Source organism: Chenopodium quinoa, unplaced genomic scaffold (genome assembly GCF_001683475.1).
Source record: "Chenopodium quinoa cultivar QQ74 unplaced genomic scaffold, ASM168347v1, whole genome shotgun sequence".
NCBI classification, from domain to species: Eukaryota; Viridiplantae; Streptophyta; class Magnoliopsida; order Caryophyllales; family Amaranthaceae; genus Chenopodium; species Chenopodium quinoa.
The window spans coordinates 1,352,572-1,424,660 of record NW_018742287.1 but is presented as its reverse complement, the minus strand read 5'-3'; the positions used below and the strand labels follow the sequence as shown (position 1 = coordinate 1,424,660).

The 72,089-nt window shown below is 38.0% G+C and overlaps 2 protein-coding genes and 2 long non-coding RNA genes across 5 annotated transcripts in view; 1 reads left to right on the top strand and 3 right to left on the bottom strand.

The window, feature by feature from the left end:
- The first annotated feature begins 11,146 nt into the window (after positions 1–11,146).
- LOC110685692 (TPR-containing protein DDB_G0280363-like) lies at positions 11,147–11,642 on the top strand. Its single transcript, XM_021862221.1, has 2 exons — positions 11,147–11,151; positions 11,291–11,642. The coding sequence occupies exons 1-2, from the start codon at positions 11,147–11,149 to the stop codon at positions 11,640–11,642; spliced, it is 357 nt and encodes a 118-aa protein (XP_021717913.1).
- A 27,477-nt stretch (positions 11,643–39,119) lies between these two features.
- LOC110685097 lies at positions 39,120–42,305 on the bottom strand. The gene is made up of 3 exons (XR_002503917.1): positions 41,707–42,305; positions 41,369–41,614; positions 39,120–39,594 (listed from the first exon to the last, which is right to left on the bottom strand). It is a non-coding gene; the product is annotated as an uncharacterized LOC110685097 (long non-coding RNA).
- A 3,498-nt stretch (positions 42,306–45,803) lies between these two features.
- Positions 45,804–53,269, bottom strand: LOC110685075 (protein TIME FOR COFFEE-like). 2 transcript variants are annotated; one of them, XM_021861539.1, is made up of 12 exons: positions 52,849–53,269; positions 52,305–52,754; positions 51,997–52,205; positions 51,595–51,901; positions 51,083–51,506; positions 50,910–50,970; positions 50,728–50,826; positions 50,156–50,489; positions 49,914–49,986; positions 49,722–49,788; positions 49,171–49,569; positions 45,804–49,074 (listed from the first exon to the last, which is right to left on the bottom strand). In XM_021861539.1, exons 1-12 carry the CDS (start codon positions 52,955–52,957, stop codon positions 46,630–46,632), a joined length of 4,977 nt encoding a protein of 1,658 aa, XP_021717231.1. In that variant the 5' UTR covers positions 52,958–53,269; the 3' UTR covers positions 45,804–46,629. The 2 variants fall into 2 exon arrangements, with proteins under 2 accessions (XP_021717231.1, XP_021717238.1); XM_021861546.1 differs by having other exon boundaries at positions 46,630–49,074; positions 51,595–51,898; positions 52,849–52,957.
- A 15,936-nt stretch (positions 53,270–69,205) lies between these two features.
- Positions 69,206–72,089, bottom strand: part of LOC110685068 — a 5,087-nt gene continuing 2,203 nt past the window's right edge. Inside the window, exon 2 of the long non-coding RNA XR_002503910.1 lies at positions 69,206–69,513. This is a non-coding gene — a long non-coding RNA (uncharacterized LOC110685068). The remainder of the gene's footprint in view (positions 69,514–72,089) is intronic.

Genomic DNA, 72,089 nt, shown 5'->3' with positions numbered 1-72,089 from the left:
AACCAAAAGGATAAGAACAAAGCTCACAAATTGAATCATAAGGGTGCAGAGAAGAGTAGCATTAAAGACCGTCTAGGGGATAAGAAGACTCCACCTAAAGATCGTCTGGGTCTAGGAATTGTTTTCAAGACTCCTATCATACCTGAAAAGAAAAGTGCTATGGAGGGTAAAGGGAAAAGAAAGGATTCTCCTATAGAGAAAGAAAAGAAGGTTTGGGTGGAGAAAAATGTAAGGGTCTTTGCAAAAGGAGAAACTTCTTCCTCAAAGGTTTGGGTCTAGGAATCTTATTTGAAATAATTTCCCAAGTACAAAAGTTGGGAGCAAATGGAAAGACTTGAGAATCCCAAATAATCCAAGTACCAAAGTCGAAAGAATTTCGAACTAAATCAAAGACACAGAGGTTGTTGGCAACTCGCACTTAATCAGAACATAAATTGATTTCTGTCGCAAAAATCCATGTTTATCGTGGCGCGTCATTCCTGACGTAGCGCGATATGTATATTGCTTTGCGATGGTTTTGTGGTTCTTTTCTCCGTCTTTTCTGACGTTTCTGTTTTGATAAGGTGCTTCCAAACACTGGTTTTTAAGTTTCAAAGTGGCCACAACCTACGGAAGGGTTGCCTACATATCTTTAGTCTTTAAGGAATCAGGCCAAACGTAGCTCTCTTGAGTACGGAACCCGTTAGATCATGGGTAGAACTTCTTTAATTTAGCTGGTCAAGGTTTGTCATATTTGATAATTCGTTGCTTTCCATGCCTGCCACTTTCGCTGCTCCTCCAGATAGGATAGCTTTCACAATGTATGGACCAGACCAATTGAGCCTGAACTTCCCTCTTGGGTCTAGTACATTTTTCCTAAGGGATTTTTACACCAAGTCTCCTTCCTCGATGTTTCTTATCTTGACCTTTTTGTTAAAGTATCTGGCCATGCGATTTTGATAGCATTAGACATGATGTAAGGCTTCTAGTCGTTTCTCATCGAATAGAATTAGCTTTTCATATCGTGCCCTCATCCATTCAACCTCGTCAAGTTTACTTTCCAATGCTATGTGCAAGGAAGGTATTTCTAGCTCTAAAGGTTGTACGGGGTCCATTCCATATACTAGAAAGAACGACGTAGTTCCTGTGGATGAGTGGATTGACATGCGATAACCCCAAAGAGCAAAATGAAGTTTAGCAGGCCAATCCTTGTAGTTTTTTATCATCTTTTCGATGATTATCTTTAGATTTTTGTTGGTCGCTTCTACTGCACCATTTGCTTGAGGTCTATATGGCGATGAGTGATGATGTTGAGTACCATAATTTTTGAGCAAGTCTTCACATTCAGCTTGAAAGTGAGTACCATTGTCACTTATCATTTCATGTGGGACTCCATTCAGCATATGATGTTCCTTTCTATAAAGAGTGCCACATGCTCAGAGGTGAGTTTTTCATACGACGCTGCTTCAACCCACTTAGTGAAATAATCAATGGTGATGAGGATGTATTCATGGCCTCCTAATCCGGGTGGAGTAATTTTCCCAATGATATTTATGCCCCAAGTTGAGAATGGCCATGGAGATGTGTAAGTGTAAAGGAGGGAAGGTGGAACATGTTGCAAATTGGCATATATTTGGCACTTTGTACACCTTTTCACACATTGATAGCAAACCCTTTTCATGGTAGTCCAATAATAGCCTTGGCGCATGACTTTTGGGACTAGCATTTTGACATTCATGTGTGTTCCACATGCTCCTTTGTATATGATCCTCATTGCTTTTTGTGCCTCCTTTTTTACTACACATAAAAGAGCTTTTCCTTTAGATACCCTTTTATGAAGCTCGCCATCGATAAGTACGTACTGTGAATCTAAGAATCTTAAAGCGCGTTTTTCTCCCTTGTCAGTATTAGGTGGATATTCCTCTTTAGTGACATAGTTGAGAATGTCCGTGTACCAAGGTTCTTCCTCCTTCTCTTGGACTTCTTATTCCTCTTCAAGGGCTTGGACATAGGCGGGCTTATGCCTTTTCTCAACGGTCAGAGGCATTTTATTGGTTTCCTTAGGAATTCTAACAATTAAGGCTAGTCTTCCAAAGGCATTCGCAAATTGGTTCTCTTCTCTTGGTAGATTTGTATACTCTACCTTGTCGAGTTGATCGGTGAGAGTTTCTAAGTAATTTGATATGGAGTTAGGCTTTCACTCCTGACTTTCCATCTCTTTGAAATCTGATTGATGATGAGGGATGAGTCTCCAAATATTCAAAGCTTTTTGACTCCAAGTGCCAACGTTGTTTCGAGACCTACTACACAAGCTTCATATTCTACAGCATTGTTGGTTACATCAAAGTCAATTTTTATCAAGATTGGGATGTGTTCTTCATTAGGTGACACCAGTAGGACTCCTACGCCACATCCTTTTATATTTGATGCAGTGTTGAAGTATATTATCCAGGTGTCATCCTCAGTGACAAGTAACTCTTCATCCGGAAACTCATTTTCTTGTACTGGTGTTGAGTCTTCAAGTGAAAAGTTAGCTAGGAAGTCAGAAACTGCGGGTTCCTTAATGGATTTTTGGGGTACAAATTTTAGATCAAACTGGGCTAATGTAATTATCCATCTTGATATTCTTCCATTAAGTGTGGATTTCTCGAAAAGATATTTGAGGGGATCCATTCGAGATACCACATGGACTGTGTGTACAAGCATGTAATGCCTTTAATCCTCATATTCAAGAATCTTCTTTGTGGCCCACACAAGTGCGAGGCACAATTTTTCAAGTGGTGTGTAGTGAACCTCATATTCAAGAATCTTCTTACTTAGGTAGTATATGACGTTTTCTTTACCTTCTACTTCTTGGGCGAGCATAGCCCCCATTGTTTCCTTAGTGACTGTTAAGTATAGACGAAGGGGAATGCCTGGTAGTGCTGGTGCCACTACAGGAGGATTCGCAAGATAGGCTTTAATCCTATCAAAGGCTTCTTGTCACTCTTCGTCCCATACTACTAGTACATTCTTCTTGAGTTTCTTGAATATTGGTTTGCATAATGTGGTAAGTTTTGATATGAACCTACTTATGTATTGCAACCGACCAATAAATCCTCGAATTTGTTTCTCGGTCTTGGGCGGCGGCATGGACATGATAGCCTTGATCTTGGTGGGGTATTTCAATCCCTCTAGAGCTAATGACATAGCCTAGAAGCTTTCTTGAAGTAACTCCGAATGCGCACTTGGTTGGATTTAGCCTCATGTTGTATTTGCGAAGCCTTTAAAAGAACTTCCTTAAGGCTATTGGGTGACCGGGCGATCCTTTGATTTTACGATCATATCGTCCACGTATACCTCAACTTCTTTATGTATCATGTGATGGAGTAAGGCAGTTGCTGCTCTTTGGTATGTGGACCCGCGTTTTTTAACCGGAATGGCATCACCGTGTAACATTAAGTGCCCCATGGTGTTGTGAAGGTAGTTTTCTCCATGTCTTCTTCTGCCATGAGAATTTGATTGTAACTTGCATATCCATCCATGAATGAGAGAAGTGCATGATTTGCTGTGTTGTCTACTAGAATGTCGATGTGAGGTAGAGGGAAATCGTTTTTTGGGCTTGCCTTGTTGAGATCCCTGTAGTTACTTTCCCATCCTTCTTGGGAACCGGTACCACGTTCGCGACCCACTCTAGATACTTGGATACCTTGATAAAACCTGCAGTCAATTGTTTCTTGATTTCATCTTTTATTTTAAGTGCTATGTCGAGTTTCATTCGGCGTAGCTTTTGCTTTACAGGTTTCATTCTCGCAATTAATGGTATAGTATATTGAACAATTTCTCTGCTTATGCCTGGCATATCTTCATATGACCCAGCAAAAACATCGATAAATTCAACAAGTAGATTTATTAATTAAGCTCGTTCATCTTGATTTAGAGTTAATCCAATTTTAACTTCTTTTTTAATGGTGGTTTCTTTTGAGAGGTTAACATTATTCAGTTTCTTCAATTATGGCTGTTTTTTTCTCAAGTGCTTCCATTGCTTTAATTATTTCTTTGTCATTTTCATTATTAGCAAAGCAACTAGTCATCAGGGGTAAGGGAATAACATGAAGAGTAAGCGGAAGAAGTCATATTATTAAACTCTTGAACCATTACATCAAAGAGAGAAAGATTTGAGGGGACCTAATTAATAACTATCCTAGGGGTAGGCTCTATGGTAGGAACAATATAGGAGGTGCAAAAATGAGAGACTTAGAAGACTCGAGGATAGAAGACTTTAAAGAAGACTCGGATTCAGACTCGGACTCGGACCCAGACGACTCAGATTCATCTAACATGGGCTTTCTCTCGTAGTTATGACTATCTTCCTTCCATTTGGTGTAGTCACTTTCACAGTCTAGTGCCATCCCTTGAGTAATCCTTCTGCTGTAGTAATGAGCTTGGAGGGGTTAAACTCTTCGCTTTGTAAGGCGGTTTGCACTAGTGTGGAGTTGTCGTCGACACACTTAGACTTGTTTGTCTCGTACCCAAAAAGAAGACCCATGACATTAAAGTCGAAACACGGGGGTGCATGTACTCTATAAGTAGGATTGGGAATCCCATCCGGAAAGTTGCAATCTAAGAAGATCTCGAACCCAAGCTGGCGTATCCTAGCCATGAAAAGTGGTTTAGGAAATTCATAGCATGGGTGTAGACACCTAATTGTGTCTCCCCAAAAACCAAACCTAGTGATGAGTACCTTTCACGTCTTTTATTATCGAGTTAGGTGAAGAGTTGAAGAGTCTCTTAAAGTTCCCTTTAGTCTTGACCATTTCAAACCTTTCTTTAAATGTTTTAATCCAAAATAGTTCATTTCGTGTCTTTGAAAATCGTTCATTTTGTGTCCTCTTTATAAAAATGTCCAATCCAGTTTATTTCGGTCCATAATCTGGGTCCAATAAATGTTTAGTTGGATGGGGCTTGAAAAGAGCTTTCCAACTATATATTAAAAGTCCAAATCCGAATTTTAACGAAGAAGTTATTGCCAAAATACTTAACTAGGTCCAAACTAAGCCTTACCTGCGACCCAATGATCATGTGGAGGGTCCATTTATCTTAACTCTATTTCTAAAACCATTAAGATTTATCATAAGTTGCTAGAATTATCTAGAAGGTTGTTTTGAGTCCTAAATCCCTTAGGATTTATTATTAGCTTCTAGAATCTTCTAGAAGGTTCTAATTTATCCTCTTTTTGAAAAGAAAAAGACTAAGAATTTTATATCGGATAAAACACTTGTTTTTAATAGATTTAATTCTGATAAAATAAGAATAAGTACGGATATTCGACTAACCCAACATGATTGGAAGTCGAATTCTGTACGGATCTTATCTTTTAAAAAGCATCACGCAGCGATGGAAATATCGCACAGCGATGCTAATATCGCGAAGCGATATAACCATCGCGACGCAATGAATCCATCAGCACGCGATGAAAGGCGTTTTACTCCGAGTCGGATTCTGACTCTTTTTCTGATCTTTACTCTCGTTTCAATTAATATTATCTGATTAGTTTGATTCATATCTTTCTTGAAGTTACTAACGTGTGTATTGTTTTGATAGAAAGAGGTACGAGGCATTAAAGTGAGTAATTTGATCTCCCTAATATTTATTCTTTTGATATAGAAATCATGCTTAGAATTTTATCTTAATTAAGATTTCTAATATCATGTTCCTAGTATCAATTTTAGGGTTTTAACTAGGGATGTCAATGGGGCGGGGCGGGGCGGGGCGGATGTTGGCCTTCCCATCCCCATTCCTATCCCCGCGGCAGGTCTAAAATTCATCCCCATCCCCGCCCCGACGGGTACAATTCCAAAACCATTCCCGCCCCAACCCCCACTTGGATATCCACCCCCACCTTATCCCCACCTAAGACCCGCCTAATCCCCGCCTCCTAAATACACAATCCTTCATAATTAATAAAGATTACAAAAAAAAATAAAAAAATAAATTTATTGTTAATATTACACATTTTTTTTGTTTATAATATAAGTTTATTACAAAGTATTATATTTACTATTATATTTTACATAATTTTTTTTTTATAAAATAATATAAAAGTATATACTTTTGTTTTCAAAAATATATGGATGTGGGGATGGGGCGGGTGCAAAGTGGGGTAGGTGGGGATGGGGCGGGTACGAAGTGGGGCGAGTGGGGCGGGGCGGGGCGGGTACAACCTAAAATCCACTCCCGCCCCATCACCCATGGCGGGTATGGTTTTTATCCTCATCCCCGGCCCATCACCCGCCAAACCAAGACCCATCCCCGCCCCATTGGGGCGGGGATGGGGCGGTTCTCCTATTTGACCCGCCCCACTGACATCCATAGTTTTAACTAATATATTTAATATCATGCTTTCTAGTATCATGTTTAGGGTGTTAACTAATATTTTTAATATCATGCTTTCTAGTATCATGTTTAGGATAAAGCTTTGATTTTTATTATTTAGTGACAAGCTAGGATTTTTTATTAATCTTGTTAGTATCATGCCTAGGATCTTGCTAATATTATTATGATGACTATTATATGATGATTGTTGTGTCATTAATTATTATGTTGCTTGATTATTTATAATGTATATTATTTATTGTTATTGCTTGATCACGCCCTTTCTTGTAGGATTAAAGGGAATTTGTACTTGAATCACGCCTAATAAGATAATTAATAATTTGTTTTAGGCTTAATATGATTTTAATTCAAGTGATCGCCAATAATAGATTTATTTGTGCATTAATAATCAACCAATATAGATTAAACAGGTTTAGGATTAGTTTGTTGTATGTATGTTGATCGGAAAGCGCACATGAGTATCATAAGAATTAAGTAGAGGCCGATTTAGGGCGGGTTCAATCTCTTTTAAGTTGGATTCGTACCATCATCCCCGAATATCCAGTCATGGTTCCGGACTACTATGGAGTTAGCGATCTCTGTGATCGTGAATGGGGTGTAACCTTCACACCCGTGGACGGTTTCGAAGTTCCTAAAACTTGTTGGCGACTCTTTTGCTCTAGCTTCTTTCCCTTTAGACGCCACCATGCTTAAGTGCATGATCACAGTGGGGCTCAAAGTTGAGTGTTCAATTATTCCCTACAGTTTTTTGGCGACTCCACTAGGGAAAATTTCTAATTTTGATTCTTAAAATTTATTTTGGCAATTGACTTTAGAATGAGTTGATGAGACTTGAAACGTTCTAGATATTCATTGTGCGTAAATTTGAGTAACATTGTGGCATAAGAATAAAAAGGTCCGCATTGGAAAGACCATCCGAAATGCGTTCAAAACATAGGATTTTTTACAACGTAGGAAAATTGGGAAATATCTTTCACAACTAGAATAAAAAAAATACTACGAAAATCGAAAATTCTGAGAACACATAAAGCTGCTGCGAAGTGTAAGAACTGTCGTGAGATGACAGTGTCCATCGCCATGCGATGGCTCCATCGCGACGCGATGAGGTCATCACTGTGCGATGGACCCTGTTTTCTCGCGCCGAGTTCTGCCAACATCGAGCCAGAAATTTGCCTTTTTATTTTGACCAATTCTAGTATTGTTTCGCCCATTCTACTTCCTGATCGAGTTTTTCCTTCTGAACCCATATGTGTTCTACATATGGTTTTAGCTCCTGGGAATTCACGCTCCATCTACCCAATCGAACGCTCCGTGCAACGACGAGTACATCCGAGTTTGTGAATTCTCCAAACCATGGAAGCAAGTCTAACTTGCGGGGTCCCATCCATATGAGCCAACCCTTCCAAAGGTAAGGCTTCTGCGCGATGCATCTGGACCCATAACCATGGACCCTCTTTGACTACCATAATCCTTGAACTTTAGAGAACTAGAGCCATGGTTAGGTTGCAAACTCATTGCATCATGTTGTGACTATTTGACTAGTTGTGTATTCCCTACTTGTGCATATTTTTGCTTGTGATAAACTAACCTCTTGTGTTGACTTGTGTTTATAAAGTCTTAATAACTAATGACTAAAAATAGACTTTGCTCAATTAATTAATTAACTAATTTGGATTAATAAAGTTTAAAAACACTTAACTTAGTGAGACTATAGGTTTCCCTTTTTAAAGAATTACCGAAAACAAATTTAACTAACGTTCCAGTTCTGGCGCGGAGGTTTGATTTGTGACGCAAAACTTCAGCTTTCATCGCAACGCGATAGTTATATCGCGCTGCGATGGAGCCAATGCGACGCGATATTTCCATCGTATTGCGATGGTTTGATTTTTCTCCTTGAGTCTTCGCGTCGAGTCTTAAACTTTTTGATCAATTAATAATCGAAGTTATAACTTAGCCTTTGTTTAAGTCTAACCACATGTCTAGTAACATGGTCATGACACGAGTCTTGAACATATCACTTTCACTTATCACTAGGCGAAAAAGGCAAATAGGCACCGATTTTGAACCGTTGAGTATTTGAGGGATGCCAAATCTCTGAAGATTTGGCACCGGTTCAAAACCGGTGGCTATTTAGAGCTTTGGCACCAGTTAACTGGTGCTAAATACACTCTTTGGCACCGGTTAACCGGTGCCAATTACCCATGGCGCGCTTTTTTTTTTTTATTTCAGTACAATAGGCACCGATTTGAAGCCTGAACCAGTGCCTATAACTGTATTTTTTTTATTTCAGTACAATAGGCACCGATTTGAAGCCTGAACCGGTGCCTTTAACTGTGTTTTTTTTTTTATTTCAGTACAATAGGCACCGGTTTGAAGCCTGAACCGGTGCCTTTAACTGTGTTTTTTTTTCGGCAATAAATAATAATATTTATACTAATACTAATAATAATAATGAGAACCTGTACATCCTGCATTAATTCTATCATTATTATATAACCAATAACAATAATAATAATTATTATTATTATAATTAATAATAATAATAATAATTTGTAAATTGAAATAATAACAATACATAGATATTAATTAATAATCTCAAATGCAATACTATTTACAAAAAATACTAATTTAAAAAAAAGTGTCATAATTACAAACAATACTAATCAATAATGTAGTTAACAAGTTCAAATATAAATGATATTTACAAGTTAAATGTGATGAAGGACGCTAACATGTCTCGAACTTCATTAAGTTCTTTTCTCGTCAACGGACCTCCCTTTTGTACCTTGCAAAACTTGGAATAAACAAAAAGTATGTTAGAATTAATTACTTAGGTTATGCATGTAAAAATACATTTACAAGTTCAGTTAGGCAAAAATTTATTACTTAGGCCTATTTGACTACTAGGATGCCTATTTCCTACATTTCTTGTCAAATGAACTCATTCTTTCTCATAACATGTCATTACTACTTAGTTATAGGCGCTTAGGGCTTGAAATCACATGAAAGGAGCAATTCAAGTGTTTTAGGACGCATTTTCATCCAAAATGTCCCAAGTAAGGCCTATTTCTTACATTTTTTTTTCAAATCACATGTTAAGAGCAAATTAGCTAAGTCAATGGCATACCTAATCAAGTTGTAGTGTGTCTGTACAACGACTCACTATGTCAAACATGAATCTCATCACGTATAGGCCACAATCAACTCCGTTATCTTGTTGTGCGCACTAGCATAGGAACAAAGTACATGAATCAAACATGCATATATAGCAAATTAGTAACTTTTTACGGATTGTTTATTACGAAAATCACAATATCATGTGGCATTACCATCGGTGATTTCCAGGTGGGACCTTGAGGAGCTCGACAATTTATCTTCTTCATAACACTATAGAAAATTAAGGTCAAATTTGATTAGTATGACTAATAAATGAGTTAGGTAATGATAATTAACACTAGGTAGCTTTATTTACTTTTGTAGTATGAACTTCACGAGGAGATTTTTTGGATGAGGCAATCGAGCTGAATCAAAAAGGAAGATTGTGTTACTGGAAACACAAATCACCAGCAGGGTCTAATGCAAACTACATAAATTCACAATAGACAAACAAATCAATTATTAGCCATGTACAACATATAATCAGGGGAAACAAATGAATTTGACATGGTTAGACGTACTCTTCATAACATGGGGCCAATATGAACTTGTCTCCCGCACACACTGATTCCTTGATACTCCGTTCAACATAGTACAACACGTCAGGGTGGTTGCCTAAGATTCTAGTAGTGGAGATCTGCTCGGGGCATAACCACCCAACTTGACACGGAGAATCAATGTCACGTAAGTGCTCCTGTAGTGCTCTGCATGCATGATAATAGAATATTAATGGAAAAATAAACGACAATCACCACTAATCTGAATAACATACTTTGAGCGGCATTGAATTACCTCATGAATGTTTGAATGAGGGAAATGTTAAGCATTGATCCACTTAGAAATTCCTTCACATCTTCTTTGTTAAGCCATGCAATTGCATCGTCGTCATAGTGGAACAATGCCTTAGGTAGTGCAACTTGAACGGGAGTGTCACTAGGCAACATAGCAACACGGTTGTGTAGATAAGTTAAATCTTTAGAGAGCGATTGAAGGACTGTGTCTGCAACAAGTGGAGTAGCTTGCATAGCTGAACCTCTCGGAGAGTTCTTCTTCGAAGATTTTTCACTCTCTGATCGTTGTTCACTCTTCTTTGGCACCGGTTGATCAATGCTTTTAGGCTGCTCCACCCTCCTTCTCTTTGAAGTTTGGCTTTTCTTTGAAATTTGATAAAGCAAATCACGCAATTGGTTAGAAAATAGTGAACCCAAAAATCTTACCTCGTTGATCAACCTTACCCAATCACATGGCCATTGCACAAAGCTACCTTTCGCTTCCTAGAGTGTAGCAATCCCATCCTCCTCTATGGGCACCGGTACTCTGATGTACTCGAACTCCGCAACCACAGAATTGATCCCGACCGAGTAATGTTGTGGCCTAAGCGGTTGCGAATGAACCGTACCACTAGTCGGGTGTGCACTAGCATACGCAACCAACTGCAAAGGTCCACTGTTTGATAGCCCCGGGTATAGAAGTGCACAACAGGTCTCTTCCTGCAGTAATTTGGAAGAAGAAATTAACACTTTCAAAGCGATTATAAACAACGCCCACACCGAAAACAAAATCGAAAACGAAATCGAAACAAAACCGATTTTATGATTATGTTAAGGTATCATTAGGGTTTATTTTTAAGTTGTTAATGATGTATTTTGGTTGAGTTTTAAGCATGTAACAGCCTTTAATAAAGGAATCGTAGCTGCTGTAAAAACAACCTTTGTGCCGTGTGTTTTTGCTGTACTTTTGCCTTGCTTTTGGGTGAATTTGTTGTGCAATATGCTCACAGCAACAGCTCACAGCAGACACAACTCACAGCAAGAGCTCATCACAGACACAACAGTAGGCAGAAACAGCAACACAGCTCACAGCTCACAGCAAATCACAACAGTGTTGTGCAGACACGGGCAGACACAACTCACAGTAGGCAGACACAGCTCACAGCAGACACAATAGGCAGCACAGCTCACAGGCAACACAGAAACATCAGACACAACTCACAACACAGAAACAGCAGCAACACAGCACAGAAACAACACAACACAGCTCACAGCAGGCAGCACAGCTCACAAGCAACACAGAAACAGCAGACACAGCTCACAGCACAGAAACAGCAGCAACACAGCACAGAAACAACATAACATAGAAACAGCACAACACAACTCATGAAAGGCAGACAACAGCATCACAACAGCATCACAGCAGGCAGACAGACAACAGCATCACAGCAGGCAAACAACAGCATCACAGCAAGCATGACAGCAGGCAGACAACAAGCGCAGAAACTGCATGACAGAAACAACAAGCACAGAATAGGTAGGCAGAAAGCATAGAAACGGCATGACAGATACAACATGACAATGGTCTGTGAAACAGAAACAGAAACAACATGACAGAAACAGCAGCATCACAACATGACAGCACAGAAACACGACAAAAACAGCACAGAAACTTGACAGAATTAATACCATCACCTCGGACATCTCCTTTCCCGATCAATCGTTATGCAAGTAATACAAAAACGAAGAAACACGAAATTAACAAAGAAACGAAGAACATTTACAAAGAACTAAACAAATTACCTGTAAATCTGGAAAGTCACCCGGTGTTGGATTATGAAGCTCCCTCGAGTCCGCATGTGTAGGAGTACGAACCTGCAATGGTAAGTTAATAATGCCACGTTAGATCTCACTTAAATCAATATGTCAAAACTAATACATATGAAACTACCTCATCATCATCTCCATGTATCTCATCTTCTCCTTGTCCTTTTGGGTGACTACATAAGTCGACCGGTGTAGTCGAGGGGAAAGGCAAGCCCGGCAAGTTCAGTTGCTTCGCCCAAGCATTGAATACTTCTCGCATCTCGTTGCACACTTGTTCCTTAATTGATGCCACCGTGGCATCCAAGTCAACCGGTGAGTTCACACTTGCTCGGGATCTTCCTGATTTGGTATATTCTGGACCCATCACCTTTTCCCATCCTAGCAAGGTCCCTCCCGCACCTAATACCCGTCCTGGATGGTAGGGCTTTCCCAAAGCCAAGGTGAAAGGGTCCTTCTCTACTGTTGGGACGAGCTTGCCTTCAACCAGTTTTTTAGTGTACTCAAGTTGTAGCAAAAACAAAAAGGCAACATGAATATAGTTAATGTTTTTGTAAAGTGATATTTATGCTAAAGCTTCATAAAGTTCACTAGTTCATAGTTTCTTACAAGTTTATCTGCCATTTCTTTGGTTTCCGGAGCGTTGATGACCCATTTTTCGGTTTTCTTGTCACGTGAATGCAGAGAAAAAATGAAATCGCCAGCACGACTCATCAACATAGTGTTCGTGGAATCAGAAGCGCAGTGGGGTATACTCCCTCCTTCACCCACGTTTCCCTCCATTCACCAAATGTTTTAGACCCCATACGATGGGTGTATTGCCTCTGCATTGCATTTTTGGAATTTTGCTACCTCAGTTCCTACATAATTAGACATGTTAGTATCATTACCTTAAAAAGAGTTAATATATTATACAATTGTCATCAGATTTACTTAAACTTACAATTGCTTCCATTTTACTTTTTTGAAGAACGAAAGTTTCCCAATCATCCTTCGATACGCTTGGCCATCTTTGCCATGGGAGTTGCTCTTCCTCGATGACTTCATCATCATTGCCACCTCCTTTCTTGTTCTTTGGTCTTCTCACCCTTGTCTTTGTGATCCACGTACGAACTAAGAGGGTCTTGAAGCCTCTGAATCTTTCCGCTAGTAAAGATTCAAACACCCTTCGCTTGGCGGCATCATTAGGAATGTTAAACACACTCTGCAAGCACAAACCAAAACGATTATTAGTTTCCCCTTTTAAATAACAATAAAGTGAAGGTATTTATTATTGTGTGCAAACAAAACACTTGCCCTTGTATCATTCCAAAATGTGTCAATCAAGCCCGGAGATACTTCCCGCCAACCAAGAGTAATGGGGATTTTGCGCGCACAAATCCCAACGTGAACAGCATATTGACGACGCCATTTGCCTGTAGGTTGGCCTGCCTTGTCATACTCCAGGGCCATGGGACCGACTGGTTTCTTGAAACTTGTGGTCTGATCGCATGTAATTGGCTTGGTCGTCTATCTCATTTGGTACAACAGGTCTAGGAACAGCGAAAGGTGCCGAGTCATCAAACGCATCATATTCTTCCTCATCCTCGACATCTCTAACGCCAAGGATTCTTCTTTTGCCGGCTAGCACAATATACCATTTTGAGTCAGCTGAGTCAGTTACGTAAAACACTTGCTTAGCTTGATATGCAAGGATGAATGGTTCCGCACTATCATTCAGGTGGCCAAGATCTACAAGAGTAAAGTCATCATATTTGACGTTACGCCTGATATTATCAACCCACTTACACCGGAAAAGAGCAATCGTGAAGTTACAATAATCAAGCTCCTATATTTCTTGAATTCGACCGTAGTATGACAACTCTGCATCAACGGGTGATTTATCTTTAGCACTTGCAAACTCCCTTGACGATGCCACAAGCATTACACCACTGTTTTGGGTCGAGGAAAATTTCAAATCCTGATGCTCAGTCCAAAATGTGTACCCATTTATGTCATATCCCTCAAATGAGCAAACATCATCCCTAGGACCATAAGCAAGCCACCTTACTGTATCTGTGACACTCTCATCCATTCTACCCATCACTCGATCACGAAACCAACTCACAAACTTCTTATTATGCAACTGCATCATTGCTCTTTTACCTTCCGATGGAAATTCATCACGCAAACTAGCCATGTCCTCGTCTAAATATGGGTGAACATCAGCAACATGGTGCAACACATGTAGGTGTGCTTGTAAGAACTTATCTCGATCAGGTGACGTTCGTTTCGACCCGATTGTGCCATGACCATCAAGTCTCCCTTCATGTCGAGAAGTAGGAATACCAATAGGTTCAGCAACGGCTATATAGTTGGCCACAAAATTACCAATCTCCTCAGCCACGGTCCCTTGAATCATACTTCCTTCCAGGTGAGCCCGATTCCTTACCTTATTTTGCAATGTTCGCATGTGTCTTTCAAAAAGATAGCACCACCTCATGAACACTGGACCGTACAATTTAATCTCACGCACCAAATGAAGAATCAAATGCACCATTATGTCAAAAAATGAGGGTGGGAAGTACATCTCAAATTTGCACAAAGTCACAACCACATCCGCCTGTAAAACATCAAGTGTACAAGGATCAAGCACTTTGCTGCATATTGTATTGAAAAACGAACAGAGGCTTTTAATAGCTTCCCTCACGTGCTTTGGTTAAATACCACGTATTGCAATTGGTAGGAATATTTGCATCAGAACATGACAATCGTGGGATTTCATACTTGTCAGCTTCAATTCTCCATTCAAGGATACAAATCTTTTCATGTTAGATGTGTACCCTAATGGCACCTTAATGTCGTACAGACATGGACAAAACATCCGTTTTTCTACCCTTGACAATGTGTAGCAAGCCGGAGGTAAATAAGTCTTGTCATCCTTGGCTTTTCCCGCATATTTCTTCTTCGACGCATCCGTGGCCTTTCCCTTTCCCTTGCTCTTCCCCTTTCCTTTTTTCGAACTCATTTCATTTTCCGTTTCCTGTTCCTTTCCCATTCTAACCTTTTTTCTGAGCCCACAATTCTGGACGAACCCCCATCTTTTCCAATTCTAATCGTGCACCCTTTCCGTCCTTTGTTTTGCCTTGAATATTCATCAGCGTTCCTACGAGAGCATCACACACATTTTTCTCTGTATCCATTACATTAAGACAGTGCCTAACGTCATGTTCTTTCCAGTACGGAAGCTTCCAAAAGATTGATTCTTTTTTGAAGAGAGCAGTTGAGTCCGCAGCTTTTTCAGTTTTCCCAAATACTGTTCGTATACCCTTAACTCGAGCATAAACCTCCTCACCAGTCAATGGCCTAGGCGCAGTCCCCTCTTCCGCTTTCCCATCGAAAGCCTTTTTCTGCCTACGGTACGGGTGATTGCGCCTAAGCATCCTTCGAGTACACACGTACACCTCTTTGTGACAATTATCAAGGTGTATGCTTGGGGTGTCATCAATATAAATGGGGCATGCTTTTTTTCCTTTGTTCTTGTAACCAGACAAGTTGCCATATCCAGGAAAATCATTAACGGTCCACTTAAGAGCTGCACGCAATGTGAACTTCTCATTCTTATGAGCATCAAAAACGGAAACCCCTTCGTCCCACATCTTTCTCAAATCGTCAACAGGTGGCGCGAGATAAACATCTATGTCGTTTCCAGATTGCCTTGGCCCCGTTATCAAAAGTGAAAGCATTACGTATTTTCGTTTCATGCACAACCAAGTAGGCAAATTGTAGATCACTAAAAGTACCGGCCATGCGCTGTGTTGGGTACTAAGAGTGCCAAATGGATTCATCCCATCCGTGCACAAACCAAGCCTTAAATTTCTGACTTCATCACCAAATTCCCCAAATTTTATATCAATGTTCTTCTATTGCGGGGAGTTGGCTGGATGCTTCAACATTCTGTTTTTCTTTCTTCCCTCTGCATGCCACCTCAAGTTTTTAGCGTCTTTTGGTGTTGAGAATAAACGCTTAAACCTTGGAATAATGGGAAGATACCACAACACCTTAGCAGGAGGTCCCTTCGTACCAACATTGCAACTCATGCGCTTGTAGCGCGACTTCTTGCATCGTGGACACTCCTCCAATTGTTCATATTCATTTCGATAAAGAATACAATCATTAGGACATGCATGTATCTTCTTATACTCCAAACCAAATGGACACATGAGCTTCTTTGCGTAGTAAGACTTAGGAATTTCATTCCCGTCGGGCAACATCTCACTTAATGCGGTCAACAAAGAAGTAAAACTACTGTCCGTCCACCCATGCTTCGACTTAATGTTAAAAAGTGTTAGCACGGCTGATAGTTTGGAGTATTTTTTGCACCCAGGATACAAAGGCTTTTTAGAAGCCTCAGATAATGACTCAAACACGTCACCTTCTACACCACGCATCATCTCATCCACCGCTTCATCCTCGACCTCATCCACCTGATCATCCTCAAATCCATCCTCATCACCATTATCAATAATATGTTCATCATTCTTGTATTCCTCGTCCACACGAATGTCATTGCTTCTATCATCATGCACATCATTCCCATCAACATCCCCATTGTACTCTCCTTCTTCACCGTGCCAAATCCACACATGGTATTTAAGCCTAAACCCACGACAAACTACATGATCTCTAATAATATCAACATTATTGACCACCTTCACATTATTACAATCAACACAAGGACAATGGAGCCAATAGACACCCATTCTACGCTGATAAGATGAAGCCCTCTCGCAAAACTCTTGAACCCTATCAAAGAATTCCAATGTATCACGTCTACCATACATCCAGCCACGATCCTTCTCCATTAACTAAATTGTCTCTAAACATGGCAACATATTACGAATAATGTATAATAGCTACATCTATTATATATGTAAATCAAATTCAAACACACATCATGCATATAACATTCATATAGATACAGAAATGCATATATGCTTCCAAAGGGTCCTTATCTCTCCTACCTAACCCATCCTTGAACGTGTAATCTCACTAGTGAATGTATGTCGACTTTCCAATTTTAAGGAAAATCCGGCAGCATTTCCCCCCAGTTCTCCAAGTACACGATGTAGGTAATAACTTACCCACATGTACCTAGAAAACATGGTGAGGAAATGGTAAGCCAATATGTTCCTTAAAATTGAAAAAAAGACATACATTCACCACCTAAGTGAGAGTAAACGTTCAAGAACAACCCCAACCGGGGACTATTCAAGACTTTCTCCTAATGAGAAAGCCTTGAACGGGTATCTAGGCATATGATGATGCAAGCATTTCATATATTGTTGTATTTATTTGTCATTAAATAATACACAAGTCATAATAGCATGAAAAAAACTATTATTAAAACAATAAAGAGAAATAAATATAGCTTATTAGTAAAGTGTATAATTCATACCAATATAGCAAGTACAATGGATGTATAGTTTCTAACTTCTCACTTGAGCTAAATGTGTATTCTTCAACCTTATAAATTTGTGCTTCAATTCACATATGAATCTATAAAAATTTAAAACAAAAAACAAAAGCAAAAAACAAAAGTTTGGGGTTATGCATTGATCTTAATAAAACCCACTATACATCCAAGAATTTATACAAAATTTGTATTCCAACACTTATAAATACGAAAAATTAGCATGAGAAACACCTCAGCTATAGTCTCGGTCTCGAGCAAATGGCAGCAACTACGCCATGGCACCCAAAAGCCTCTGTAGAAACCAGCAACTTACATTAGCAGAATTCAACAAAGCTTCTCTTTAACCAATTCATAAAGAAAAAGAGCAGATGCAAATTACACTACAAAGAAGTTGAGAACAAATGCAAATTACACTACAAATCCTGAAATTACTAAATTGAAAAGAATATCAACAAAAAACCCTAGATTGCGAAAGAAAATCAATGAATTCGCACAACCACAAGAAATACCTTACCTCAAAGCTTGTTCAATGGAAGTGAGAAAGCTCATAATCGGCCTCAATGTAGAATATAGAGCACGTTCAATGGCGTGAGTTCAACGGAGGCCAGGCTTGGTTCAATGTAGGTTCTGCTTCAAAGGAGTGAGAATGCGCTTAAACCACTTCAATGGAGAGAGAGACCTGCTTCAATGGAGTGCATGCAGAAGCAAAAACGAAGAGGGAAAGCAGAGGGAAGAGAAGGGATGAGGGAAACGAAGAGGGAAAGCAGGAGATGCGAAAATGGGAGGGAAAACGAGAAGGAGAGGGATGAGCAAGAGATGCGAAAATAAAACAAGATGAAGAGGGATGCGAAAATGCAAACTGCTTCAATGGAGTGCAAGAGCAGAACGAATGAAGAAGAGGGAAAGCAGGGGAAAAAGAAAGAAGAAGAAAGCTAGCAGCATTATTAACCCGGTTTTTTTTAAACAGTTGGCACCGGTTTTGTTTAGAACCGGTGCCAAATCCCTTTTCTGCTTTTTTTTTTTTTTAATTGGCACCGGTTTGTAAGAGGAACCGATGCCAAAAGTCTGCTAGCTTCACCCGCCCATTTCCTTTGCCACCGGTTTTCAAGAACCGGTGCCAAAGGTGAGTTTCCTAATTCATTTTTTCTACTAGTGTATAAGTTTTTGTACATACTTTTTTCACACCATGACCATGTCTTAGGTCCATGCATGAGTCGTCTTTTCCGTCATTTGAGTTTAGGGTCTATTCTATTCCCGGATTTTTCCACATCTTTCCACAACTACACTCTTTCCTTTTACACCATCACATAACTTACACTTTCTTTCTTATAACACTTTTCACATTCTCTCATCTTACTTGCATTCCCTATACATATCATTCACCTCATACACCTATGCATGTTGAATCGAGTTCTAGTCATGTGATTGACAATAAATGTCCATGGTTTTCCTTTCCACAGCGTTTTGTCAAGGAGAGAATGGCGTCTAATCAAGGACAACACCTTTGTTCAAGTGCTACTTTTTGATAAACCGATTCAACAAAGCAAGTGCCAGTCGACACCATCAACGCATAGAAGAGAGCTTGAGTCAAATGTTTAATGACTACAAGTACCATGGGATTAGCTCCAAAGGGGTCTCAGTGGATAAGGAACTTCTTCCGCAAAAGTTCTCTGCCAATGGCATCCCTAAGTTCAAGCCAACTGACAATCCCTACTTTCACTTAAGAGCTTTCGAAACAATCATGGACATTAAGGGAATTGATAGGAGTGTTTTCCCTTCACTCTTAGAGAAGATCGCTACTTGGGAATCCATTACACATGTTTTCATTGATAGATACAAATGTAATATTCATTGAGATACTTAAACAGAAAGAAAATAAAGGATTTATTGCTTTCTATAATAAGTGGAGGGAAACTTCCGCTAAAATGATTGAAGTTCCTAGTGAGAAAGAATCTGTAAGGATGTTCATTAAGAACCTCCAAGACAAGTATCAAAAGCATTTGAAATATCAATGCAATTTAAATACTTTCAAAGCTTTTTACAACATAGGCATTGAAATTGAGGATGATCTCGCAAAACAGAAAGCTGCTAACAATAGTAACAACGGTGGCTGGAAAGGAAAGAAGAACGACAATCCTTCTTCTTTCGAAAACACCCACTCTAGTAACAATGTTAGCACCTTTAATCATAATGATGTATTAGCCGTGGATAATCAAGGGCCAAGAAAGCAACTAAGGAAAGAGCACACCCCTATTGGGATGAGTTACGATACTGCCTTCGATCCTCTTCATGCCAAGGGACTTATCACTCCTATTGGACCCATTCAAGATCACGCACCTGAAAAGAGGTTGTCTAGTTGGAATCCAATTGAACACTGCAAATACCATCAAGGTAGGGGTCATACTACCGAGAGTTGTTGGAAGCTAAAAGAGGCCATCCAATATTTGATCGATAATAACAAGCTTCCCGTGCCTCCAGCTGGCAAGAAGACCGAGTGATGATAAGCACAAAGCACGATGCGGGCTTCAATGACAAGATTTCATGATTCTTTTCTTATTTTTGTTTTTCCCCTTCCCCTTAATAAGTCTAGCATATGCACCCTTCATTTTCCTTAGATTTACCCTTTCCATTTTAATAAAATGAGCATTTCTTTCCTTGCATATGATCATCGCATTGCATTAAAAAAAATTTAAAAAAATTAAAAAAAAAATCATTGCCGAACTAAGCACAAGGTATGCTAATGATTTGAGGCACCCCTTGTAGCCACATCATATTACCTTTACCCTTTTCATTCATTACATAATCCCTTTCTTGATAAACCACTTTGAGCCTCGTCTAACAATAGACCTTATATTTTTTCAACCCACATTTACCTACCCTTGGGATGGGATGGTGTGCACTTATGCAATTTTCAAAGCAAAATACAAAAGCTTGAGTGATTTTTACCAAAGAAAATTTTGAAAGTTAAAAAAAAAACAATAAAAGTGTGCAAAAGGGCAAGTGTTCCAATGTCTTTGATATGAACATGTCTTTGATACGAACACGTCTTAGATTGCGTCTCTTATCGAGTGCTCGATACTGTGCCTGAGAAACATGAATGCCAAGTGAGTGATAGACTGCATGATTAGGATTGTCCACACTTATACAAAAGAAAATTCAAAACAAATTTCAAGTGCAAAAAATACAGAAAAATGAGTTCAAAAGTGAGAAACCTCAAGTATACAAATACCAAGATTCAAATGCAAGGTTGCACACCTTGGGGGCTTATCTAGGGTCTTGAGCCTTTATCCCTTCTTCTTCAACCTTTAGCCTAACCCCGTTACAACCCTTGAAAGACCTCCTTGAGTATACACACACTCGTGCGAGGTTCGAATAGAGCTACGTTCGGCCTGATTCCTAACGGATACGTAGGCAACCTCACATTGGGGGTGCGGCCGTAATAAAAATGCATTCATTCATTCACATTCATATTTACATTCATGCATGATCATATTAAGGGATCTCCAATACTCATCCTTATCCATTTAGTGCTAGACTTGGGGGCTTGATCCTTACTTCATTAGCCTACCCAGCCTAAGAGTCACCATCATTTGACTCTTCTCAATATTTTCCCACACCCTTAGCTTTTGCAACCTAACTTTAGTGTCACTTTCACACACGTCACATATACATAGCCAAATAATCCTTCCCTTAGAAACCCTTTGTCATGAAATATTGATATAGCCTTGAAGCATGCCTTGTCATCTTTGAATCACTCATTATCACAATCATCATTGCATCACAAAGTATAAAGTACTTAGCCTATGCGCCTAAGTTACCTAAATAATTTCATTATCGAGTTATCACTTGAGATAGTCTAAGATGCTACAATCCTCGCACCATGAGATATAGCGATCAACGCATACGCTTGATTAAGCTCATTCAACATGCATCATCGCTTGATTCATTCTTTTCATCTCCTTTCCATTTGGGAAAGTTCAAAAACTTCATTTTTCACCTACACTCTACCTTCATTCATTTTCGCGTCTTTCTTTTTCGGGAGAAAGTCGGTACCCTCCATAAAATGACAGAAAAATTTTGCTTTTCTGCATTCTCGAGTCACACGAACACGGTTTAGTCATGTCATGTCATCACATTGAGTTGAGTCTGCACACGTGTCAAAACGCATTAAGTTGGGTTAATTTAAACACATTGAGTCACACAATGAGTTGAGTAACACCAAACCTTGGGTCAACCTCAAGATAAACATAAGCAAAATCCTACATAGTTAATAAACACAGGAACAACTACGGTGCCAAAAGGTGAGGAACGTCGAATGTATCATAAAACTCTGCATTCCGCGGGACCTACCCCTGACCAGCATCAGCGCCACTAGTCGTCGGACTGGTAATGGTAGGACCAGCGCCACTAAGTACCTGTGCCAATAAAAGAAGCAGGTTGTTGTTGTTGCAACGATGAGCCAACCTCATACGTCCTACCAGCAAACTAAGACGACACCCCAGCTGCAAAAGTGCCGGGGACTCATACGGACAAATTAAAGCACTAGAGTACCATGTCTAGATTAGCAAACTAGGATGGAAGAGCGTCGATTTGCAACAATTTTGAAGCGATTTGGTTGAGAAACGACCAAGAACGAAGACTTTGAAGTTTTCGGCAAAAACAAATAAAATACGAGCAGCCCCGAAAAAAGGAAGAAAAAGGGGTTCAAATCTAGAAAATGCAAAATATCGCCGCGCGATGAAAATATCGCAATGCGATACTACCATCGCGGCGCGATGAAGCCTGAAGTTGCGCCATGTGCCTGCTACAGCCAGTGTCAGACTCTGTGGGTTCCATAAGTGGATTATGCGGACTACATTTAATGTTTGGGCTCCTTGGTGTGCCATTTAGCCTTTAAGCAATTGATTTGATTAGTAATCGGCCCGATTACAAGTTTGGTTGATGATCGGCTTGATGACGATCATTTCAATGACTTAAGCGCCTAAACATTGGCTCATTATAAAGCACAAGCGCCTAAGCATCAGCACGTTACACTTAAACGCGCCGAAGCATTGACAGAGCACACTTCATCACACCAAAACACTGGTTAAGTCCACCAAAGCATTGGAGGAGCGCAAATTCAGCATACCGAAGCATGGGTTAACCCCGCTTAAAGCATTGGCGAGATTTGGGGATCACTAAGCATTGAGGTCTTCGACGGATTTCCCTAAGGTATGGAGGTTGTCAGTATTAATTGGTCACGTCGAAGCAATGGCGAGATTTTTGAAGATGGCAACACACTGCGGTCTTCGATAATGTGCCGAAGAATGGAGGAGATTGTATACAGCGCCGAGGCAATGCCGTGGCAAAGCACAACCACAACATCAACAACAGCGGCGAAGCACTGCCGTGGCGAAGCACGACCATAAAAACTGAAGATGGTGAAGCATGGTCACCTTCGACGATGTTCCCTAGGGTGTGGAAGATTGTCACTGCAAACTGAAGATGGCGAAGCACAGTCACCTTCGACGATGTTCCCTAGGGTGTGAAAGATTGTCACTGCAAACTGAAGATGGCGAAGCACGGTCACCTTCGACGATGTTCCCTAGAGCGTGGAATATTGTCACTACAAATGAAGGTAGCAAAGCACTTCTACCTTCGACGGCGCTCATGAAGCATTGTGGAGGTTGTCAAACAAATTAGATATGACAAGATGCTTGTACTCGACGGTGCAAGATACGCATTTCTAACTCCCTTATTTGTATAACTAACGCTAGTTTGCAGGCATCGGCGTTAAAAAGAATGGTTTAGGATCGCAGAATGTTCTGAATCATTCTCCGTCCTTATCGACTACTTTAACTTTTGTTTTTCGAAACTTACGTTTCTCAAAACACAGTCAAAGTGGGGGCTTCTGTAGACACCTGATTGTGTCTCCCCAAAAACCAAACCCAGTGATGAGTACCTTTCACGTCTTTGATAATCGAGTTAGGTGAAGAGTTGAAGAGTCTCGTGAAGTTCCCTTTAGTCTTGACCATTTCTAACCTTTCTTTAAATGTTTTAATCCAAAATAGTTAATTTCGTGTCTTCGAAAATCGTTCATTTCGTGTCCTCTTTATAAAAACGTCTAATCCAGTTTATTTTGGTCCATAATCTGAGTCCAATAATTGTGTAGTTTTATAGGGCTTGAAAAGAGCTTTCCAACAATATATTATACGCGTAAATCCAAGTTATAACGAAGAAGTTATGGCTAAAATACTAAATTGGGTCCAAACCGAACCTTACCTGCGACCTAATGATCATGTGGAGGGTCCATTTATCTTTACTCTATTTCTAAAACCATTAGGATTTATCATAAGTTGCTAGAATTATCTAGAAGGTTGTTTTGAGTCCTAAATCCTTTAGGATTTATTATTAGCTTCTAGAATCTTCTAGAAGGTTCTAATTTATCCTCTTTTTGAAAAGATAAAGACTAAGAATTTTATATCGGATAAAAACACTTGTTTTTAATAGATTTAATTTTGATAAAATAAGGATAAGTACGGATATTCGACTAACCCAATTTGATTGGATGTCGGATTCTGTATGATATTATCTTCTGAAAAGCATCGCGCAGCGATGGAAATATCGCACAGCGATGCTAATACCACGTAGCGACATAAGCATCGCGACGCGATGAAAGGCGTTTTACTCCGATTCGGATTCTGACTCTTTTTCAGATCTTTACTCTCGTTTTTTCCTATAAATAGGTTCGTTTTCCCCCGTTTTCAATCATCAACAAGCTTGATCACCAACAATCATCATCTAATCACCCTCTCTATAAGATTTATTCTTCTCTCTCTTCCTTTCTTAGCCCTAGCCTAAACACATCATATGACCTTTGCGAGACTTGAGTACTCCAAGCCCTTCTCGTAGTTTCCTTCGACCTCGACGTGAAAGGTTGATAGTTCTGAGTGTTTGGTCCCTAATCCTTATTTCAATTATTATTATTTGTTAGTTTGATCCATATCTTTCTTGAAGTTACTAACGTGTGTATTGTTTTGATAGAAAGAGGTACGAGGCATCAAAGTGAGTAATTTGATCTCCCTAATATTTATTCTTTTGATATAGAAATCATGCTTAGAATCTTATCTTAATTAATATTTCTAATATCATGTTCCTAGTATCATGTTTAGGGTGTTAACTAATATTTTTAATATCATGCTTTCTAGTATCATGTTTAGGATAAAGCTTTGATTTTATTATTTAGTGACATGCTAGGATTTGTTATTAATCTTGTTAGTATCATGCCTAGGATCTTGCTAATATTATTATGATGACTATTATTATGATGATTATTGTGTCATTAATTATTATGTTGCTTGATTATTTATGATGTATATTATTTATTGTTATTGCTTGATCACGCCCTTTCTTGTAGGTTTAAAGGGAATTTGTACTTGAATCACGCCTAATAAGACAATTAATAATTTGTTTTAGGCTTAATATGATTTTAATTCAAGTGATCACAAATAATAGATTTATTTGTGCATTAATAATCAGCCAATATAGATTAAACAGGTTTAGGATTAACTTGTTGTATGTATGTTGATCGGAAAGCGCACATGAGTATCATAAGAATTAAATAGAGGCCGATTTAGGGCGGGTTCAATCTCTTTTAGGTTGGATTCGTACCATCATCCCCGAATATCCAGTCATGGTTCCGGACCACGATGGAGTTAAGGATCTTCGTGATCGTGAATGGGGTGTAACCTTGACGGTTTACAAGTTCCTAAAACTTGTTGGCGACTCTTTTGCTCTAGCTTCTTTCCCTTTGGACACCACCATGCTTAAGTGCATGATCACAATGGGGCTCAAAGTTAAGTGTTGAAATATTCCCTACAATAGGTAATCTTCTCCTTCTTTTACAAATTGTCCATTCAAAGTGAGAGGGTATGGATCTATTGGTATTGCATCTTTCTGGCTTTGAGCTTTTCTTCTTGCATTGGACTTGTTCAAGGCTCGCTTAAGGTCTTCTGGAGTTGGCTCAAATCCATGTCCAAAAGTATCCTTTTTAGGGAGACTTGGTAGTCCCATGCATTCGGCTCTTTCCTTTTTCTCTTTAGAATGGCGTTGACGACAAGATTTGAGTGAGGGTCGTAGTCAAGAGGGGTCTTTTCATCTTCTTGAATAAAAGAGACATCTTCGGCGTTAAAGCCCCACAAATCTTCATCGTGCTCATCGTAGTCCACGTGAACGATTGAGTTGTCGACCACATGGGTCCTCATAGGGGAAGCATCAATGGTGATAGGGATACCTCCAATTATAGCCTTCACTTGTTGATGGGGAGATGAACGGCCTTTAGGTCATGAAGCCAAGGGCGTCCAACTGTAGGTTGAATGAAGTGTTGATGTCCACTACTTAAAAGGTAATACTGTATTCAATGACCCTGCAGTGATATTCATAGTGATGGTTCCAAGGGCTTGGCGACGAGAGTTGTCATATGCCTTTATGCCTTGTGTAGATGGAGTTAGGTCTTTATCCTTTATTCCCAACCTTCTAGCAGTGCGAAGTGGGCAAACATCAATTGCTGAACCATTATCCACAAGAGTCATAGACACGTTCATTATTTGGCACACCACGATAAGGTGCAAGGCTTTGTTCTGTTTGTCACCCTCTGGCGGTAAGTATTTTTCAGAGAAGGTGATCAATTTATTTGGACTAGGGAGGTCACTTGTGAGGAAGTTGGCCAACCCTCCTGAAGTAGTCTCAAATCTATTCTTACTTTTGCGAGTGCGTCCATCACTACCACCCTATGCTTATGAGATGAGGCTAAAAGTTTCCATACATTCATCTCTACTTTAGTCTTCTTAAGTTGCTTGACTATATCATTATCTTCTATGATGGACATTGGAGCTTATTAAGTTATAGGTGCAGGCACTGGTGCGTCAGGTTGTTGTACTTTGCCGGACCTTGTAAGTATTGTGATAGGTGAATCTTCATTCCATATGTCATCATCGTCATTGTTAGGATAAAGTGCAGCAAGAGGTGATTCAATCATGTCCTTGAGGTATATATCTTCATTATCACTGTCCCAAACTCCATTGACAAGAGTATCATTGGAGGTGGAGGTAGTGTCGTCCTCTACTGGGATATTTGTCCTATTGATGAAGAGATTCTTTTCATCTATGAGCGTTTGAACATATTCCCTTAAATGAAAACAGTATTCAATTGAAAGTCCTCAAGATTGATGGTATTTGCAATAGAGACCCTCCACCCTCATAAAGGATTCAAATGGTTTTGGTTCAAGAGGTTTGACCATACCCCTGCTATAGAGCATGTCAAAAGCTCGCTCATAAGTGGTGCTTGTAGGTTTGTAAGCCTTTATTTTCTTTCTCTCTTGTGGCTTAAAAGCGTTGAAAATAAAAGGCTTCCTTCCAACGGTATTTAGTCCACGAGATTGAGGAAGGAGAAGGGTCACACTGGCATTCAACGTTTACAATTTGTCTAAAAAAATCTTGAACTACGACCTTTATTTCAATAAGACGACACTCCATGATTGCTATTCGTCTAATAAGATCTTGAACTGTAGCTTGGATTCCATTTAGATTTTTATGGAGATTAGCAACGTCTTCATTGGTAACCTCATCCTGTAAATCGGTCGTGGCATCGAAGAAGGCCTCCTCTTCTCCCTCAATGGAAGCAACCTCTTCCATAAAAGGTTCTCTGACAGGCTTAACGAGGAGTGATGGATCGAAAGGGATTTGATCCTCAAAAATGGCCAATGCATCAGAAAGTGGAGAATTGTTGATGCTTGGCTTTTCGCCGACAGGAGGCACGGGGAGTTTGTTGTTATCAATAAAGTATTGGATGGCTTCCTTTAGCTTCCAATAACTCTCAGTATTGTGGCCCCTGCCTTGATGATATTTGCAATGAGCATTAGGATTCCAGTTGGGTGATCTCCTTCAGGTGTTGGATCTTAAATAGGTCCAATGGGAGTGATCAATCATTTGGAATGGAGACGATCGAAGGCGATGTCATAGTTCATTTCAATAGGGGTGAACTCTTTCCTTCGTTCCCTCCTTGGTCCTTGATTGTCCATAGCTAAGACATCGTTAAGATCGTAGGTGCTAACGTTGTTACTAGAGTGGGTGGGTTTGGAAAAATAAGGATTGTCGTTCTTTTTTCTTTTCCAGCCACTGTTGTTATTATTGTTAGCAGCTTTCAAATTTATAAGGTCATCTTCAATTTCAATGCCTATGTTATAGACAGCTTTGAAAGTGTTCAAATTGCATTGATATTTTATATGCCTTTGGTACTTTTCTTGGAGATTTTTAATGAACATCCTCACGGATTCTTTTTCATTTGGGACTTCAATCATCTTGGCAAAAGTTTCTTTCCACCTGTTGTAAAATACAGTAAAGCCCTCATTCTTCTTTTGCTTAAGGATTTCAAGCTCCCTGTATCAGTTTCTACTTGAACATTACATTTGTACTTGTCAATGAAAGCATGTGTAATATTGTCCCAAGTAGAAATTTTCTCAAAACCTATGGAGAAGAACCATTGTTGACATACTGGTTCTAACGACAGAGAGAAAAGTGAGGGGAAAATTTTCTTATCAATCACTTTAATTTCCATGATGGTTTCAAAAGCCTTTAAGTGAATGTAAGGATTGTCAGTAGCTTTGAACTTAGGGATGTCAGTAGCTGAGAACTTGTGCGGAAGAAGTTCTTTAGTCAGTGAGATTCCCTTAGAGCTTAGGCCGAGGTACTTATAGTCATTGGATACTTGACTTAGGCTCTCTTCGATGCGCTTGAATGTCTCAAGGGACATATTTGTCAGGATCTTCGGCCTTTTCCATGCGAGTGGTGAATCCTTTGACCAGTTCAACAAGACCATCCACGGTCTTTTAGAGTTTGTCAACATCTTCTTTTTTGGCCAACACTTTCCTCTTTCTTCGAACCGTGTTCTGGAAGAAGAACTCTTGTACGTAGGAGTTATCTCGAACCAAGCGCCCTTCTTTCCTCGAACAAATGATGTAAAAATTAAACCATTGACTCTTTAGTGACTTGACTCTAAATGACTCGTACTTTATGGGGTTGAAAAAACAAAAAAAAAGGGTGCATATTTTGTGGGAATCAAGTAGCAAAGACAAGATTTCCAAGCAACATAGTTTATGTTGGGAGGATACTTATCCGACTTACCCCCTAAAAAAATGATGGAAACAATGCATGAAAGACCCTAAGCATGGTCATGGTGTGAATGGAAGACATGTACAAAGTGTGTGCAAAGACTCATGAATGGAAGTGATATTTACCAAACTTGTGTAATGACCATGGGACTAGACACATGGTTAAACTTAAACAAGACCAGGGAAAGACCAAGTACGGGAATTAAACTAGTTGATCATAACAGTGGGACTCGATGCGAAGACTCAGAAAGAAGTAGTCGAACCATCGCATGGCATTGGTCCCATCGCGATGAGCCAGTTATTGACGCGCCGCATTGGGAGCCCTCGTCCTGCGCTACAGATTAAAGTGGCGCGCCATCACTGGAACGTCACCGCAATCTGTTTTCAACCATTCTTTCAAAGGTTTAAGCCTATAGTCTTCTAGGCCGAGCATATTTATTCATCAGGTTCATTTTAATTAACCAAATTAATTAAGCAAAGTCCTTTTAGTCCTTGGTTAGTGTGTTCAGACTTATGTACAAGAAACAAGTCAACACAAGGGGTTATTTCAATCACAAACAAGGTAAGCACAAGTAGTCAAGTAGTCACAACATGATGCAATGAGTTTCCCACCTAACCATGGCTCTAGTTCTCTAAGGTCAAGGATTATGGTGTCTAAGAGGGTCCATGGTTAAGATTCCGGATGCATCGCACGGAAGCCTTACCTTAGAAGGATTGGCGCGATGGATGGGACCCCGCGAGTTAAAGTCAACTCTATGGTTTGGTAAATTCAACAAACTCAAATGCACCCATTATTGCACGGAGCGTTTTTAGGGTGGACGGAGCGTGAATTCCCAAGGGCTAAAAACCATATGTAAAACACATATGGGTTCGGAAAGGTCGAAAAAACTTATTTAGAAGTAAAATCGTCGGAACGCTGCAAAGAACCAGGCAAAACGCGAAGACAGAATGCTGGCGCAAAATCACCAGGCACTGTCGCTGGTCGGCAAGGACTAACATCCAGCGACAGCTCTGCAGCAGTTTTGATTTTCGATGTTTTTTCCGATTTTTCGCAGCGTCTTTTCGATTTTAGTTGTGAAAAATATTTTCGGGCTTTCCTACTTGTATGTCCTATGTTTTTGAAGCATTACGGATTGTCCTTCCAATGCGTACCTTTTTATGCTTATGCCATAATGTTAATCAAAAATACGCACATGAATATCAAGAATCTTTCAAGTCTCATCCTCTCATTCTAATCAATTGCCAAACAAATTGGGAATTAATTTAGAAATCCTCCCCAGTGGAGTCGCTAAAAACTGTAGGGAATTTTTCAACTCCGCCCTACTATGGTGTCAAGTTTTTGTAAGCATGGCGGCGCTCCAATGAAAAGAAGCTAGAGAAAAAGAGTCGCCAACAAGTTTTAGGAACTTGTAAACCGGTTCACGGGTGTGAAGGTTACACCCCATTCACAATCACAGAGATTGCTAACTCCATAGTGGTCCGGTACCAAGACTGGATGTTCGGGGATGATGGTACGAATTTGACCTAAGAGAAGCCAAACCCGCCCTAAATAGGCCTCTACCTGATTCTTATTGATATTCATGCACACTTTTCGATCAACATACATAAATCAAATTAATCTTAAACCTGTTTAATCCACGTTAGTTGATTATTAATGCACAATCAAATCTAATATTGGTGATCACTTGAATTAAGTCATATTAGCCTAAATCAAATTATTAATTATCTTAAATTATTACGCGTGATTTCAAGTACAAATTCCCTTTAAACCTACAAAAAGGGCGTGATCAAGCAATAGCAATAAATCGGAATAATTAAGCAACATAAGATCAATATAACAATCATCATCATTAGAACATCATCAAAATATCGTTAGTAGTAAGATCCTAAGCATGATACTAAATGGATTATAATAAAAAATCCTAGCATGTCACCAATAACAAAATCAAAGCGTTATCCTAAACATGATACTAGAAACCATAATATCATCCTAAACATGATACTAGGAATTAAAATAACATTGTAAACATGATTTCTATTCCAAAATCAAAAGAATAATTAAGTAATCGAATTACTTACTCTGATGCCTCAACCTTCTTGCTATTAAAATATTACACACGTTAGAAAACTTCAAGAAAGTTAAATCAATAAAGTAAATAAATCAAATATGAATTAAAATATAGATTTGGGACCAAACCCTCAAAATTATCAACCTTTCATGCCGAGGTCGAAGGCAACGTTGAGTATGACTAGGAGTATTTGAATCTCGTGAATGAGGTATTGTGACTAATTTGGATGTATCAAGGATGTGTTTAGGCTAAGGCTAAGAACATGGGATGATTGTTGATGGGATTTTTGAGGTAATTATCATTGATTGTTGCTAAGGATTATGATGGTTGTTGATGATCCAAAAATGGGGAAAACGAACTCTATTTATTGGGGAAAAAAAGAGTCTAGATGATCATAAAAGATCAGGAGTTCCAAAAAAAAAAATACAACGAATTTTGATGCGACGCGTCAGGGTTGTCGCGCCGCGCTGGGTGCTGACACGCCACGTCAGGCTTATCGTTGTGCGATGGTTCTGGCGTCGCGCGTTGGTTCTAAAGAATAGTAAAATCATACGTAGTTTGATTTCTAATGGAATTGTATTTGCAGAAGATATCCGAATATCTTCGTATACGAATAGAACAAGGATTATCAAAAAGAGAAGGTTTATTCGATTTCGAACTCTTTGATCTTTAATTTAGAACCTTCTAGAGACTTCTAAAAGAGTCTTAATTGGTGTAGGATTGGAAATATGATTATATAGGGCCTAAATAAGATATTCTAACTCCCCATTGGGTCGTAGCTAAGGTGGACCTAGGCTCAGTTTAGTATTTTGGCCATATCACATCCGTTTAAGTCGGATTTGGGCTTATAATATATCGTTGGAAAGCTCTTTTCAAAACCCCATCCAACTAAACAATAATTGGACCGGGAACATGAACCAAAATAATCTGGTTTGGACGCTTTTATAATTTTGGCACAAAAATGAATGATTTTAAGGATACGAAATGGATTATTTTGGATTAAGGACACAAAATGAATGATTTTGGATTAAGAACACGAAATGTATGATTTTGAATTAAAAACATTTTAGGTAAGGTTAGAAATATGGTCAAGGCCTAAGGAAACTTCGCGAGACTCTTTAACTCTTTACCGAACTCGTTAATCAAAACGTGAAAGGTACTCATCATTGGGTTTGGTTTTTGGGGAGACACAATCATGTGTCTACAATTAACATGCAATGTTACATGAAATAATTTTTATGATACCCATATATATACAATGGAACCGATAGATATGCATATGCATTAAGTAATGGATTTGTGAAGAAGGGATCTGAATTATACGTCCATTTTTATGTCAACATAATTATGATAATGAGAAAGAGTTCATGGACCTGAAGTCCAACAAAATATGGATCCTAAAATTCACATTGTACAATGTTTTGCATTTTTGAGTCTTACATTCATGTCCATGTATAGGAAGTAGATATGCATCATACGTCATATATACATATATCATCTATAGTTTATCATTGCACGATATTGCTTTATTCATGTATCTTTACTTTTCATATTGCATTTAGAATTATTATCATTGCTTCCAATTTACGGCTTTGACATATAAATGAATATGCATGCTAAGCATTGTAAGAATATTTTGCATGTTTTATGAAATTAAAGCATATAGAAGAGATTCAAACTCCAATAGGATAATGGTTTTAGAAGCATATAATGTTCTAATAGAATGTTATGAATCATGAATGAAGAAGAGTTCCCAAGATAGAACTTAGACATTGTTTATTTATATGGCTATCTTTAACAATTTACTTTTGAATATTGCAACATTGATGATATATTATCCAAAACTCTAAAAGATTATTTGGATTAAATTTATGACATCTCAACCTGAAGTTTAATTTAAGCATGTGAGAGTTGTAATGTTTTATTATTTGTATTCTCAAGATAACTCTCAAATTAAATATAAAATGTATAAATAATTGCAATTATGTAATATTTATTCGTGTGAATAACTTTGTTCTGGTGCGGAAGAACCAGAAGCGACGTATTGAGATGATTCATGCATGTTACCGATAATTCTTATTTGACAATAATGATATCTATAAGTTTTATGAGTGTTTGATCAAATATTGATAAATTTCAGCTATATATTAATGACCTCTCGAAGAAGGCCATAATTTGGATAAGAACCGCAATCTTTTATGTGAGGATATGTGTTATTATCGAATATATATGTGTAGGGAATTTTTCAAACTCTTATTGGGCCTTACTGTGGTTCATGCTTTTAGGTATGACGGGGTTCCAAGGAAAAGAAGCTAGAGATAAAAGAGTCTCCAAAAAGGTTTAGGAACATGTAAACCGTTCACGGGTGTGAAGGTTACACCCCATTCATGATCACGGAGATCGCTAACTCCATAGTAGTCCAGAACCATGATTGAATGTTCGGGGATGATGGTACAAATCCAACCTAAAAGAGATTGAACCCGCCCTAAATAGGCCTCTACTTAATTCTTATGATATTCACGTGCGCATTTCGATCAACATACATACATCAAGTTAACCCTAAACCTGTTTAATCTACGTTGGTTGATTATTAATGCACAATCAAATCAAATATTGGTGATCACTTGAATTAAAATCATATTAACCCTAAATCAAATTATTAATTATCTTATTAGGCGTAATTTCAAGTACAAATTCCCTATAAACCTGCAAAAAAAAGGGTGTGATCAAGCAATAACAATAAATCATGAATAATCAAGCAACATATGATTAATATCACAATCATCATCATAAGAACATCATCAAAACGTCGTTAATAGTAAGATCCTAGGCATGATACTAAATGGATTAATAACAAATCTTAGCATGTCACTAATAATCAAATCACAGTATTATCCTAAACATGATACTAGAAATCATAATAAGCATCTTAAACATGATACTAGGAATTAAAAATAACATCCTAAACATGATTTCTACTCTAAAATCAAAAGAATAGTTAAGAGGGTAATTGAATTACTCACTTTGATGTCACAACCTTCTTTCTATTAAAACAATACACACGTCAGTAAAGGTCAAGAAAGTTAAATCAGTAAAGTAAATAAATGAAATATGAATTGAAATATAGATTTGGGACCAAACCCTCAGAACTATCAACCTTTCACGTCGAGGTCGAAGGCAACATTGAGGATGGCTTGGAGTATTAGAATCTCGTGAATGAGGTATTGTGACTGATTTAGGAGAGTATCAAGGATGTGTTTAGGCTAAGGCTAAGAACATGGGATTAAAGAAAGAGAATTGGAATTAAGATGATTGTGATGATTGTGGATGATTGTTGATGATCTAAAAACGGGGAAAACGACCTCTATTTATAGAGAAAAAAGAGAGTTTGGACGATCATAAAATATCATAATTTAAAAATCGGAATAAAACAACTCGTATCACAGGGCGACAGGAGTATCGCAGCGCGATAGGACTAACGCAACGCGTTGGTCTTGTCATCCTGCGATGATTTTCTAAAGATAAACAATTGTACGGAGTTTGATTTCCAATAGAATTAGGTTAACGAAATACATCTGTACGTCTTTTAATTTGATCGGGATAAGGACCATTAAAAGAGAAGTTTTATTCGGCTTCGAACTCATTTGATCTTTATCTTTTCGAAAAGGATAAATTAGAACCTCCTAGAGGATTCTAGAAGCTCCTAAAGAATCCTAATTGGTTTAGGATTGGAAATAAGGTATTTAGACCCTCACATAATCATTGGGTCATAGGTAAAGTTGATCTGGGTTCGATTTGGGCTCGGTTTAGTATTTTAGCCATAACTTATTCGTTATAAGTCGGATTTGGGCTTATTATATATCGCTGGAAAGCTCTTTTCAAACCACATCCATCTAAACAATGATTGGACCAGGATTATGGACCAAAATAATCTAGTTTGGACGTTTTTTATAAATTGGGAACGAAATGAATGATTCTTAAGGACACGAAATGGATGATTTTGGGTTTAAAGGAACGAAATGAATGATTTTGGATTAAAAAATTTTAGGAAAGGCTAGAAATATAGTCAAGGCTTAAAGGAACTTCACGAGACTCTTCAACTCTTTACTGAACTCGTTAATCAAAGACGTGAAAGGTACTCATCACTAGGTTTGGTTTTTGGGGAGACACAATCAGGTGTCTACAATATGTATTTGGAATTTTGCCAAAATATTGTTACATAAGAAAGAGATTTATACATCATTACATTCTATGTGTATTATTCTCATAAGTCAGATGACAAGAAGATAATTTAACGATTTAAGTGAAAATTTGAAGACTCGAGTTAAATTTTGAAAAATCAATTATCGATGAAGATTTTGCTGCTACACAGGAGAAGTTGCGTGTGTCAGCATTGGACCCATTACATACGCGCTACGCTCTTTTTCCCTTAACCATAGTTTTATCCCACTGGGTTTTCCTGGTAAGGTTTTTAACTAGCTAGCATCCCAAGCGTATTATGAAGAATGATGTACTCTTTTTCCTTCACTAGGTTTTTATCCCATAGGGTTTTTCCTAGTAAGGTTTTGACGAGGCATAATCTTCAATAATGTACGTCCAAGGGGGAGTGTTATGAAATATAGTTATGAATGTCTATTATGCATAGCTTTGTAACCCCTTTAGCATTATTACTTTCCTTAGTAACCCCTTGTAACTCCCTTTGCCTTATTGTTCCCTTTGTACCTCTTGCATTATTGTGACTCTTCATTGCATTTGGAGAGTTACATATTCTCATGTATATATAATAGGCATTGCCTTTTAAGAGTGATAATGAAGAAAAACAACTAAGATTAACACCTACATTTTCCTCTTGTATTCTTTCTTTCTCTTTAAACTAAAAATAAACCTTTTAACTTATGTCATGTATTGTTGAAACTGGACAAACAAAATATAGTGGAAAGCTAAACGTCACCCTCGAATCTCTAACTAACGCCTGCAAAATAACCTAAAATGACGTACGTAGCCTTATTATAAAAATAATTATTTTTACCTAAACTTAACACTTTTACCCTACACAAAAAATTTTAACCATTCTCTCTAGTGTTCACCGGCCACCAACGATCACGTTTAATCACCAACCACCGTAATATTCAAAATCAAACAAATAATTTAAATTTTGCAAAACCTAATTCGTTGGATCTCATGGAAGACGACGAAAGACCGGAAACACCACCTACGTTGCTCGCCGGAGGCTCGTCGGACCGTACGGAATTGGTACGATTATTTAGTTGTTTGGTTTTCGAAACACCCAGAAAAACGCCCAGAAATTTCGAAAACCTCGGCAGAAATGCCTAGTCTTTTCGAACACCCTAGGTAGTTTCGAGAAAACTAAGCGTTTCTGCCTAGGTTTTTCAAAATTTCTCGGCGTTTGCCTGGGAATTTCGAATTATTATTTTCTTTTTGGTTTTGAATTTAACGTATTTGTTACTATTATTATTTTGATTATATTATTTTTGTTTGTTATTATAATTACTTGTGTTTGCTATTATAATTAGTTGTGTATTGTTAGAATTATTATTATTATCATTATTAGTTGTTATTATTATTAGTTGTGCGTTGTTAGAATTATTATTATTATTATTAGTTGTCTCCGGCGACCGCCTTCTCCTTGTCCTTCCTCGTCATTTCCGCGGCTAACTGCGTAGATGGAGAAACTTGAGGTAAAAGGAGGTGGTGGTGGGTGGTTAAAAGTAGGGGAGAGCATGGGACGGGTACCCGTTCCAATAGCGTTATTGGTTCGGGTACCCGATAACCGTTAAGGCTAAAACCGATTCCCGAAACCGTTCCGATAAGGTTCGGGTACCCGTAAATTCGGATACCCGAAAATACGGGTACCCGAACCAAATATCCGAACCGAACCAATAAGCTAAATTTTTTTTTTTGGGTCTTTTTATTTATTTAAAACCTGCTTTGCAATTCGTTTTTAGATGCTTTTTAGTTTTTACTAGTTTTTTTTTACTTCCTATTTTTTGAACTTAAATACAAAAATAACAAAAATAATTACAACTATCGCTGCCTTCTGCTTTGGCAGCCTACCAGTCCCTGTCCTTGAGGCTGCTGCCTCCTCACCTCTCCTACCTGGCTGCCTGAACTCCTCCTTGTACCCACCTGCTTAATAATATTTTTCTTCAAACTTCCACCTGTTTTTCTAGTATTAATTATTGTTATTAGTACTATGATTTTTTTTGTAACAAATAACAGCCTAATAGGCTGATATTTAAACTTGAATACACATATAACACAGCACTCAACCCGATTACAAATGAACAAATACTTGATACAAACATACTGTTTCTTTACAAAAAAAAAAAAGTCCATAGTTAACAATAATAAACCAATACATAACAAAAAAAAAAAAGTCCATAGTTTATAGTTTTAAAACAAAAACAGTCCATAGTAATCATAATTCATAAAATACTCCAAGCCTTCAATGACTTCCGGCCTTCAATACAATCACCACCAACCTTCATGATTATAATTTTCTGCCTCTAATCAATTAATCATCATCAACAAAGAGAGAGTGTTCCTCACCAAGAGGTAACATTTCTTCAAAAAAAAAAATTAAAAAAAAAGTAAATGAATAATTAACAAGATAATGAGATTAAAAAAAAGAGAAAATATTTAAATGTTACCTGATTCAATTTTTTCCATATCTTCAAGTCTCTCCTCAAGTATAAGAGGACCTTGAGATGTACGTAACCAATCTTGTGCACAAATCAAGACTTCAACCATCTTAGTTGAGAGTGAGCTGCGAAATGAATCAAGCACTCGACCACCGGTGCTAAAAGCTGATTCGGAAGCGACTGTTGATACGGGAATGGCAAGTACACCTCTAGCCATGAGATCTATTGTTGGATACCTTTCACCATATTTTTTCCACCACCCCAAACAATCAAAGTTTTTTCCGGCAGGATTAACTTCTCTATCATCTTCTAAATACTTGGCCAACTCATTTTTCCCTTGTACTCCAACACATGAACCCACCTGCCTTTCAAACTCTAATTCCGCAACATCTACATCAGAATCCATATCTTCTACTTCCTCCGAAAAATCAGAAGTTTTAGGGGGAATAGACTCATTTGGAGGGTTTTCAGAAATATAAAGTTCATACATGTCATTCAGAGTTTGCATCACTTTATCACACAAGTACTTAGCTTTTTCAGAATCATATTGTTGATTAATTTCCCATTTAGTATATCCCATTTTCCGCCTATGATCAAGAATGACAGCAATATACAACAAGAGATTCACATTATCAACATTTTCCCAATACTTGTCATGCTTTTTCTTCATTCCACTAGCCATTAAACTCACCCCCGCATCATTACTCAACATTTTTTTCTTGATTAACACACTAATCCCAACAAGTTCTTGTAAATACACATTAGAGGTAATATACAATGAGCCGGAAACTCATAGAGTAGCATCATAGAATATTTTAAGTAAAGGAAGAAAAGAGGCAACACGATCCCAATCACTAGGTTCAGGCACCCCGCCTGACTTAAGTAACTCATACCTAAATTTACCACCATCTGAACATTCAAGCAACTTAAAAGCCCTACGATATGCCAAAGCACCTTCCAGCATTAAAAAAGAGGAATTCCACATAGTATCCACATCTAAACAAAGAAAACATTTTGACTCCAACTTTTCTTGTTTACAACTCATGAACTTTTGCAATCTAGCACCCGATGATCTTACATACCTAACAGCACAACGAATTCTTTTTATTGACACATCACTTTCTTTCAATCCTTCTTTAACGGTTAAACTTAATATGTGAGCACAACATCTCATGTGTAAAAACCGACCACCCAAAACTAATGTCTTCCAACTTTCAAACCTTCTTTTCAAATATTGAATGCCAACATCATTTGAACTTGCATTATCTACAGTGACAGTCATTATTCTAGAAATACCCCATTCAAGTAGACACTTTTGGACAGATTTACCAATTGTTTCACCAGAATGACCAGCAATTATACAAAAGTTAATTATTTCCTTTTGCAATTTCCAATTTTGGTCAATAAAGTGAGCGGTTAAACACATGTAATTCATATTTTGGCAAGAAGTCCAAGTATCAGTGGTGAGACTTATACGTGAAGTGGACTTACTAAAAAAACTTTTCAAACTTTTTTTCTCATCCAAATAAATCCTAAAACAATCTCTAGTCAATGTCCATCGAGAAGGAATAATGAAAAAGGGTTGTGTTACCTTCATAAAGTTGCGAAAACCTTCATGCTCCACCATTCTAAAAGACATTTCATCCATGATCACCATCTTTGCCAGGGCTTTCCTACTATCTTCTTGATTGAATTTCCATAGCTCAAGTCTACCTTTTTTTTTATCCACGAGATTCCCATCAAGAGTTTGTTGACTAAGGGACAATAGTTGCTGATTTTGATCAATGTTTGGGGGGTATTCCTTACACCGCTTTATGTGGTTCTTCATGCCGAAGGTACCTTGAAGTGATGCACAACCAATGAATGTATGACAATAGATACATTCAGCCTTGTTTTCTCCATCCTTCTTTATAAAATGCTCCCAATGAGGAGAGCGCCTTTTTCTAGATATTTTTGAAGTTTCACTTAAGGGGGCAGCAACATCAGCAGGTTCAGAAGGTTGGTTTGATTGATTTTGCTGGTCAAAGGGGTCATTATTTTTCGTCATTGGACAAGGGTCATACTCCCAAGGCTCGGGAGGAGGACTTGGAATTGGAGGAGCTTGACTTGTAGCCGATGAGTCTTCCATATCCCCACTACTTCCAGATTCCATACACTCCTACAAATGAAAAAAAAAAAACAAATAAGTTCAATCATGTATACACAAATAACAAGAATGAGTCATAGCTAGGGGCGTACAAAAATTGGCCCGGACCTGAAACCGGACCTGAACCGACCTGAACCGGACCGGACCTGACCCGGACCTGTTGATTCAGGTCCGGTCCCGGTTCTTAAAAATCCAGGTTCCCGGTCCCGGTCCGGACCCGGTCCAAACCCGGGGTTTTCAGGTCCGGACCTGAAACCCGGGAAAATCGTAATTAAAAAAAAAAGAAGAAAACCAAACTCTGAAAAATTGAAACTGAGTTTTCGTGGACTTATTTGTATTTTCGGTGGACTCATTTGTATTTTTGGTGTTTGAGAATCGGGACTTTATAGACTTTATGTAGTTTTGTAATTGATAATTTTGGTTTGTATGTAATTATTAAATTATGCAACAGGTCTAAAAATCACAAAACAGGTCCATATGCAGGTCCATATGCAGGTCCAACAGGTTTTGTATTAAAAAAAAACGAAAAAGACACAAAACAGGTCCATTCAGGTCCAAACCCGGACCGGACCTGATTTTTCAGGTCTGGCCCGGAACCGGACCTGTTAATTCAGGTCCGGTCCCCGGTCCTCATAATTACCCAATTCAGGTCCCCGGTCCAAACAGGTCCGGTCCAGGTCCGGTCCGGTTTTGGACCGGTGTACACCCCTAGTCATAGCTATAAGAGGGTTGAAAGGGTGAACATCTAGGACATATGTCTATTAGAAACAAACAGGACAAAAACTTTTCCACGTCACACAAATACACAATCATAAAATCTCAGACAAGCAAGTGAAATAAAAAAAACTATTGGTACAACTACATCATATAATCACTCTGTGAGCCTTGCAGTACCTTAGGCAAGTATTACTGAAAATGAGTCCAAAAGATGATGTACACAGCCACACAAGTTACTGTTAAACCAAATTCCAGCTGACGAATATTACTCAATTCTGTTAAACCATACATTGATAGATTAACCTGAGTAGAAGCAACTAGATAAATCATATTGAACTACATGATTATCATATTGGACTACAATAAATCTTAAAACGTTTTCTTAAAATGCTTGTAATTAACTCATGTTACAATAAATCATATTGGACTACATGATTATCATGTACATTTATATAAAGAGCTCTTCCACTATGAAATTGTTGTGATATTATTTAACCACAGTAGTTGCTTTTTCCACTGTAGAAACTTAGCATAATAGAATAATAGATTGCCAACCAAGATGCAACTATAGTCTACTACTGATGCAACTATAGTCTACTACTGAAGTGCTGATGCAACTATGTAACTCAAGTCATACCTAGTTACCTACTATAATCTAGATGCTCAGCAACAACACACAGGAAGCCATCACACAACTCTATAGATGCTCAACACACAGGAAGCCATCACACAACACTATAAATGCTCAACAACATTAGTACACAGCAACTATAGATGCTTAGCAACATCACACAACAACATCACTCTGAATCCTTGTTTTTTCTCAACAACCTTATTTCCACATCAAAAACAGAAATCTCACCTTACTCACTCATCCAAATCTAACAAACACAACTTGACAAAAAATAATAAAAAAAAAACCTCAATTCTGAAAACCAAAATAAGTACCATTCCTCCAAAAAAAAACAAAAAAAAAATAATATTACCACAATAAAAAAATCAGGAAAAAAAAAACAATTACAAATCCGAAAAAACCACAGATAGTCAGATACCATAAAATGTAAATTACCTCAACAGTGAAAGCTCAAAAGCCGCTTCAATGGAGAGCCGAAGTACGCTTCAATGGAGGAGATGAAGGAGTGAAAGCTCAAAGTCGCTTCAATGGAGGAGATGAAGGAGTGAAAGCTCAGAGCCGCTTCAATGGAGAAGTCGAAGTACGCTTCAATGGAGGAGATGAAGGAGTATAGGCGTATAGCTCAGAAGCCGCTTCAATGGAGAAGTCGAAGTACGCAGAGCCCTAAATTGAATCTGCGATCTGTGAAATTAAAACAAGAGTTTAAGTTTAATTGAATTTAATCAATTCATTGCAAATAATTAGATCTGGCAAAGGGATAATTAGTTAATTACCTGAGGACATTAGGAGATAAAGGAGTGAAAGCTCAGAGCCGCTTCAATGAAGGAGATGAAGGAGTGGAGCTCAGAGCCGCTTCAATGGAGGAGATAAAGGAGTGAATGGAGAATGGAGAATGGAGATTAGAGAACCAGAGGCAGAGACATTAGAGAAGAGGAGGAGAGAGAGGGGGATGGAGGCTGAGTGAAGTGAATGACTGAGAAATGAGAAAAGAACGAAGTTTAGGGTTTTCACTTTTTTGTTCTTTATTTTCTGTTTCTTTTTTTTAAAAAAAAAACTGACATTTTTCATCTGAGATTTCGAAAAAAAAATATTTTCAGGACATTCGGGTACCCGAAACAGTGTTAACGGGTACCCGTTACCCGAACCGTTAAATTCTTATCGGTTCGGTTACCTGACCCGTTTTCTTTAAACGGTTCGGGTACCCAATTTTTCGGTTCGGTTACGGTTCGGTTTTTCGGATAGTTTTGCACAGCCCTAGTTAAAAGAGGAGGTGGTGGTGGTGGTTTAGAGAGAGAATTGTTTTTAAGAGAGAGAAGAGGGAGTGAGGGTTAGGGGGTGTAAATTATGTTTGAGGGGTAAAAAAAAAATTTTTAATATAAGAGTAAATTTGTAAAATATATTTTATTTTGCAGGCGTTAGTTGGATATTCGAGGGCGATATCTAACAACCCCCATAATATGAATTATAAGTTATAAGGATTTTTAATTACAGAGTATAATTTTGAAACGTAAATTTGGCAACCTTCTTGTAACTTGTATAAGTTGTCAATAGCTAAACCCATTTCTAAAATCCAACAATTAAACTAGTATAAAAAGTATTAATATAAAGGAAAAATTGATTCTAGTAATTCCACCTTTGGCCGGTTCGTCATTAATAATCTCACCTTTATAGGCGATTTTCTTCCATTGGTCCCTAACCGGTTATTAACCGGTTTAGCAAGTTAAAAGTGACATGTGTCACTATTTGATTGGTTTGTGATTTTTTAATTAATTTTCTAATAAAAAACAAACTAAACTCATCTCTTCCTCCCTCTTTACTGCCATTCTCTTTCTTCCCTTTCTCCAACGTGCCACCATGAAGCTACCCCCGTTGCCGCCGTGTAGCTACTACCATCAACCCTCGAACACCACCTTTTACCATTATTACTCGCACCTCCCTGTCCATCTCTGCCACCATGTGGCTACCTCCCACTTTCAAAAATCACCTCCAAATACCACCCCACTATCCACAGAAAATTAACCAACAATGACCACCCTTCTCTCTCCTCCATTTGAACCCACATCCCTATTGCAACTTAATTCCTAAAAATAATTGAGATTGAATCGAAATTGGGATTGCTCTATTGAATTGCTGCCATGGGTTCTTAAAATTGAGCCGAAATTGGGTTGCTTAGTGTTCGTTTGTGCGGCGGTTGAGGGCTGCTGCTAATTGTTATGGAGGTCCGGTGGTGGCTCAATTGCGGGTAGTGAGGTAGGGGTGCGAGAATTGGGTGCTGTTACTGCTATAGTTACAATTGAGGGGCAGAGGAGGTGGGCAGTCCGGGCTAGTCGTGGTTGTGAGGGAGTGTGCGAGATGGACCTTTCTTAGTATTTATGCTCTGATGGTCGGATGGGGTGGTTTTCGGGGCTGGGTTTAGGGTGTCGTGGTGGATTCCGGGGAGTGGGGTGTTGTCGTTGGGTGGGTCCAGTGGCGGACCCAGGATTTTCCGACTGGTGAGTCACAATCGATAATCAAATATGTAAAAAAAAAATTTTACCAAACAACCAAATAATAGTACTAAAAAATACATCCAAATATTCAAACAGTACAAAATACAACCACCCCACTTCTCCTCCATTGTACTCTACAGTAGAGCTACATGTAGTGAATCCATCCAACGCAACTGCAACACCCAATTCAGAAAAAATCACCTTTAGGGCAAAACATAAACACAAACACAAGTTATCCAACACTACAAAACACAAGAAACCCACCAAAATTCAGCCACCATTTTAACAAATTCAACAAACCCATCACTCAAAACACAGAATTTCAACAAACCCACAAAAATTCACCACTAAAAAAGCAAGAAATTGAAGAAAATTAGTGATTATACAAACAAACCTGGAGATGAATTCTGGGTATTTTGAAGATGAGGGTTATGATCTTGGGGTTGATACTCGTGAATTTTGAACTCGTTGAAAAGAACAGTAACAGTAATTAAAAGCATAAAGATAAGAGAAATAAGAGGTAAGTGAGACCTTCTCCTGCTCCATTTCCAGCCTTGCACCATAGCTGCTGAAATGTAAGGAGAGAGAAAGTGAGAGGGAAGAAGTAGTAGAGATTCGAATGTTGGATTATGCGACTATGCGAGAAGCCACGAAGAGGACGGAGTCCACGACCACCGACGTCCGACCACCAGGCGATTAGGCGAAGAGAACGGTAGCTGCCTGGCTGCCTGGCTGGGACGAAGCGAAGAGGCGAACTGAAGAATGGAGATGAGGCGAAGTCGCGAAAAGAAGAAGGCTAGGGCTTGAAGTCTTGAACTGAATTCGTGTTTGGTTTTTTGGGGAAAATTGATTTTAATTTTTTTTTTTTTAAATAACTTAAAAAAAAATTTTGGGCCTGGTGAGTCACTTGACCCACCAGGTCTAAGCCCAAGTCCGCCACTGGGTGGGTCGTGGAAAGGGGAAGATTTCGGTGGTGGTGGGGTGGGGAAGGTGCTGCCGAAGGATGGCGGTGGTGGGAAAGGACAGCTGCCGGAAGTTGGGATGGGGTGACGTGGGGTTGAGGTTGCTGTGTATTTTTTTTTTAACTTTTTTTAATTTTTTAAAATTTTTTGACCAATCATGTAATAACACGTGTCAATTAAATTAAAATTTTTAAAAAATTTACCTATTGTGCAGGTAATCAGTCACAAGGGACCATTAAAAGAAAATCTCATATAAAGGTGGGATTATTAGATAATAATCAAAATGTGGGATTATTAATGGCGAATCGGTCAAAGGTGGAATTATTAGAATTAATTTTTCCTAATATAAATAAATAAATAAATAACAATTTAACAAGTAATATAAACATACTACAAATATTTTTAATAGAGAGCAAGAATAGCAATTTAATATGCAAATCAAATTAACTTTGACATAAATTAATACTCTTAGACAAGTTACCAAGTTAGGCAACATCTATTAAATGTCAATTTTCAATGCATGTACCATTGGTATCAACATTCAACTATTGAAGTACTCCGTATCCCCAAAAAAAAAAAAAAAAAAAAAAAAAAAACCGAATAATAAAAATCGAAATTGGTAATTGAAAAAGGAAGAGAGAGAGTGAACGAGTATTGAACACGTGGCAAAATGACGATAGCAAGAGAATCATCTTGTACAAGTATACAATGTCAGCGACATATGTCCTACTCACTTGTGCATGACTCGTGGAACTGTGTGGCCCAACCGCTTAGCTTTCGTTGGGACCCACTGTCGATAGGGGCAATCTCGGAATATCGTTGTAAAAGATATTTTAATTTTTTTGGTAATCACTTTTTTTAGGATGGAGATTATTATTCAAATCACAAGTGGGGATTAAATAAATTAAATTAACTTTTATATTTATATTTATATTTATATTTATATTTATATTACTCCGTAATGTTTATATAATATCATTACCTCCTTTTTACTCGTAAGATAAAGTTTATGATAGTTCATGAAATCGACCTTTGACACGTGTTATTTAAGTTGGCTAAAGTGGGGTCAATTGATCCTTAATTCAGGATTACTACTATTAAAATATCTTATTTTATGGCTACTGTATTTGTCAACGACTACTCTGCCAATACACACACGGTTAAGCCAAGCTAAACAAATCACACTAAAAATATTAGAGTAATCCAACATCAACATCACCTCTTAATAAAAACAAAAGGGTAAAGTGGACCCCTCCATTATTAAATATATTAATTTAAAAATTGTAGGTAGAGAAAATAAAATAATAAAAAAAAAAGAAGGTAAGACCCCACCATAAATAAAGTCCAAGAAACCAAATTTGTTTGGCTAACATGTGCCGTTTGTGGTGCATTACCCACTACACTACATCACACTAGCAATTAAAAATATATAACAACATTATCATTTGTACATTTGGACCGCAAAATACCATGCATATCTTTCTTTTTCTTTTTTTTTTTAATTTTTTTTTTTGATGAGATTTACATTTATGAATTATGATGCTGAGCTAGATGATTGACTGACTATACATTATACACCTTTCCTACTTCATATAATAAAGTATTTTCCTAGCAAGTAGTAACAAATTCAAAAAATCAATATAAAAAACAAGAAAGAAAAAAGGGACCAAAATCTTTCTTTTTCTTAAGCAAGTGAAGTAAGGAAATTTTGTTCTTACATCAAACTATTGTAGCCCGTCAAAATAGGATTCACATGATGACAGGGAAATTATATGACATTTTTTTCCATTTCTTCCTAACTCCCTAACAAAGTACCTTACCACCTTCTCTTTCACTGTTTACAAAAATGGAGAGGGCCATGACATCCAATCTACAGCTCCCTCCATTTAACCAACCACCCACTGTCTATATCGACCGACATCACTATCGCATTGCCGCCAGAACACCATTGCAATTTGCAAGGATCACCTTTCAGCCACTTCTTTCCGAGTGCAAAATTTCAATTGTTGCAGGTTCCATTAAAGCAACATCGATATCATCATCATCTTCTTCTTCCTGTTATTTCTTCTTAGGCTGCCAGCATGCATTCAAATTGTCATTTCGCATGTGCTGGAGACTCCCACAAAATTCCTTTGTAAATTCACAGTTCCCCCCCTTGTTCAAAGCTTTATTCAAGACTCTTTGTTCGTTCTTACAAAAATAATTTGGTGACATGGCAAATTTAAGCACCAAAAGCGCATAAATTTTACTCACCAGCAGGCTGCTTCTGCTCAGATGGTTTCACCTGGACTGCTGTGGAAACAGCATGAACATACGGAAAGCCTGCAGGCATCAACTGATGGGCACCCCCAGCAGACTGAGCAGCAAACTGAGCAGCATGATACATCCCCTGTGATGGCAAACCACCCTTCATATTGTTAGCAAATGCAGCCGCTGCCACAGCTTTTGCTGGATCAGACGTGCTTGTATTAGCAAGAGAAGCTGGAGTACATAACGACAACATTCCACTCGATGAAGTAGGGGGTCCTGAACCTTGAGATTTTGATCCTTGTTGCTGGTGGTGGTGGTGGTGATGGTGATGTTGTTGCTGTTGCTGCTGATGCTGATGCTGCTGACTATCAGGCCTATGCCTTTGAATATAATACCCACTATTAGCCATAGCAGCAGAAGTATTAACAGAAGCCTGCATGTAAGCATTTGAAAAGAACAATTGAGCTTGCTGAATACTTTGCTTCGACAATTGAGGCTGCTGCTGAGACTGTTGCATCTGGGGCTTGTTGCTTGAGCTAGACATAATATGGGGACTGCCAAGGATGGATGGCTTTTGGCTGCTTAAAGATGGAGACTGTGAGTTCTTCCCCTGCTGCGATGAAAATGTTGCCCCTTGGGCCCCCGCTTTGTTCCCAGTGGAAGCACTAGCAGTTGTCCTTGGGCTCCCACTAGCACCCTTCGATACCGAGGAGTTTGAGGGGGACCCAACCATCATTGGCGAAGAAGGGCCTTGGTTATTATGCTGGTTTTGCTGCCCTTGTGATGTAGAGGATGTTTTAGAGTTACCAGCATTGGCTCCAAAAGAGATTTGTGTGTGGTTTTGTTGGGACCTTCCTTGCTGCTGCTGCTGCTGGGGAAGGTTCTTCATGTTAGAAGCAGTTGACGTAGCAACAGATGGTGAAGATACTTGGGGCGTGTTCGGCCTCACAGAGTTCTTCCACTGTTGAGACTGAACAGAGCCACCACTTGTCTGTACAAGAGGTGGAAAACCAGATAAAGAGTTGGGAAACTTGGCAGCCATGATAGATGATGAATTGAGATGATCAGGATAGACATTTCCATTACTAGTGGGAGTCTTGCTACGGCCACTGCCAGCACTAGGAGCTACATATTGCTGCTGTTTAGGAAAGAGCATTTGTTGTTGTTGTTGTTGGTGTTGTTGTTGCTGCTGCTGCTGTTGCTGAGGATTTGAAACACTAGAATTGCTCACAGAATTAGGTCCAGGAGAACGAGTTGGGCGACCGGATGACCCATGCATCATATTTAGGCTTCGAGCTGAGGTATCAACAACATTGTTCCCGGGCATTGTTGCCATAGAATTCTCGGCAAACTCCCTCGAAAAAGCAATGGACTGGCCAGCTGACGCTGCAGAAGCTCTTGCAGCCACGGCCTTCCTTTCTTCATCGGCATTAGAAGGATCAGTGGCAGCATTTGCTCCAGTTTTTCCATCCTCAGGACCACGATAATTATTCTTCTTCTGCTGTGCTGCTTGGGCTGCAGCTGCAGCAGCCATAATTTGATAGTTCTGTCTGGCAGCTTCTGGAAGACTCTGCATAAGAGCATGATTGTGCGCTATTGATGACATATCAAGGCCAGGAGTTGCAGCACCATTCATAGTAGCAAAAGACATGGGAAAAGCAGGAGGCTGCTGGGGTGGTTGCTGCTTTTTATCACCAAGATTACCATTGGGAACACCGGCAGCATTGCTTCCCATTGAAGAAGGTGGGGTCATCATTGCAAAGTTGGGCGAATGGAAGGGCATTGCAAAGTTCTGGCCATAAACATTCATGTTTGGCCTGTTACGACTATCAGCAGTTGATGGGCTATCCTCACCACCCATATCAGGATGAGTTTGCGACATCCGACCTTTGGCTGCTTGAATCTGCAAGCCTTGATTCGGGTTCCCAGCACCAGGCGCACTGCTTCCCTGGGGCCGCTGCTGTTGATTTTGCAAATGCTTCTGGGAGGATGAGGAAGCGGTGGAGAGACTAGCATTTTGCTGATTTTGCTGTTGGATTTGCATGGACTGAGATGGCTGTACAGCTTGCTGTTGTTGCATTTGTGAAGGATGAAGCATTTGTGAAGAGTAGAAAGAGCCGTTGTAGAACGACATTGGTTGTGGATGAGATCCCCTATAAGGAGGCGCTGCTCCAACATGTGCAGGAATTGGGAAAGGATACGGCCTATTCCCTAGAATTGCCATAAACTGAGCCTCATTCCCACCCATGTTTGGGTAACTAAAGCTCATTGCAGGCCCAGCATTTGAATTAGTTGGAGGAGCAGCACCCATAGGAGATGAAGTAGCTGCGCTAGCAGAAGCTGCATTCACGCCTGTTGATGGCGATTTTGTGGAGTTTGGACGTGCATTTGCCACTGCCGCCTGTTGTTGGCCCATTGGAAAGAACAATGCAGGGCCATGCTGATATTCCAACAGACAAAAAAAGTTTCAAAGTCCACTCATGCCAGAAAAAGAAAAGAAATTAGAAAAGAATTGATTAACAGACGGAAAACTTACCATCATATTACTGGGAGCACCAGGGGGCAATGCAGGCTGAAGCATATACTGCTTTTTCTGAGCAGAATCAGGGGCATTGGGGGGCTGAGGAGACTTATCCTTTGTCGAAGAAGCAGACTGACCAGGGAAGAAAGTAAAAGGCTGGCCTTTATTGTCCTGTGAAGAACTGACCACCATACCTCTCCCAGCAGCAGCAGCCAAATCAGCTGGGGGCACCATATTCAAGTTGTAAGGCTTGGCACCAAAGAGAGGAGAAGTCCCAGCAACCGCAGTCGCTGCTGCGGCCGGCCAGAACGGGTTCATCTTCATCATCTGCTGATGAACTGATATACTCCTTGCAATGTAGCAATGTGTGGCACATCTCTTTGGCCTTGGTTGTGAGAACAGAAAATGAGGGGACTACACAATTATATAAAATAATTGAAGTTATAGTCACCATCACCACACCATATCTAATAATTATATTAGCAATTAAAGTAGACCAACCATTTGTATTTTGCAATTGGATTAAATATAAAATAATAAAAAAGGCATTAAATTAAAAGCATTACCTGAATTGGTGGAGAAGCCATTGGGGTCCCATCCATTGAAACAACTCCTTGCAATGGTCCCACATATCTGCTCATCAATAATTGTGTTACTTTAATTTTTATATATTTTTTTCCTTTTTTTGGGGATAAAATTAAATTGTTACAGTAAAAATAAAATCAAGAGATTTCATGAAAATATAAAAACGACCGTACCCCATGGGTGGAAGCCCTCCATGCCATCCTCCAGGTACTGACATTGGCAGCGGCGCTGAACCCAATTGCCCTCCTGCATTTTTTCAATATTTTATTTAAATAATTATACTATTAAAAATATAAAATAATTAAAAAAAATAAAAACAACCCAGAATCCCAGATTAATTACGAGTTTTGAAAAACCTCGAATTTATCAAAAATTAATTCCCAAGTTAATTAAATTAAGGAATAAAAACACTCACCAGGTTTGTCTGTATTAGCATCATCCCTGGTGGTTTTGGGCGGTGTAGGCTGCTGCTTTTGAAAATTCAACTTGTCCTCGTTCACACTACTACCACACTTCTCCAAATCAAACTGAATATCCTTGCTATTCAGATTCAGCTGCTGCGGCACTGGTTGCGACGACGCCAACCTCGGCTTTCGGCCCATGGACAACCCGTCCGACCCTGCTGCCACGGCATCATTCTTATTCAATTCCGCCCCACCACCACCAAAACCACTACCACTAGCAGCATCTCTACTTTTAACAACCTTTTCATCATCCTCCTCTTTCGGCTTTGTACACGGCTTTGCTTCCTGTAAAGATTAAATACAAACCCACCCACCGAATAAATTGACCAAGTCAAAAAAACTATAAAATTAATTTAATAAAAAAAAATGAAAGAAAGAAAAATAAAATTAAAGGTAGTTCTAGTAATACTCCCACAACCACATCACAGTTTTCCATATAATAATTAAAATCGTACAAACTACCAAAAAACAAAAATTTAGATCGACAAAAACAGAAGTGGGTCCCATTTTTTTCCCTACTCACCGCCTCCCTTTCCGTGACCATCAACTTTTCATCTCCTCCTCCGTACTCCGCCATCTCCTCCTCCCTTTCCGGTGATGTTCTTGATTGCGGTGGTGGCGCCTGCATTTTTATTTTCCCATTAATTAAATGTATTCATAAATTAAACAAAAAAATTAAAAAATTAAAAATTAAAAAATACCTACCATGAGATCTATCTCATATTTATCTTCTCTGTGATTATCTTGTTCAACGAAGGATGAATTTCTGCATGAATTTTAAAAAGAAGGGGTAATAAAATAAATTAAATTAAATTATCAATGAGAAAAGTGGGAAATGAATGTGAAAAAACGAGAGGAATAATTTGATTGACACTGACGGTTTAGTGGAATTAGTGGTGGAGGATTCAACACGATCATGATTTTGAGTATGAGGAGATTCCAACTTTGGTGAAGATGACGAAGCTTCCTCTACTTTAGCTGCTCTCACCATCATCCCATTTCTTATCCCAGTTGATGATTCTTCCACCATACCTTGCTTTGCATCTGATAGGATACCATTGTTAACGGCTTCCGCCGACGACGATAGCGGCGTCTCGGCTGTGAGATCTTGTAAATTCGTCGAATCGCCCCCATTTTCGATGGCGGATCCTATGTTGTTCTTGTCCATGCTTGATGACGCCGCTTCTAGCTTTGGTGCTTGATCTGATTCTGGTTTTGGGGTCGATGAAATGGGGCTGCTGCGAGGGCCGAAACCGGTGGGGATATCTTCCGGGTATGGCCTCGGCCGCTTTCGCTTTGGAGCTGTATATTTCAATCATCAATTTATCAATAACTACATCACCAATTAACAACAAAGAAATCAATTTGGGTGAGAAACGATTGAACTTACCAACGGTGGTTAAAGGAGGGGCAGTTGAAGATGAAGTAGAAGGATTGGAACAATTAGTAAGATGATGAATTGAAGGGGAATTTGTAACAGGAGATGAAACTCTGGATTTAGAATCAGTAATAGATCTAGAATCCATTTTAGCTGAATCAATTATCATCCCACCGTCTTGCTTTGATGGGGCTTGAGATTGCTTCATCAGCCCATATAGAACTTCAGCGACCTCAATTTCAATGGCGTCTTGTGTTGACGGCGACGATTTCGAAGACGATTTTGGTGGCCGTTGTTGTTTCGGTCCATTAGCCGCCTTCTACACCGGAATAGAACAGAGTCAAATCCACAGAAACACATACAAACATCACTGGAGAAGAAGGGGATGAATATGGGGATGAATAGAACACTGACAATTTTCTTCTTTATTGAAATATTCGATGACGACGGTGACATTGGTTGTTGTGCTTGTAACGGAGTTGGTAGTGCCGCCACCGCGGGCGACGGTGTTGCTGTCATAGTTGACCTTACCGGTGACGATGACGGCTGTCGGCTTATTTGCTCTCCGCTTCCTCCTACACCACCAGCTGAACTCCAACAATCATGACCTCTCTTCGTTGAAGCTGCAATTACATCAAAATCAATCAAAAATCAAACACAAATCCAAATTAAATTAATTCAACAATTAAAAAATAAAAAATCCAAATCTCAGTGAGTCTAACCAGAGCGAGCTTTCCGGGGGATAGAAACTCCGATCATTTCATCCGGAGCCTTCCACGTAGGAAGAACCCTGGATGGCGGCGGAAAACTTTTCCGGTGACTGGTAAGAGTAGATGCCCCCGATGTCGATGAAATAGGAACCGGATTCGATGGCGGAACGTATCGAACTGGACCATCATCATCATCCTCATCATTTACGCTTTCTTCTGAGCTATCATCTACTCCACCAGCACCACCACCACCAACTCCGCCGCCGTCTTCTCTATTACTCCCGTGCATATACTTATCCCCTCGCCGTCGTTTACTCCTCAATCTATCTCGCTCCCTCTCCCTATCTCTGTCACGGTCTCTGTCCCGGTCTCGGTCTCTAATCTCCCGATCTCTATCCTTCTTAACCGTTCGATCTCTTAATCTCGCCGCCGTCTCCTGCAATTCCAGCGGACCATCGTCCTCTACAACAACCACAACAACAAAAACAAAGTCAAAATCAAAATCAAAATCAAAACCACCAAATAATACAAAAAACAATAGTTAACAGATCTAAACCTGGAGACTCCCTTAAACTACCGCCGCCAGTAGTGGTTCTATGCCTTCTTCTAGGCAAGCCATTAGTCATCGCCGCCGCTCTTCTTGCTTCTCTATTCCTATCCATCATCTTCCTTACTCAGAGAGATAACAAGTGACCAATCTCATATCTCTTAGCTTTTCACTTTTTCCTCAACCAAATTTCGCCGGAAAAAATGGCGGAAATTCCTCCGATGAAATCAACAACTCCGGCGAAATCGATGACTTCTTCTCTTCAGATCTTCCAAAAATCAAAAAAATCGAAAGATCTTTGCTTTCCTTTACCCTTCGTTTCTTCTTCTTCTTCCTCTTCTCTCTCTAAGTCTTCACTTTCTCTCTCTTGGTTTTTCTGTGTGTGTTGTCCTCTTTTCCTACTCTCTATTTCTTTCTTTCTTTCTCTCTCTCCTATCTCATCTTCTTTTTGGGGTATTTCATTTCAATTCATCTGCCTAACCCACCCCTATAGCCTCGTGGAGGGCTGGATCTATCCCAATCTAGTACAATCCTTCAATCTTGACCCTTCATTTTATCAACCATCTAAGGGCTATCCTTACTCTTTACTGACATGGCAACATCCTATCCGTTTGATCTACTATGTCAGTAGCTGCTATCCTTTTTAAACCTACCTCCACGTGGCACCAATATCTTTCTTCCCTCATAAGCTTCCAAGTTTTTAAAACTTAATTATTACTATATTAATTAATTTTAAATTATATTATTGATACTATTATTGTATTGAATTGATTATGTTAATTTATTAACAACCGATCTCCTTCTTAATCAATCAAAATCTTTAATTATATTTCCCACCATCTATTATATTGTAAAGTTACATTCCACATTATTTAATTGGATTAAATGGGAGTCTATAATATAATAAACCGATAAAAGCTAGTGTTATGTTAGACAGTCGATCATACATTGTTGATCAAACTATTCTTTTGAACATGTTTTTTTACTCTTTTCGGAACTAAACCCTAAATTCTTCCGTTTACTTTCTACAATTTTCAATTCAAATTTTAAACGTAAGTATATCTACTTATATGTACTTCGTATTTGCAAATTTATTGAAAGTTTAATTTTTAAAATCAAAATAAATATTCATGAATTTCACATGAACGTGTTTTTTTTACTAATAATTGTAAGACCGTGAGATTTAAATCAATAAAACATAAGGATTTCATTGGTAGAGAACTAAACTATTCAATTACTACGAAATAATAATGTCATAACATAAATTGTATGAGACCGTCTTTTACAAGAAATTAACACGAATAGATGAATATTGTGGTAAAAAAAAAATAATAATAATAATAAATCGTGTAAGATTTACGAATATAAAAAGAGAATCTAAATAAGGGCAGTAAATATCGGTAATAATTAGTAATTACCATCAAGTCAAAATTTCTCAATCTTGTAAATTTAATTTAGTTAAAAAAAAGTAATAAAAATCCACGTTTTAAATAAAATTTACCATATATAACTAAGGTGTGAGCACCCAGTTAGAATGAACCCCACCTGTAGCTGTAGTCAGTAACAGGTACTACTAAAATATTTCCTTAATTAACGCGCATGGTCCCACAAAATTCGGACGGAGTAGATCTTCTGAAGTGGAGTAATAGGGAAGCTGTGTACCGTCGGATGGTACGATGACGTGGCAAGGTATCCTAGTTGGCAGATTTAAAAGTAAATCTAAACCGTTGATGAGAGTGAGTAAATGAACGGTGGAGATGGAAGAGAGAGAGCGGCGGGAAAAACTGGGAGGGTCATGGTCACGGAAGTTCCGAGAAGAGTGGGACCCGCATAGAAACGGTGTTTGAGCACTTTGGCGATCTGAAGAATAATTTTACTTGTGTTGGCCTATTGTCACGTTCGTGGGATGTGGCAGCCTTCAAATGACGTGTTTACAGGGGCCCACTTTTTTCTTTTCTTAATTAATTTTTTTTTTTCAACTACAAAAGTAAGAAAAGGTGGAAAGAAAGTGTAACCAAAATCATCTTTTTCTTTCTTTTTTGTTTTCTATTTTTCATGGTAAGTGTATAATTATGAATTTTATTAATTAGATGTGCTTTTTTTTTAGTGTTAATCAAAACTTTAGAAGTCAAAATGTTACAGCATGGGTTAAAAGAATTTTCTCTTTTTCCTTCTTTTCGTAATTCCTCTGTTAACTGAATTTTGAAAGTGGTTTTAGAATGAATAGTTATGAAAATTAGTCAGAATTCAATCAAATTAATCAAACGATTGCTCTATAATTTTTCTTTTTCTCTATTTCTCAAAACTCATTTTTTTTCCTCCGCCGATAACAGTGGTTGGGAATGATTTGTTCGGTGTAATCGAACGACGATGATTAACATAAAGTATATTAGAGGGATTTGATTCAGATTTTTCTTCTGTCAAGTGTTTTATTACTCGCATAGTTCTTTTCTGTTTTTTTTTTCCCTCTCAAAACCCATTTCTTCCACCATTCAGGGCGTTGAGACTTGAGAGATTGAACAGAACTATGCCGAAAACATGTTCACAGATTTGGGTTATTTTGATTAATGCAGACAAAGTGTATGATTAAATGCCTGTAAAGAAATTTGGTGACTTGGAATGTGTTGATGACTGGGTTAATTAGATGGAATCACTTGAGAGTTGAGACTGCTCTTGCTCTAAAGATGGGATGGGCGGTGGCGAGGGTTTTGGTGGTTTTGGTGTTGGGATAGGTGGCCAGGGCGGTGAGAGTGGTGATTTTGGTGATAAAGTTGGAAGGGTTATTTATTTATTTATTTAAATTAAATTTTATAAGGAAAGAAAATAAAATGAGGTGATGTGGAATAATCAGTTAATCTTGAAAATTGATCCCAAATAGGATCATTAGAAGATAATGGCGGTATAAGGTTGGATTGTTGATTTCTTTTTTTTTTTCTTTCCTTAAAATGTTGTTTTACCAACTTTCAACAACATATTTGGGCAACTTGAACCTTGAAACTTAGATATTTAATATACTTGTTTGAAGTTATTGAAGTGTTAATGGATTGATTTGCTTGAAAATATGCTAAATAGAAGGGAAAATAGCTAAATAGAGTTATTTCAGCTCATTTTGGGCAACTTGAACCTCAAAACAATAAAAGTTATATAACTTGTTTAAAATAATCCATCATGTGAGAAGCATTCTTAAGATGAGAAGGGTGAGAAGCAATTATGACCATTAGATCATGAAATGAACAACCACGATTACATAGCTAAGATAATTTTTTCAGTTCCTTCTTCCCTTTCCCGATAGAATACTTTCCCTCTATCTTCCTTTCTCTCTCTTCGATTCCCTATCAACTTCAAGCGCGGCTATGGGGCTCGAAATGGCACCCAACACCCTTCCCTTTCTCTCTCAACTCACAATCTCACATATAGGTCCATGTTGTATTCAGTCAGCTTCGTCGTACCATGTATGCAATTCCTCGTCCATTGTTGTCAATTCTTATCTCGTGTTGACTTTGTGCCTTCGTCGCAAATTTCCAGAAATTGAGGCTTAATTATCGGACGTTATAGTAGATTTGGAGCTTTAATTCTATTCTTTGGCCAATTGAAATATGTTCCTCAAGGTGTTTGAATAAAGAAGATGACCAACAGTTAATTGAATTTATTTGATTTGAAAATGTCCATTATTTTTTAATAAATTTAAATAGGCTAGCTAATCTCTAATCTATAATCTATAATATTATTTAAAACTCATAGGGACAACATGCTAACGACATGTGTCACCCTTCCTTCAATATGATTTGATGCCACATGTGTGCTAAGTGTCATCCTGTGTGTCATCACCCTTCTTTCACTGCATTGAATTGTACTAATGTTTAGTTTCTTTAAAAAAACTCTTCATTGGCATAGCTCTTTTTTTTTTTTTTTTTTTTTGAATAATCCATTGGCATAACTTTAATTCTCTATAATATTTGAAATAATGTATTTATTTGCAAAACTCGTTGTATGATAACCTCTTACTATATTCATTTACTTATTAATAATGTTCAACATTAACTCTTCTAAATTAATTTTGATTAAACTTACAAATTTATGATGATTCGGGGCATCGTTCGAGCCAATAACTAGTTAAGACATAATTCCCAAATTGATTTATGGAATAGGTTTACCTACATTAAATGTGTTTTTATTCAAGCATGTTTTCATAGTGCAAATGATATTCGCAATGACCTTTGTTGAGGTAAATATTGCTCTTTACCAAAAAGTTAAATACTCTATTTTGTTCTAGAGTATTAGGGGGCTGCCCCTTGAGTTACCGGTTTCAAAGATTGATAACCTTGCTAACGTAAAACAAAACAATAAGGAAGCTTTTCTAAAGGAAGTAAAACAAGTTAGATTGCTCAAAGAAACGAGTAGATAAACATATGACAAAAGAAACAAATGCATTCCATTAATTAAAAGATAGAGTCAGGTCTACAATTGTACAAGTTGAAGGAGATGTTACTTCCATGGTCATACAGTTAGAATAGACAAACAATCTTTAATACATGCTACGTGCTAAACTATACTATCGCTTGGCTACTAAGCCAAGGGAAACTACGAAAGCTAAGAAGAAAGCTTAAAAGAAACGAAATGCTTGTTGTTGATTGATTTGTTGATGCCTTTCTTTCTATCCTTGCACTTCTATTCATAGGCAAAATGGAGCGGTTATGGCTGACTCCCATAACTGTTGTACGGTTATGCTTCTTGGCGCCAACACTATTTCGAAAATTAAAATTACTCATTAGCCTCCTAATCCAGTCCACCTGTTATTGGGCCTCTATGTGATATCAGCCCAACGACTGTTATGTTTTATCAAACTAGCCGAAAGACCTTTCACTAACTCTAGAAACTTCTCAACTCGGTCAAAGTCAAGAAAGTCAAACAAAAAGTCAAAAATCTGATTTTTAGGTGTAAGAAATGCCCCCCCTAATTTGGATGGTTGATGGCGTTTGAGAAAAACCAAATTATGACTTTTCGAACATATATATAAAGCATTGTGTATGTCTAACTTTGCAAATATCAAGCACAAAATATAAACATTACTTAATATTTATAGAAATAAAATAATTACAAAATAAGAGCATTTCAAAACTTATAAGTTTTGAATTGTGTATGCTCTTTTAACAGGACTTAAGGCTAAATATATACAGTGATATATTTATTGAGATGCCTCCTAATATCCTAGATCATCTTGGAGTGTCGCTAGTGCCCTCTTCATAATAGGGTCTGTTAGATAATCTTCGAAATTCCCATCCTTAGCAGGACTCATTAGGCTTCAGTCTACAACATTGCGATAGGCGATTGAATTATCCCATCGCTTACAGGCGCACAATATTTGAGGACATGGGCTTCTCCTTTTGGCCCTCTAGTCACCTTAACGTGGTAATGGGTACCACAACGGACTAGCAGCCTCTTCATGATCAACTGATAGGCATGTCGCGTACCTAACAAAAATAAACCTAACGAAACCACTACTATGTAGACGGGCAAGTAAGGATCGAATCCCAAGAGACTAAGGTTCACCTAATTAAATAGACTCAAAAATCACTAAGCAAGTGACAATTTAATGGTGATGAACTTCTAAGAACTAATAATTAAAGAACTCAATTAATCTAAAGAAAAGTGATAAACCAATGAACTAAAACACCCAAGATCAAGCATTACCACTAATATAATCAATGCATAAACAAATCTACCCCCAATAACAATTCAATCGACCAAATGCAACGGCCTAATAAAGGCTAATACAACGGTATTTTAATTGCCGTTGCAATAGAGTAGGCTATTGCCACGGATTTAAAACTAATGTTCTTAAAGGTAGAGCTATTGCCACGGCTCTAAAGAACCGTTGCAATAGCCTAGCTATTTTAACAAAAATGAGAGCTAATGCAATGGTATGTGTTGTATCATGAAAGTTTTAGAAGCGCGCATTTCTTCCCTCTAATTTTTTCACCAAATATTTTGAACAGCACATGTTTATTCACAACTCATTTTCACGGATTCTCACAGTACCTAATCTACCCATTCTCACATCACCCATTTTCTTCATTTTCTCCGTTTTCCCCATCTTCTCACATTCACATATTTGCTTCAACTCTAGAATTACTTCGAAATTCTGAGGTGAAAATCACGAAAAAAAATCACTCAAAAATTCTTAGAGGAAAATAAGCAAGTAAATATGAGGAAGTAGACGAAGGCGGCAGTCAGGAGGTGGTGGCTGATAGCGGCACACAAGAACGACATTTTGCGGTAGCAACGATGGCGGAGATAATATACCTGCTCAGGACAGTCCATTTTATATTTTCGACCAGCAATTTGTGTATCCTTTGATCCGATGGCGTATCTCGGTCTCTACTAGTTTTCATCTTTCGAAAATGTAAGTTTTCGCCCAAAATTAAAACCCTAGATTCAAATTCACATCTTTGTTTTTTTATTTTATTTTTTATTTTATACTGCTCAAGTGTTTAAATTTGTTGGTGCAATTTTACATTTATCTGTGTTTTTCTATTAAAATTTGAACACCGTAATAGTTTCTATGGTTTAAACTGTCGGAGAGGAGCAATTGGGAAGAAGAAGCAAAAATAAATCCTTTCAGTTTTCTTATAATGAAAAATGTTGTGCTCTAAAAAAATTGTGTGGTATGACATTAATTCGCATAATACCTTTTCAATTTTCTAATCACCTGTTGTTCTAAATACCGCTAATAATTATTCTCAATGATTATTCTCAATATAATTAAGATTTGAAAGTGGTAATGTTAAACGCTTGAACATGCTTCTGAGGTAAATTACTTGTGTTTTTTATTCATTAGATTTTCTCTAGATTATTGCAATTGGTCGATAATTAATTTACAATAGATGTTAAGTGGTGACTCTAAACCTGTTTCTCTTTTTCTGCCTGGATTTCAAACCATTACAGAGTTGTATGAGTTTCTCTCAAGCCTCAACATAACTGACCAGATGCATACTAAATTAGGTATAAATTGTCATGTATTGGATACAAATGTATTAGCATATTTAATTGTGAGCATTATCTAAACCCGTCAATAATAAGTTTGATACACTAATTCTTAAAAACAGCCAGTCCATTACCATTAATTTAGCTTTTTGTTACATTAGAAGAATAGCCTTCATTCTCTCTCTCCTTTGGCTTCATGTCAGGTTTCCACTAATTGCTTGTGAAAGTTGTACATTGATTGATAGCTCTTGGGGTGTGTTAGCCAGCGGTATTCTCACGTTATAGACAGCATCAAGGTCACCCTTATTGATGTATATATTTATCATTTACTTGTCATTGCTTCTCTAAGCATTAGTTATTTGCTTGTGATCTCAGTATCACCCTAATTACCTCCCTTCGAAACACGCCAATGAAATTTTGTCATCATTTGATATGTGATTCAGAGAATATGCAGCAAGCCACTTGACAAAGGTTATTCATATATTTATGTCATTAAACGCTTTATAATGTTATATTGTAAGTAAATCAACAAGTCTGCAGTTTCATTAGTCTTTGAGATGAATCCTTATATATAGATATCATGGAGAATGTGGATGTTCAAAATGTCTGTGCAGAGCAAGAAAAGTTTGGAACAACTGATTTTATAAATAAGGTTAGCCAACCATTTATTTTGATCTACTTATCAAACAAGTATTGTATTGAATGGTACATAGAAATCATTTATATGAATTTTGAATCATGGTGGAATCTTTAAATTAGCGATACTTTGAAAGAAAATTGTTAGATATGCCCATATATAATTTAGCATATGGGGTTTAGCATATGTTTTATATTTCGTATTTAGTACATACGAAGTATTTATTTCAGTTTTTATGCTTATTGATAGGGACTGTATTGTGGAGGTGGTGGAAGCATTAGCCACAACACATAATCAAACTATTGCATAGGATGCTGCAATTAGGTGGAAGGAGAATTCTGGTTTCTGTGATCTTCTCTTCCTATATATATGTGTGTGTGTGTGTGTGTGTGTGTGTGTGTTTGTACTCTGTTTCCCCACGCTTTGAGATTCATTTTTTGGCTAAATGCAAAAAACACAAAGAAATAAAGAAATATAAAGAGGAAGCGGGTGTGGTTAGAAGAAGTTACCAGGGAAGTCAATGACCTTACCTTGTACTTCATATGTGATTTACGTGAATAAATGGCTAAGTGAGTTTTCTTTTTTTTTTTTTTTTTTTGTTTCCCAATCTGTACTTCAGAATCACTAAATACTGATCTAGTTATGAGTATCTTGTCCAATCTAACTTATTATTTGTTGAACTCCTTGGAGTGTGCTGATCTAGGGGCTAGGGTCTTATACTGCAATATGTAAAGGGGGATAATGAACTTTAATGTGCAGTTGTGAATTGTTATTTGTGTGTAATCTGAACTCTTCTTGGTGATTAATATTCTCAACTGAGAAAATATGAAGCAAATAGCAGCAGACTAGCAGTGGCTGAAGCTTCTTCAATTATTGACTTAGAACAATATGAACTACTTTAACATGTCCTACCATTGATGAAAGTAATGTACTTCTTGTTACAAAAGCTTGTTTTTTAAGGAGAGAAATTATTACCATAAATTGTCCAATGTTAAACTTGCGAAGGATATATTCAAATTAATGTATTTCAGAATGGTATTTTACTTGAAAATTGATTAGCTATACGAACATGATATGTGACAACATTGATATCTTGAAATGATAGTCTAATCTATTATGTTTAAAGTAACATTATTGGTAGTCTTGAGCAAAGTCTCGAGGATTTTATGTTTCTTGGGTTGAAGTACACTTACAATGTCTGGAGTAAAATCAAAGGCATTGATCAATGGGTTTGCTCAATATGTTGCCACAAGGTTTTAATGGTTAGATGTGAGTCCGATGGTTAAAGTGTAAAATCTAGATACATTTGTACTTAGTTTGCAATGAATGTGAAAAATGATTATACTTATCTATACTAATATATTAAAAGGCGTTACTAAGAAAGTCTACGTGCCACGTAGTTGTGATTAATTCGAATAACATCAATGAACTAATGTGGGTAATACATAGTTGGTGCTGCATGTGATGGTGTTGGTGTGCTAGTTATGTCTGCTTCTAAGCTAATTAGTTGTCGACGATAAGAATGAACTGACTACTATATAACCTGCTACTGCATCTACTCTATAATGTTGCTACTGCCTCTTCTTTATAATGTTGCTGATGCCCCTGTTGTAATTTTGCTGACTTGCTGCCTTGCAGACGATGACAACTCTCTCTCCGGGGCAGTCCTGCTAGCTGCTTGCTGGTCTCTGTTTTGCTCCTTGTGGGGCTGCTGGGTGCAGGCTGCTGTCGTGTAGGTTCTCTGCTGGTTCAGGTTGTTGGGCTGCCTAGTTGTTGTTGTTTTTTCTACCTGTCTCTGCTGTTCTAAGCTGTTGCAGGGTTGAAAAAGGCATCCTGGTTTGGACTTGCTTTTCCCTGTTTGCTTCTGGTTTGTTGCCTAGTTTCTATTGCTGTCTTGTCCTGGTTTTGGCTAGTTACTGCTGCTGCTGTTCCTTTTACTGCTGTTGTTCTGCACTGTCAGCTGTTGCTGTTTTGTTCTGTCAACTGCTGTGCTGCTTTCTGCCTAATGATGTGCATGCCTGGTTCTGGCTGCTGCTGCTGTTCTGCTGAGCTTGTTGCTGTTGGGACAACTTGTTGTGTTGCTGGTCTCTACTGCTGTTGTTCAGCTGCTGATGTTGGTCGCTTGCCTCTCAAAGATTGTAGTCGTTGTAGTTTGTGTTTTGCTTGCTGTTTTTGTTTGTAGTTTGTGTTTATTAGTGAAATTTAATTAATTTAATTAGTGAAATTTGATTTTGTAACTTTTCCCTTTAAGGGCAATAATGTACAAACCTTCAATTTATATTAATGAAATTCCAATTTTATCGTCTTAATTATTGTTATTATTAGGGTATAGGGAACCGTGGCATTAGAGTATAGGGAACCGTGACATTAGGTATAGGAAACTGTGGCATTAGATATTATAGCTAATTCCACGGCAATAATGTTGCCGTTGCATTAGGTGTTGATCAAATGCAACGGATCATTGATGCCGTGGCATTAGGTGTCATATGCCATTGCATTAGACCTACTACAACGCCATCAGATGCCACGGTACATGGCCGTTGCATTAGGCCTAATGCCACGGATTTTGACGCCTAATGCAACGAAAATGAGGGTAGCAATAGGTCAAAAATGTAGTAGTGATTGAAAGAACTCAAATTGTTGATGAACAATAATCAAACTAAGAGAAGAATTAAATTGCTTAAAGAGAGTAAAACTAGGGTTCTTAGAGAAAACTAATACTAGAGGATATAATAATGTGTATTCTAATTGCGATTACAAAGGGTATTTATACCCCCAAAAAGATAAAATTACGAAATTAAACAAATTGGTTTCCGCGAAACAGTGCCCGGTCAAACCGGGCAAGGGATGCCCGATCGGGCGCTGAAAGGTACTGCATCGCTCTGCTTCGTTGTTCTTCTTCCTTCTTGCGCCCGGTCCCACCAGGAAGGCCACGCCCGATCGGGCGCGCAAGGCAACTCCGATGGCGAGTTTGCAAAATTCTAACTCTTCAGTGCTCGATCCCACCGGGCGAGCTACGCCCAATCAGGCACGTAGAGTCTGCAACATATACTTTGTATCTAGCTCATCCTTCTTTGCCCTGTCTGACCGGGCAAGCTATGGTCAACAAGGCATGGGGAAATCTTCATCTTCGCACACTAACCTCTTCTAAACTATCCAAAACACGTCCGATTCATCCACGAAACTCCGTATTCCTATGAAACTCACAAAAATAGATCGAACACACTAGAGAAGTGATTGTTAGCAAGAAATGGCTCCAAAGATCCCAAAACCATGCAAATATACATTGTAAAACCGAGATAAAACATGGTATAAAACTCATACATCATCAACTTATCGCATGTAGGGGGATGAACAACCCTCATTTCTCGTGCCCAACCCTTTCATACTAATGCAACATTTGCCTTGTTATCGTCTTCCTCAAGCTTAGGCAAGATGTGATTTCTGAGAGGATCAGCATCTGAACCAACAATGAAAGCATTGGTGATGACAGCGCCTGCATGGTCTCTTAAAATTACTGGTCGCTCACCCCATCTCTTGTTAGCTCTTCTGTTGAGCATTCCCCTATTCCTCTTTATGTAGTTTTGAACCCATTTAGGATATCTATCAACAGATAAATGATGATTTGGACAAACGCCGGGATATTTCAAGGAACCATATTTCTCCATAAGATATTCGACACTGTTCCTTGGCACAAAAACTGGCCATGGTGCAATCGCCTCGTTCTGTGCTTGATCTTGATCTTCTTGTAACTCCTCATTATCTTGTGGGATTTCTTCTGGAATTATTTCTTCCGCCGTTGTAATATTTTTGTGTGAGTATTTCAAGGAAGGGAACAAACTCTGACAGATTACTTTTAGAGAGAGAAAGTAAGAGAGAGAAATAAAATTGGCTTAATGAAGAAGGAAAATTTTGAGTGAACTGACTACTTGTATTTATAATCACTTTTGCATCACTCTCTTGACGATTAAAATTCTCCGTTACGTCAGTATATCGTGGTAAGATCACGTAACTCTCCAACTTCTTGAAAGTCATTTAGCCAAAAATCATATTAAGGGGAAGGAATTTGAAACTAAACCGTCAGGGAAATTACATAGTAACTTCCACTTTCAAGTTAATAATTTTACTGCTCATTTAATTTTTATCGGGAAAATAGAAGTGTCTTTTCACTTAAATTCCAATAAATACGGTTGTCTGTCACTTGGTAAATCGTGAAATTAATTATAATTACAACCCATATATTTTAATTTCTAGGAAATAAAAAATATATCTGTGTGGGTACAAATATAACAAATCAATTGCATCGCTTGATCAAAGAACAAAATATTTATAATTTGTATTGATCATATAATTTAAACATACCCAAGATCAGACATAAATAGAAATTAAAATTTCTAAAGAGTTGAGACATGATCAAAAACATGTTTAAGTACTTAGTTTTAGAAGAACTAAGAACTTGTAAAACATCATGTTTGAGTACGTAACTCCTTAACCAAAAGTTAGTTCAATTGGACAAAAGAAATCAAACCAAGAAAACCCTAGCCTTTGATCAATCTGAAGTGTGATTAGGGCTTTTGGGACATTTGTGTGCTGGCTCATACATATCAGAGGATAAATCAAAGTTGTCTCCTTGCTCTATTATCATCATCCTTCCCAAGTTTCTTGGTGGAGACCTCTTTGCTTTCATTTGTCACCTTTTCTTTGAAGGTTCACCTTCATCTCTCCTGCGCTTGTGGCTTTTCTTCCACTTCACTGGCTTATCTCTTGAAACCACATCAGGGTTGAAGCCGAAACATGCATTGCCAAATCTAGCTTGGTGATGGAACTCAACATCTTTTGCCTTCTTAGTATCCTTCTCCATTGCATCCAACCTCTCTAAAGCTAACACCTTTAGCTCTTGGTTGTCCACATCTAAGCAAAGCTTCTCTATCTTAGGGAATTCCATTGATAGATAATCTATAATTAGATCAACTTTTGTTGTCCTCCCCTTAGGATGAGACTCGGCTGTGCTAGAGGTTGGACTCTCCATATCTAAGGTGAAAGAAAGATTTTTAGGACGATTTGAAGTGAATATTCAAACAAAAGATTTTTGTTGAGAGAGAAGATACACCTTGCGTGTTTTAAGTAAAAAGTGATTTAATGATCTCAACCTATATTTATAAGTTGACATAAATGTTCTGGTCACTTTTTAGATTATATAATTTTCGGAAATTACCTAGCAATTACTTTCTAGACAGCTATCAACAATGTTATTTGATAAGCTTTATCGAAGGGTAATTCAGTAATTTCTTACTTTCATCGCTTGATTCCCAATTATCAAATCGAGCCCTAAACGCTGTTTTTAAGGTTGTGCAACTCAATTTCAATTGGGAATCAATTTCCTTTTTAAGGAGACTCGGCCAAACCATTTGTATCGTTTGTGTCTGAACGAAATCAAACGACACAATTTAACTAACTCTCCAACACTTAGAAAACTATAAAAACCTTCAAGGCATCCTTCATCCTATCCCATCTCCAATTCACCCTCTAATCTTCCAAACTATCAATCCTCCAATCTTTAAACTTTGTGAAGTGTGAAATGACTTCTCTTCCTTTGCAAGAAGTGCTCAAATCTTTTTTGGAAAAAGGTTATTCGATTGAGGCTCATGAATTGTGTGAGTTGATAAGCAAGTACCCCCAAAACTTCGGATCTGACTTCCTATGGCATATTTCATCTTCGACCACCGAAGAAGGTGTTTTGAAAGGCACAACCTCAACAAGGCCAGCATTTCACTTCGACCTTTCATCTCCTGATGCTTTGCAAGATTTCCGAAAGGAAATTTAGCCTAAGTTAACCAAGTGTATCCTTGGTAAAGGTTCACCTCGCCCTGCTACATTTAATGAATTGCATCCAAACGAAAATTGGGTTTTAAGCCAAAATCCAATTAAAGGTTAGGTTTGGTAGAAGAAGAGAATTTTCGGTTTCCTCAGATTGGCGACATATGGAAAAATTCCATTCAACGGATTGCTGACATTTGCCCTTATATCGCTCTGGGATCCGGTGCTAAATTGTTTCATCTTGAGCCAAGGTTTCATGACTGTCACCCTTGCTGATATGGCCTTCCTTACTGGTTTATCACCTTATGATGATAAAGGTCAGCAAATCAGAGTGTTCAGCCTGATTAAAGGCGCTGGACCATTGTATAATAAAAGTCACAACCTTCTGAAGCAAATGTTGGCAATAGAGATGGCAACGGGTCAGATCTGAACTGTATCCATATCTAGATCCGTTTTTGTCACCTGGATCTAGATTCGACCTGGATCCGTCGGGTATGAAAACTAGGGATCCATATCCGTTGGATCCTACGGATCCGGGTCTAAAAACGGATCCTAAATGGATCCTTCATATTTTATTAAATTTGTCCAAATAATGATGAATAGTTTTCAGGATAAAAAAAAAAAACACATGCATTTAATTCAATATAACCACTTAATCATAGTGTATTATTCACGAATTTAGTACAACATACCTGAAGTACAAAATTTATAGTAGATTTATTTAAATTACATGACATGAGTATTGAATAATATAACCACAGAAAAATTCACGACTTTACATGAACATAACATAATCGAAGTGCAGAATTCAGATATAGAGAAGGGGGCTTGATGTTGGTACGTCGGAGAGAAGAGGTTGCGTTGCCGGAGTGTGATATTGGTCAATGTCACTTGAGAAAATTTGAAACGGTTCGAACTTAAGGAGTTGCGGTTGCCGAGAAATGTGGAAGAGAGTGGGCGGCAAGGTTGCCGGAGTGTTGATGTCAGTTGTTAGACTTGCTTGTTTAGTGTAGAGAGAGAAAGTTGCCTTTGGGGTTTAGAGGGCAGAAAAGAGAGGATAGAATTAGGGGTTAGGGGGAGCAGTGGGATTATGAGAGTGTTAGGTTTGAGCTTAGAGTTAGTGGGCTGGGCTTGCTTACATGTTACATGAGTTATATTTTAGTATTTTTTTTTCTAAAAAAAAAACGGGTAAACTGATCTGGATACGGGTATTTTATTTGGACCCGTACCCAGATCCGTTTTTTAGCACGGGATCCGGATCCGACCCGTATCCGTTGGGTCCAGATTTTGAAGATCCATATCCGCAAAAAACAGATATGGATCCAAGGATCCGGAGTTGCCATCCCTAGTTGGCAACATCCAAAAGCAGCAAGATCGGCTTTAATGCCTATATCTCATACTTTGCATCACCATCATATTCTGCCAAGGTGTTGCAGGAGGAAGAGATACTTTTTATTTTGTTTGCTCTCACTCTTTTAATGATGTGCAAATCTGGTGGCATTTCTGCACTGTTATTGCCACTTGCAGTGAACATTTCCCATAACAAGTCTTTTGTAGCGCTAGGTCCAATCTTATTAGGACAATTGTACAGATGTCTGTTTAGATGTAGGGAAGCTCTTAGTGAAGGTTAGAGCTTAGAAAATGTAGGTGGACGATTATGGTTGGTCATCTATTAGGGTCATCTCTACACTACTCTGTGTATGGAGAAGACAAAAGAGGAAGTTAAGAAAGAGATGGCAGCCGAGACAGCTTTATATGTATCCAAGCTTGATTGTCGGATTGTCTGTCATATGCAGAGATATGCTTCAACCATTTTGACCACCAAAAAGTTCTTGAACCCATTCTTGTTATGCATTGTATGTTGGAGTTAGAGCCTTTGCCTGTTAGTTGGTATATCATGAGCAGGAAGGATAATCCGGATCCTAACAGTATATGGGTCTTTGATGCAACTCCAGAATGGCTCAAAAAGGTAGGCATGAAGGTAACCTTTGGTGAGGACTCCCCTTTTTTGTGTTCTGTGTTAGCTTCCAAAGATTTACCTGCAGGAGAGCCAGAACACTTTGGTTTTGAAGCCTATAACCCTCAGATAGTGGCCAGACAATTTGGTTTGTGCCAATTTCTTGCTATCCCCTTGTTTACCACATGTAACATTCTTTGGGATTCTCGTCCAAAATTTCATCAGGAAGATGTTTGGAAAAGTGATTCCCCTCACATATCCTAAAGTCGTTTTGCAACCCAAGAAGTCAAGCGATGTGGTTTCTTTGAGTTATTTTGAATGGTGGTATCATGGACCAATTTAAGCTTATGCTGTTGAAGATGCCAAAGCACACTTTGCAGTGAGTGTGGGCAATATAAAGGTACGAGTTCCTCTAAATGTTTCCTTCACTTGCTCCTTATTTTCCACTCATAATCTACTTTTCAGGTAAGAAAAAGACAGTTGTATCCTCAATCAAGATGAAGGGTAAAACTGCCTACCATCAGATTGATCGCTCATCTAAGATTGTTGCAGAGTTCAATTATGAACCTATGACCATAGATGATTTACACAGAAGTATCATTCATACTACAACAAAATAAAGCAAAGGTAACAATGAAAAACCATTGCTTAATCTTAAAAAGTGTTACCTTGTATCTAAGGCAACACATATGAGGCGTAGTTTATGCCCCCGTTGTCTGTTCATAAGGCAACAAATGAAAATTGTTGTCTCCTTGGGAGACAGTTCAAAATTGTAAGTTATGTCATAATATGCAACATACTTTTCACTTGTTGTATTTGCTAGTAATAATACGAAAGTGTTGCCAAATATCTTAACGACAACACAGTAAAAATGATTTTATAAAAATTATAAATTTAATGAATAAAGATGAATCAACATGTGAACTCAACAATATACAATAATCAGTCTAATGGGAAGCAGACTATCAATATAGAAGAAAATTGATTTTATAACAAAATTCATGTGAACTCATCAAAATCCAAAAAGCAATATCCAATAAAATTTCACTACACAATATATCTTCTCTTAAAAATCCTAAATAACCTGTAATTCACGATCTAATACATTTCTAATACCACTAATTATTTATTTGTTTATATTTAATTCAATACACAGGGGAAGGAATGTGACGTTCAAAGAGGAAAATGGGTCAAATGACTATAGGCAATCTAAAGTGCTAATAGATCCACTCTTCGTCTTTGTCTTCAATATATATCTTTTTGCATGTACTTGTACATCCTGTAATACCAATCAAATAACAAAGTTAGTATAATAATTTTTTCAAAAACTAAGAAAAATAATTGAAATTCTAAGCAAAGATATAGATTTAAAACCTTTGACTAGTATGGCAAGCAAAGCATACAAATATTAAGATTTATAGAGCAATTTTTACATTCATCCAAGACCAAGGGTAGAAAATAGGCAAACACCGGTTAGTAATGTAATACCTCATATATTCACCAAGCTATGCATAGATTAGGAAAATAAAGAGTAAAATACTTTCTCTAATTTTTTTTGTTCTTCCACTTCGGAATCTTTTTTTTAGACAAAAAAAGTTAAAGTGGAAAGAACAACGAACAAAAAAGATTGGAGGAAGTATTTAATAAGTATGACAACAACAAGAAGTCGACATCAAAGTTTGTTAGTTTAGTCACTAACACTAACATAAACAATAGAAGAAAATAACAATATTATCTTAAATATGATAAATAAAAAACAGAATTAACGATCCCAAGTTAGTATTATGATTACAATCCTCAAAATTCAATATAAATAACTAAAATAAGCCAAAGTTAATAATATTAGTTCCTCCACAAGGAAAAACCCAGACCCAAAGTCCAAATGAAAGAACATATAAAATTTATACTGCAAAGAAACTAACCTTGCGAGTCCAAGTATGGTCACACTATGAAAACTATAATACTATAGAATTTTAAAACTACTAAGTACTGATGGTTCAAGTCTTGGACTCCCGTAGAATGAGCATGTTCTTTTCTATGGGGTGTGCCCCTTAGAATGTATTCCTCAAAATAATAAAATATATGATAAAACCACTTTGTAAATCATAAAAGTGATGGTAACTTTATATATTCATTCAATAACAACTAAATTCTAGAAATCAATCCCAAACCTTCTTCAAAATAAATTTTAAAGACGTCCTCTTAAAGGGAAAATTAAAAAACAGATGCTAAACGGAGTATGACTAAAATAAAAATAGGATTAACATTGAAAATTATAATGCCTCGTTATAAAAGTTCAAAACATTTTAAACTTGAGCACGAGATAAACTGAAAGATCAAATTACAGTAGTTACTCTAACTTGTATGGACATATAAGAATCACTGCCTGATAAGTGATAATCATCAACGAGGACTGGAAGGACAAACAGGCAGCTACTTTCAGTTAACTAAACCAAAATATAATAAGCTTGATCTCATTTACCACTTCATACTTGTTCAATGTACAACCACATCCCAACCAAGGACACTTAATTTCTGAAATTTCCACTGTTTATTACTAGTTTTGCTAGACATTTTAAAAATAATACTGACAATTATCACTCAACAATCAAAGATTTTATTCTGCCAAATTGGTGCCAGCACCACAATTAAAGAAACTTTTTAGAGATCAACACTATTACATTATATTGAACATAATATGATTAGTCATAGATCAATGGTAAAAGCAATGTTGGATAACTTTTAAGTTCTGAAATCTTAGTGAGAATCTATTACCTAAAAATATTTTACTGTGATTTCACTATCAATTTATTCATATAATCCAACCTTGTAACAGCTTCATAGCTGTAGAATCATCAATCAGGTGTACTTACGCAAGCATTATCCAGATGGCTTTAGTCCACTCCAACAAAGTGAGTTTAGTGACCAAACACAAAAATCACACTAGAAAGAATTTATTTGCACAAGCATACAATCGTATATGGATCAATGGGTAACAATGCATAGTGTTTCAAAACAAATCATTATAGTGAGTTGAATTCTAACCTGAAGGTTGAGGGTACTTGGGATCTTATGCAAATTATATATGTCAATTTTGGTAATGAACGTCACAACTAGCAGAGCTATTATGATCTCCTCTAACTAGAGATAGAAATTAAGAATGTTGTATTAGACAATTTTTTATATTAGTAATTATTATGTTTGCTTAAATCAAAATGGGATATATATGTTTACTCTCCTTATTGATATGTGGGAAATGTGTTCAATTTAAGGCTAGTCCTCCCCGTCAGGTTTTCATATTTCTTATAAGTGAGTTTACTAGTTTAGTGACCAAACATATTAACAAATTATTTGTTTTTCTCTTACGAGCTTACATAAGGAAATTAATTGTTTGAATATAATAGATTAAGGGGCCGTTTGGTTCGCAGAGGGGAATCGGAATGGAATGCAGAAAGGGAATGGAGAAGAATGGAATGAAACCCTCAAAATTAAGCATGTTGTTTGTTTAAAAAAAAGAATGGGAATCACACCACCATTGCACCACCACATCACCACCACAACACCTATCCTTCATTTTTTTCCACCTTCTCCAGCCACCCCACAACCCAACCAACAGCCACCCCCAAGAACCCCCAAGAATCCAAACCCAAATCCAAACCCACGCCACCACCAAGACGAAACCCACCGATAGCCACCACTACGGCGACCCCCTTCACAAACGTAGTCCCCCGTTGACCATCTCTTTCCTTCGAACTCCCACCTTGACCTCGTCAAGAGCAACGGCGATTCTCGTGGGAATGGCGAGGTGTGCTGGAGGTGATGTTCATCGACGTGTGTGGTGCGAGTGTGGGGATG

Coding starts and splice junctions, on each gene's coding strand:
- LOC110685075 (XM_021861539.1), bottom strand. CDS start 52,957: ATGATGGATAGGAATAGAGAAGCAAGAAGAGCGGCGGCGATGACTAAT. Junction 51,902..51,996: donor TTTCAATAAAGAAGAAAATT/GTCAGTGTTCTA, acceptor ATTCCGGTGTAG/AAGGCGGCTAATGGACCGAA. Junction 51,507..51,594: donor CCCTCCTTTAACCACCGTTG/GTAAGTTCAATC, acceptor TGAAATATACAG/CTCCAAAGCGAAAGCGGCCG.